The sequence below is a fragment of the Cervus canadensis genome, chromosome 19, assembly GCF_019320065.1.
Source record: "Cervus canadensis isolate Bull #8, Minnesota chromosome 19, ASM1932006v1, whole genome shotgun sequence".
Classification (NCBI taxonomy): domain Eukaryota; kingdom Metazoa; phylum Chordata; class Mammalia; order Artiodactyla; family Cervidae; genus Cervus; species Cervus canadensis.
The window spans coordinates 38687602-38755942 of NC_057404.1; the positions used below are offsets into that span (position 1 = coordinate 38687602).

A 68341-nucleotide genomic window follows, 5' to 3' on the forward strand; every position below is an offset into this window, starting at 1 on the left:
TGGTCAACCACTTGTAAAAGAATGAAACTAGAACACTCTAACACCATACACAAAAATAAACTCAAAATGGATTAAAGATCTAAATGTAGGACCAGAAACTATAAAACTCGTAGAGGAGAACATAGGCAAACACTCTCCAACATGAATCACAGCAGGATCCTCTCTGACTCACCTCCCAGAATATTGGAAATAAAAGCAAAAATAAACAAATGGGACCTAATGAAACTTAAAAGCTTTTCACAACAAAGGATACTATAAGCAAGGTGAAAAGACAGCCCTCAGATTGGGAGAATATAATAGCAAACGAAGCAACAGACAAAGGATTAATCTCAAAAATATACAAGCAACTCCTGCAGCTCAATTCCAGAAAAAATAAATGACCCAATCAAAAAATGGGCCAAAGAACTAAACAGACATTTCTCCAAAGAAGACATACAGATGGCTAACAAACACATGAAAAGATGCTCAACATCACTCATTATCAGAGAAATACAAATCAAAACCTCAATGAGTTACCATTATAAGCCAGTCAGGATGGCTGCTATCCAAAAGTCTACAAGCAATAAATGCTGGAGAGGATATGGAGAAGAGGGAACCCTCTTACACTTTTGGTGAGAGTGCAAACGAGTACAGCCACTATGGAGAACAGTGTGGAGATTTCTTAAAAAACTGGAAATAGAACTGCCATATGACCCAGCAATCCCGCTCCTGGGCATACACACTGAGGAAACCAGATCTGAAAGAGACACGTGCACCCCACTGTTCATTGCAGCACTGTTTATAATAGCCAGGACATCAAGCAACCTAGATGCCCATCAGCAGACGAATGGAGAAGGAAGCTGTGGTACCTATACACCATGGAATATTACTCAGCCATTAAAAAGAATTCATTTGAATAAGATCTAATGAGATGGATGAAACTGGAGCCCATTATACAGAGTGAAGTAAGCCAGAAAGATAAAGACCAATACAGTATACTAACTCATATGTATGGAATTTAGAAAGATGGTAACGATAACCCTATATGCAAAACAGAAAAAGAGACACAGATGTACAAAACAGACTTTTGGACTCTGTGGGAGAAGGCGAGGGTGGGATGTTTTGAGAGAACAGCATTGAAACATGTATATTATCATGGGTGAAACAGATCACCAGCCCAGGTTGGATGCATTAGACAAGTGCTCAGGGCTGGTGCACTGGGAAGACCCAGAGGGATGGGGTGGGGAGGGAGGTGGGAGGGGGGATCAGGATGGGGAGTACATATAAATCCATGGCTGATTCATATCAATGTATGGCAAAACCACTACAATGTTAAAAAAAATAAAATAAAATAAAAAATAAAAAGAAAGGTAACGTTAAAAAAAAAATCCTAGAAATTAAAACAAGCAAGCAGTACAAAATTATGATGTAAACTCCCCGTTTATGGTGGGAATAGTTCAAGGTGTGGCAGAGGGCAATGGTTCATTCCAGCAGATTGGTTGACATTAGCAAAAACAGTCTTAGCTGTGGTGGCCAAAGGATGAAAGAGCAGATAACCAAGAAGGGTCTTGGAACGCAGGAATGGAAAAGCCAGACCTTATGTCCTTCCCTCCCCCGTGTAGTAACTATTAATGGGGCAGTATAACCTGTCTCCCCTGCTACCTCATATGGAGGAGTGGAGGAGGTATTTGCCTTACTCTTCCCCTCCCCCCCCCCAAGTATACGTACCTCATCCAATCAGCAAATGACCCACAAGACCCCTATCCCACTCCTTGTACCCTGGGTATAAAAATGGACTAAGGACTCCCATTCAATGTTGGTTCTCCCTTGAGCTGGCCCGCTGTTCTAACAGTGTCTCCCATTCTAATAAACTTTATTTCCCTCTCACTCTGTCTCATGTCTGGCAATTCTTTGCCAACCCAGACCATGACATTAGCCCCAGGGGGAATTTCTTCAAGGGGAATTTCTTTAATTTAGAACTTGGTGGCAAGATCATGCTGAGACTTTGAATGCACATAATCAGACTCATAATATCCCTATTTTGTTGGAAAAACTTATGGGGATAGGTCCATGAGGGAGAGTGCAAGATCAAATACATATGAATGATCAAGTCATAGAACAAATGTGAAGATGTTGCTTGAGGGCCTGGGAAAAAATAAAGTAAAAAAGCGAGGCTTCTGTTTCCTTTCAAAAAATTGTCCAGGATCCTAAGAAGCCCTATACTGAATTTATTGCCTGATTATGAGAGGCAAACTGCCAGCAAGTTACAAATGCTGAGGCGGCAGATGTCACATTATAATTGTTGGCTTATGATAATGCCAACACTGATTACAAGAAAGTAATGAACCCTTTCAAAGGAAAAGCTAGTTTGAATGATTATGTTAAACTATGCCCGGGAGTAAGAACTATTAGGTAGTTAGAATAGGAAAAAGGAATCCAAAATGGTGGTGGCTAAAAGAAAAAGAAGGGAAAAGCCTGCAAAAATAGAACAAAGGAAGGTCCGAGGACTGGAGTGTAGACCTCAGGTAACACAAACAGCTCTCCTGGTTAGCCCAATTTATATAGGGCAGGGTCAGGGGGAGAAGAAAAACATATAAAAAGAGGAGCCAAAATTGAGCTGGGGTGGGGGTGGGAGGGTGGTTCTCTTCTCTTTGCATCTTTTGGGTCAGCCCTCCCTCACACCTCAAGGATGTATTTTCCTTTGCTTGCCAATAAAACTGAGCTATAACACTGGTCCATCGTCACTTTAAATTTTTGCTGTGGTGAGACAGAACCAAGGAAATTACAAACTTCCCCAACAGAATCAAATCCTTCAGAGCTAATTTATTAACTCAGGCTATGGCTGGATTACAACTTCCTAAATTCCCTGATTCTTGTTTTGATTGTGGGAAACCTGGACATACTAGAGTTGAATGCAAGTTCAAAAAAGGGAACTTTCAAAAGAGTAATTCACAAAAGGAAAATGTCCCTGGCCTCTGCCCAAAATGTAAAAAAAAGAAGCCATTGGGCAAATCAATGCCATTCTGAATTTCATAAGGGTGGCCCCTTTTGGGAAATGGCCTCCGGGGCAATCTCCCAGCCCCAAGAAACAAGGGAGCCTATCTTGTTCAGACTCCACAAATGTTTTTCCCAACTACTCCCACCAGGAACAACAACAATCAGAATTACCATGCTGTGTCATGGAATTAAAATATGCTTACTCCTTGGAAGGAAAGTTATGATCAAACTAGACAGCATATTAAAAAACAGAGACATTACTTTGCCAACAAAGGTCCGTCAAGTCAAGGCTATGGTTTTTCCAGTGGTCATGGATGGATGTGAGAGTTGGACTATAAAGAAAATTGAGCACTGAAGAATTGATTGTTTTGAACTGTGGTGTTAGAGAAGACTCCTGAGAGTCCCTTGGCCTGCAAGGAGATCCAACCAGTCCATCCTAGAGGAAATCAATCCTGAATATTCATTGGAAGGACTGATGTTGAAGCTGAAACTCCAATGTTTTGGTCACTGACGTGAAGAGCTGACTCATTTGAAAAGACCCTGATGCTGGGAAAGATTGAAGGTGAGAGGAGAAGGGGACGACAAAGGGTGAGATGGTTGGATGGCATCACCATCTCAATGGACATGAGTTTGAGTAAACTCCAGGAGTTGGTGATGGACTGGGAAGTCTGGAGTGCTGCAGTCCATGGGATTTCAAAGAGTCAGACATGCCTAGGAGACTGAACTGAACTGACTGAACTGTCATGGAATTATTCCCAGCAACCCAAGGAAACACAGCCCTTGATATAAGTAGTAATCAGGATATTATTGTTACTCCTGGAGAGACACCAACTATCATTTCAACAGGAATATTTGGACCACTTTAACAGGGGACTGTTGGATTACAGTTAGGAAGATTGGGACTAACTTCCCAGGGAGTTCAAATTCATACCAGAGTTATAGACAATGATTATGAAGGCAAATTGAAGGTTATGGTCTCTACCACTCTTCCCTGGAAGGTTTCTAAAGTGGATAGAATTGCTCAGCTTTTAATTCTACCTTATGTGGGTATAGAACATTCAGACAAAAAGTGGGGCTCTGGGGGACTTGCAAGCACAGGCCACGCTATTGGGGTCCTTTAGTGGACCGGGACCTGGCGGTTCGGAGTAGATGATAAGAAAGTGAAAGGGAGAGCCGGAGGGGGAGAGAGAGAGAGAGAGAAAGAAAGAAAGAAAGATGAAAGACACGGGGACCCAAGCTCTGATGCAGCAAAGGTGCTTTAATGATTTTTCTGTGAGTATATATAGGCTGTGGTACAAGAAGTTTCTTACGACAATGATAAAGATCAGAAAACCAAACGTACAGTAACCGTTACCAAGGGAACAAAGGATAATAATGGTCACAAGATCAGGAGACAATCCATATTTCAAGAAAAGGGGGTGAGACTAAGCAGTTTTGTCATAAAGAGAATGTTTTACTAAAGGAGACCCAAGTCTGTCTCAATGACCTCAGTCCTGAGAGCTGCGTGCAGTTCTACTCGCTTCTGGCAGAAGCTGATAAGGAACAGAGGATTTATGAGAAACAGCACGTAGGAATCCTCCCATCAAACATTCCCTGATAATTCCCCCTTATTTATTTATAATATTTGTAAAAAGAGTTCTGACCGTAAGAGTTTATTTAGTTTTAACAATCTTTGCATGAAGGTAATGGTAGACGACAAATATAGTTGTCAAGACAATCACTAAAATTACAGTTCCAGACCCGATGCTGTGAGTAATGCTTTGAAACCATCCTCGTGGGTCTAGCCTAGATAATTTATCAGCTAGTTGTTCAGCTAAAGTTTCCAAATCAGTGGAAGAGGGCAGATTATTGGAAAAAGTTTCAAATATTTCTTTTTGTAATAATTGTACATTCAGAGAGGCATTATCATGTATGTTTTACAAGTGAAACTTAATTTGTTCCCAGTTGTAAGCATTATTGGATTGAATAGGAATAACACAAAATTGAGTAGAATTCCAATCACATTTTAGTATCACCTGTTTTTGTACATCTAATAATTTTTCTCCAACCCATTTGATGGCTGTTTTTAGTTCCTGTATTTCATCTTGCATATCCTCATCTATTTGAGCCTGAGTGGCCCACATAGTACGAGCATCTTTAGTCCAATTTTGGATAAAATTATGTGTTTGAACTGACGTTTGTAAAGCAACACCAGTGACAGCAGCAGAGGTGCAGATAGCTATTAATCCCAAAATGCCAAAAATCAGCCATCCAATGAATCATTTAGCTCACTGGAGAAATTTGGTAAGTAACCGGGAAGCAAGTCCAGCCATGGGACCTTCTTTCCAGGGCCGCTGGAGATTTATTGGTAACCATAGATTATGTCGAGATCCAAGAATCAAAAGGGAGTCATTTCTCAAGGAAATAGAGGAATTAAGACAAGTATATAATTTACAATTTATGTAAGTTACAAAACGTAAAGTCTTATTGAATTGTGAATTTCTTATAGCTACAACAAAAGGAAGTGGAACATAGGCTTGTATAAAATATGATTGATTATAGTGAAAGAAATAATTGCCATAGCTACGATTGGTCCCTGTGAAATGTCTGGTCCAAGTCCCAAGTTCTTCAGTGTTCGCAGCAAGTTTCCAGATATCCCATTGTTCGGGCCCAATCTGTTTATCAAGGATGATTCGAGGATGAGGGGGGCCAGTCCACTGTCAAGCCACCCAAGAAGTCCTCTGTCATGGTAATGCTCCATTGTAGTATTAGTAACCTCTCATGGTAATGCTCCATTGTAGTATTAGTAACCTCCCATGCTACTTGAGTAGCATAATCACACATAGTGCTGTTAATATCATCTGAGCAGTTAGATAACCACATACCATGGGGTCCCCAATCGACAATTGTATGATTAGCCACAAACATTAATTGCCCTGATTTGGCCTGACATTTGCCCCAATGAACAGGATTATATTTAAAGTTCTTATTAGTAAACCCGTTGCATAGGGTTCTTTGTTCTTTCTTTAATTCTTTCCCTAAAGTTTCAGTAGTATAAACATGATTCACGGACAAAGAAAGGGCAGTAAATAATCCAAGCAGCATCTTGAAAGTCCTCTTTTGGAGGCAGGGCAAAAGCCCAAGTTTGTTGGCTAACGTTTATGTATAATTCTGTTGGGCCCATACACGAAGGAAGGACTTCATGACCTAGAGAGATATTAATTAGTTTTTCTTCTTCTTCAGGATGAGAGGGTCCCTCTAAGTTCCAATGAAGGGGCATATGTGTTGAGTCATTAGTGGATATGATTGATCTGTCCATTTTATAACCTACAATAAAAAAGGGGGGTTAGGTATATAAGCCCAATAAGTGTGATCAATCAAGTCAGCCTGAGCTGACTCAGGGAAGCAAAAGCAAGCAAAGCAAGCAGAGCAGAGAAAAATATTTTCAGGATTCCGAGAATTCCCTGTTGAGAAATCAGATTTTCAGCTTGATTAGTAAGGGTTTTTATCTGTCCCCAAGTAGGGAGATCATAAGGTCAATGACTTCGAGTGTGGCATTTTTTGGAAATTTTAAAAGTTGCCATAACTTGTATTGGAATTCTTTCTTCCTGGGGTTTTTGTTGTTTCATCTCTAGTCTGAATGCTGGGGGCCCCCTTAGGTTGAATCTTCTGAAGAGGAAGTCATGTGAGTTCTTTGAATCATCTGAAGAAATAGAAGCATGCCCCTTTCCCTGAAAGATTAGTTTCTTAGATTTCCATTGATTAGTTAACCTGTCTTGATATCAAATGGGCAAAGGAAGGGAGGTGTCCTTTAATGTTTCAAAATGTTTTTCTGCTTTTGTCAAAATATCTCCTTGCGGTAAGTTTAAAAAATTTAAAACAAATAAGGCTATATTAACAATAGTTATAGAAAGAAAGGAAAGCAATAATGACGAAAATATGCCTAGGAAATATTTCAGCCCCAAAGAAAAACAAATCATCTAGAAATCTGTTTGGGACTGGTATTTGGCTGTGGTTTTGAATTAAGGGGTTGATTTTCCTTCATTCAGTACATACATTTTTCCTGATGTAAAAAGAAATGGGATCTGACTGTGTTTTAAGTGGTTTGTGTTATTTGGGGCAAAGGATTAGAAGTAAACATTCAAACAATTTTCCTAAGTGAAATTATTAAAAAGCTGATGCAGAACAACTTGACAAATGAAAGGTTGCTCACATCCAAATATATCTGACCTCGTCCTTGGGAAAGAAATGCAGCCTGGCAGTTGTTGACTCTCTCTGTTCAGTGTGTCGAGGAAGATGATTATACTTTCAAGACAGACCCGAAAAGAAGGTGAATATTTTGCACTTTTGATACTCTTAGGAACAAATAACTTATTTGGGAAATGGTGTCTTTTTTATGTTGTTTTTGTTTTGTATTGTGAAACAGGCATTGAAGTTGATGTTTTGTTTTAAGAATCTTACAGACTGGAAACAGAAATCAGTAAGTTCAGTTCAGTCACTCAGTCGTGTCCGACTCTTTGCGACCCCATAAATTGCAGCACGCCAGGCCTCCCTGTCCATCACCAACTCGGGAAGTATACTCAAACTCATGTCCATCAAGTCAGTGATGCCATCCAGCCATCTCATCCTCTGTCATCCCCTTCTCCTCATGCCCCCAATCCCTCCCAGCATCAGGTCTTTTCCAGTGAGCCAACTCTTCGCATCAGGTGGCCAAAGTATTGGAGTTTCAGCTTCAGCATCAGTCCTTCCAGTGAACACCCAGGACTGATCTCCTTTAGGATGGACTGGTTGGATCTCCTTGCAGTCCAAGGGACTCTCAAGAGTCTTCAGAGATAAAGCTATATTAATAATAGTTATAGGCTTAAAGAATATATTGCATTAAAATCTAGTAAAGTCTGTTTTGGATAAGGAAGATAAAAGTGTTCCTGTGTATTTCCTCTTATTTAATTTTTTATTTGCAGTTACAGTGTGTAATGTGTTTGTTTAATTATGTCTTGTGTTTGTGGATTATAAGGAATGTCTGTAATCTGTTTAATAGAGAATGAATGTAAAAATTGTTTGAACCGCTTAGAAATATAGGCAGGGCCATTGTCTGTTTTTATAGAATTAGGTGTTCTCATTATTGCAAAGTAAGTTGATAGGTGGGTTATAACATGTTGTGTAGTTTTACCTTGGAGAGGTGTGGCCCCTAGAAAATAAGAATTTCTATTGATCAAGACATGTAAGAAGGAAGAGGAAGAAAGTTCAGGTCAATGAGTTACACCTATTTACCATAAATTCTTTCATTTGTCATAAACCTTTTTTATATTTTTGTATTCATCATTTTATTTGCCATTTCTTATATCTTTTTATTAAAAGTGTATATCTTACTTTTCTTTAGCAACTATGAAGTGTCTTGTATGTTAGTATTTTATAGATTGGTGAATATTTTATTATATCACATTATATAATATATATTTTTATTTTTATATAAACATATATTTATATTTATTAATAGATTAAAATCTCTTTAGTTTTTCTGTAAGAAAAACATTTTTTAAGAGGAAGTTAATGTTCAGTAATTAATGTTTTAAAACTTTTATTATTTAGTTTAGTATAACTCCAGAAACTTAAGTTACCCTAATCCTAAGACATTGTTTTAGATTATAATAGGCTATTCTATTAAAAATATAATTATCTTTCATAGAGTTTATCTAAAAGTATTCATCTCATTTATATATTTATATATATATATAAAGAGTTACCTTTTTGTTGACAAATTTAGTTTACCTTAAACCTAGGCATAATAAAAGTATTATATAAAGTTGATGACTTAAGACATGTCTTGATTAGATTAACAAATAATTACATTTAAATTATATTCATATTTAAATAAACATTATATTTAATATTGAATATTTTTCAGTTCATGTGAAGTTGAATTTAAATAGAGCTTTTAACTTCATATTATCCAAAAACAAAGACATGTATTGAGACATAGATAATTTTAGATAGATAGGCATAGTTTTCTGTTTGAACTTTAAAATATCTTTTTGTTTTATTTATTTATTTTGAGTTCCACCAATTTGTTTATGGCTGGAGTCCTAGATAGAGTGGACTGTGTATCCCAAGGACATGATAAGAGTTAACTTTAAGTTTTTTCCTGGGCTTGTTTTTGCTTCCCAGGCAGAACTGGAGCTCCAAAAAAGTATTTTAACAAGTTAACCTTTTCCTAACTGCATGTGTAAGAAGAAGCAGTTTTGCAATTTCAAAAAAGATTTTATTTTAATCAGTTTTCTCTGGAGTCTAAAGAATATCATGGCTATTCAGTGTAAAAAATATCATTTCTCCTTTTTTTAGTTATAGTATATTGTTAATGATATATGCATGAGGGAATTGCTGTCACATAGTAAGTAAAGCCTTGGCTACAGAATTTTGACAAATACCAGGACTGTTAAGCATACCTTGAGGTAACATAGTCTATTGAAAACTTTTATGAGGTTCAATATGATTAAGATAAGGGAGAGAGAAAGTTACTCTCTTCTGGTCTAAAGGGTGTAAGGGTATATTAAAACAATCTTGTAAATCAGTAATAATAATGTGCCAATTTTGAGGAATAGTAATAGGTGATGGGATCTCTGGTTGTAATGCACCCATAGGTTTTATAGATGCATTAACTTTTCTAAAGAAGGAAATGGCAACCCACTCCATTGTTCTTGCTTGGAGAAACCCAAGGACAGGGACAGCAGAGCCTGGTGGGCTGCCGTCTGTGGGGTCACATAGAGTCGCACACGACTGCAGTGACTTAGCAGCAGGTAACTTTTCTAAGGTCTCAGAGACACCATTTGTTAGATTTCTTTTTTATAACAAAAATAGGAGAGTTCCAAGAAGAGCAAGATTCCTCAATATGTTTCAATTCTAATTGTGTATCTATAAGTTCTTTAGTAGCTTGTAATTTTTCTTTTGTAAGGGGCCATTGCTCTGTCCAAATAGGCTCGTCATTTTTCTCAGTTATTTTAATAATTGTTTTGTTTGTTAAATGAGCAGTGGCCCCTAGGAAAAGTGTGGAATGTATATCTGAGTTTGCCATTGCATAAGTAAGTCCCTTCCTATTAGATTAAGGGGTGCATCTATCATATAAGGTCTTAATGTTGTAGGTTGGCCTTTTAGTCTATCATATGAGTAGATTTGAACATTTTGATAAATTTCTTGTACTTTGGTTTGAGAAATTCCTGCAATTTGGCAAGAGACCTTTTGTATAGGCCAGGGTTTGGGCCATAAGTGTTTGGAAATAATAGTAATATTAGATCCAGTGCCAAGGAGACTAGAAAATCTTTTACCATTAATTTTGATTTTATATTTGGTCAGGCATATTCAGATACCAATGATGTCTATAAAGATTGTTTTTGATCTGTACTGCTAAATCTGCCTGTCCATACATTATTAGAGGAGTTAATAGAAATGTAAGGCAAAAGAAGTAATTGAGCAATTTTGTCCCCCTTTTTGAATTGCCATAGAATCTGAGATGACATCATAATTTGAATCTCTCCTTTATAATTTGAATCAATTATTCCAGGGTGAACAGTAATTCCTTTAGAAGCCAAATTAGATCGGCCAAATAAAAGACTGAAGGTTTGTGGGGGCAGGGGGTCCAAAAAGTCTGGCAGGTACTCTAGAAGAGACTGCTTTAGGGTAAAGGAAAAAATCATTTAGGGCTGGTATATTGATGGCAGCACTGCCAGATGTTGAGGGTTTGAGGGAAAAAGATAGAATTTGCCCCTGGTTTTTGTTGTAGGGGACCTGGGGGAGGGGTCCCCTGTTTGGAGTTTCCTGGAATAGGTTTTCCTTCAATATCAAATTTAGATTTACAATCTTTGGCCCAATGCATTCCTCTACGGCAGCGAGGGCGAATTCTTGGAGGTTTTTTATTAGCCTTCTTAGGGCAGTCCCTTTTTCAATGGTTTTTATCTCCACATGTAAAGCATCCTTCTTTTCCCTTTTTAAAGGTGGTAGCCATTGTTTCAGCCAGTATTTGCATCTTTTGAATTTTTGATCCTAGATTGTGACAAGCCTTCAAATAATAGTCCCAGTCTCACGAATTGCAGCAATAGCTCTTTGACGTTCCTGATTTGCATTCTGACAAGCAAGTAATTTCTCTAGCTGTTTCTTGGTTCCTTCTCCGATTACAGTATGGGAAATAGCAGTTTCTAATCTAGCTAAAAAATTAGGATAATTTTCATTAGGTTCCAACAAAGGAGAGACTTTTGGAGTTGCACCTGTTGGCAGAGGAGGAGCATTTGGAGCAGCTGAGGCAGGGCTAGTAAGAAAATTTTGAAATATTTTATGCTGTTTTAATTGGGCCTTTTGTAAAGTTTTATCATTTAATTTATATTCATGTAATAAGTGTTTTGTCTGTTGTCGAATATTGGAAGGGCTAGAATTTACCTTGAAATGGCAGAATTATAGCTTTAATGAGAGCCCATAGGGGCTAGAGATCAATTGGAATATTTTTTCCTATGTTTGGAGGCTCATTCAACATTTTCTTTGACCCGGTGTCAAATTTCTAAATCAAAACTGCATTTATCAGGGAACCAAGGATTACATTTAACCACTGTTTGAAAGTAAGCCTCCACTCATTGGCGCGAAAACAAAGTCCCTGAGCTTTAAACAAATGGTGAAGTAAAATAGAGAAATGATGGGGCTTTCCAGCCGTTGACCCGTGTCTTAGTACTTACCGACCTCAATAGGTCCAGACCTCAATAAGCCTCTGGAGTCACTCTGTCAGAAATGCCATGGATACCACTGTCTGTGTTCTGGGCACCACTTGTTGGGGTCCTTTAATGGACCGGGACCTAGCGGTCTCGAGTCGATGGTAAGAAAGTGAAAGAGAAAGCTGGAGGGAGGGAGGAAGAGAGAGAGAGAGAGAGAAAGAAAGAAAGACACGGGGACCCAAGCTCTGATGGAGCAAAGGTGTTTAATGATTTTTCTATGAGTATATGTAGGCTGTGGTACAAGATGTTTCTTACGACAATGATAAAGATCAGAAAACCAAATGTACAGTAACCATTACCAAGGGAACAAAGGTTAATAATGGTCACAAGATCAGGAGACAATCCATATCTTAAGAAAGGGGGCAAGACTAAGCAGTTTTGTCATAAAGAGAATGTTTTACTAAAGGAGACCCAAGCCTGTCTCACCCAATGACCTCAGTCTTGAGAGCTGCATGCAGTTCTACTCGCTTCTGGCAGAAGCTGATAAGGAACAGAGGATTTATGAGAAACAGCATGTAGGAATCCTCCCATCAAACATTCCCTGACACCAGGCTGGTATTTTTCTCACTGAAAAGGTTTTGGAATCCAGATCCACTTGTCAAGTCAATATAAGTGGCAAAAACTTTCAAGGTTTAGTAGATATTGGGGCTGATGTTTCTATCATCAGCTCTCAACACTGGCCTAAAACATGGCCAATTAAGCCTGCTCCAATATCTGTTGCAGGTCTAAGACAGACACAAGGATTAAAACAAAGCACTATGGTATTGTCTTGTTCAGGGCCTGATAAGCAACCAGCCACTATCCAACCTTATATCGCTGATATACCTATCAATCTATGGGGTCGTGATCTCTTAGAACAATGGCATGCTGAGATACATGTTCCTCCAAATCAATATAGTCACCAAATTATGTTCAATCAAGGTTATATACCAGAATTGGGACTGGGCAAAAGTCAACAAAAAATAATTTATCCTTTGACTACTCAAGATTTCAAACCACGTCCTTTTCACTAGTGGCCACTTCTCATATTAATCTTCCTCCATTCACACCTATACCTCTTAATTGGAAAACTGATCAACCTGTGTGGATAGAACAGTGACCTCTAAAACAAGAAAAATTCGAGGCTTTACATAAATTAGTTAATGAACAACTTAACAAGGGACATATTATTGAGGCCTTTAGCCCTTGGAATTCTACAGTGTTTGTGATACAAAAGAAATCTGGTAAATGGAGAATATTTACTGATGTGAGAGCTGCTAATGCTGTTATTGTTCCAATAGATGCTTTGCAGCCTGGCCTACCTAATCCTAGTATGATTCCAACAAATTGGCATTTGTTATTGATCTCAAAGATTGTTTTTTCACTATTCCTTTACATACTGATCAACCTAGATTAGCCTTTTCAGTTCCTTCCATTAATTTAAGGCACCACATAAAAAATTTCAATGGACTGTATTACCTCAAGGTATGCTTAACAGTCCCACCATCTGTCAAAATTTTGTAGCCAAGGCTTTACATCCAATGCTGCAATTCCCTCATGCATATATCATTCATTATATGGATGATATATTATGTGCCTTACCTGAAATTGATAGCCTACAGGAATTGTTTTTAAAGCTAAAGGAATGTTTAGAATGTGCTGACTTATATTTCACTCCTGATAAATTATAATACACTGAACCTTTTCAGTACTTAGAAAATATAGTCATCTGTACTACAATCAAACCACAAAAGGGACAAATACACAAAGACTCAATTAAAACTCTAAATGGCTTACAAAAATTACTAGAGATATTAACGAGATTCAGCCTAAGTTAGGGATTCCAATTTATCCTTTATCCCATTTATTCTCTCTATTAAGAGGAAATCCAGAGCTTAATATCTCCTGACAACTAACTCCTGAGGCTGAAAAAAAAAAAAAAACCAAACAAAAAAACCAAGTAAGAATTATAAAACAAGCTGTACAAAACTGCCAAATAGACAAAATGGACCCTTTAGAGCCTCTCAAGTTATTTGTCTTTCCTACCCCTCATTCCCCTACTGGGTTGATTATACAAACTCCTTTGATAGTTAAATGGATATTCTTAGCTAATTCACAAACAAAATCTATTACCCCTTATTTAGATATGATACCCACTATAATTCTAAAAGGAAGAGAGCATGTTCAACAACTTACTGGACATGATCCCTGCCTTATTTGCCCTACAGTAACCTCCAAAAAATTAAAACATCCTCTTCAAAATCCATTATCTTGGCAACTAGCTTTAGCTGACTATGTTGGACAAACTGACAACCACTATCCTGATTTGCCTTTCTTACAGTTTTTAAAGCAAACAAGATGGATTTTGCCTAAAATTACTAATGTCAACCCCATTCCCTCCACTCCTTTCATTTTTACAAGATGACACTAGCTGAGGAAAAACAAGATATAAGGGTGCGTTTACGCTAGTTATTGAAACACCTAGATATTCTATACAACAAACACAAATTCTAGCTATTACACACATTACAAAATATTCTCCAAACAATTAATATTTTATCTGAGTCTCAATATTCTGTACATGTCACTATACATACAGAAACAACAACTATTAAAGATACTATCCCATCCACATTATATACACTTTTTACAAATTTACAACAGGTGATTAGACACTGACAATTTCCTTTCTACATTACTCATATTTGGGCTCATACTAATTTACCAGAACCTTTAACAAAAAAATAATGCTCAAGCCTTTTATTTCCAACCTTTACAGAGACATCAGTCTTTCATGATCTGACACATTGTAATTCAAAATATTTAAAAATCAAGTTTCATATCACTTGGACTCAAGCTAAACAGATTATATAGACTTGTCCTGCATGTCAGACTATTGCGATAACCACATCTCCAACAAAAGCCGGGGGAATTAATCCCATGGCCTAAAGCCAAACCAGACTCACATTCCATCCTTTGAAAAGTTTGCTTATATACATGTCACAGTTGACACTAACTCTAAATTTATCTAGACAACTGCTTGCTCTAGAAAATCTACAAAACATGTGATTTCACATATTTGCATAGCTGCTTTGCTACTATGGGCCTCCCACAAAATATAAAAACAGACAATGGCCCGGCTTACACTAGTACTGCTTCTGGAGATTTTTTTTAAAGTCTTCTATAAAACATCACACAAAAATCCCCTATAGTCCCCAAGGACAAGCTATTATAAAATGAGCTAACAGATCTCTTAAAAAAATATTACAAAAACAAAAAGGGGAAGATGGAATATCACTTCCCCACAGCAAAAGTTACATAAAGCATTAATTTTTTTGCATCAAGATAATGATTTCACTGCAGCAGAATGACATTTTACAAAGGAACAAAAAGAAATTCACCCCAAACCATCTGTTAGATGGTATGATCCAGTAACACATTTGTGGCATAGGGGGGATTTGATAACCCGGGGAAGGGGTTTCGCTTGTGTTTCACCAGGTGATTCAGAAACACTTATTTGTATTCCCTCACCACCATCTGAAACCATATCATGAGCGAACTCCCCCAGACGAGACGCTTTACATGAGACAGAGAGCACCCAGTAATGAGTTTCAAAGGCCTGAGTCTGAAACAAAGATAACAATTTGCCTCCCTTCGACACATCGGAACAAGATCCCTAGTTGGGGACAAATTAAAAGTTTAAGACAGAAATCAGAGGAGATCTTAGAAAGTGAAGGGAAAGCCATCACTCCTAACAATCTGGTTGTTGCCATGTTTGCTCTTATCACCACCACAGTGAGCATACCCCTAGCAACAGCTGAATCTAAAAATTATACTTATTGGGCATATGTACCTAACCTCCCATTACTAAAACCCATTGATTGGGGGGATTCTATGATCCCCGTTTATGTTAATGATTCTTCCTAGATACCAGGACCTGAAGATACACATCGTCCTCTTTTTAAACAAGAGGAAGGGACTCCCTTCAGTGTTACTTATGGGTATGTATCCTGGCCAATTTGTGTAGGACCAGCTACAGAATGTCTTAAATTATCTACATAAGCCTAACTGTTCACTAATTCTTTAAATAGTAACCATACTAAGGTTTAGTTATATCTTCTCTCTGGTCTGAGTTTTGCTTATAACAACTCAGAACCCAATAATGACACCAACTCAGACAGACCTTTATACGAGCATCACAAGCTGTGGACTGAAAAACAAGATCGTATTCAGTGGGATAATTGCCATGGGACTGAGGGAGTAATTTTGATTAATGGTTCCTATGGAATTGTATAGGACTGGTCCCCTATCAGGTATGCAGTCTCTAATTGCTCTCATCAAAATCAGTACCGTAATCCTCACAAAAGGCTGCATTGGCAGGGGCACAAAGTCTTTAATCATACTAATATTACCACTCATTCAAATCATCCAATTATATGACATGGTAATGGCATGTCATCCCCTCTTCCCACAGTTGGATCGAGAAAGAGGGCAAAGAGAGATTTGGCGATTGGCTTTAAGTCTTAAAAAATTCCAAATTTGGGATGGACATTAATCTGATAAAACTAATTATTCATTGACATTTAATACTAGCACAAAATATTTTCAGGCTTGCATAAGAGATTCTATGTACTCTTGAAAGGAACAATTTCTATCAATGAAAGTGTACAAGAACTTTCTTGCTAAGACTGCAAATTATATATGGGCTTAAATTGGTCACTTTATAATTCTAATCACTCATTTGCTACATTAAGAAGGAGATTGGGAATATGGCTTCCAGTAAATGAAACCAGACCTTAGGAAGAGTCTCCTGAAACACATGGTCTTTTAAAGGTTATACATAAAGTACTGCAATGTTCCAAAAGGTTTATTGGGCTCCTTATAGCAGGTATTGTGGAAATTATTGCTATTGCCATGACTGCAACAGTAGCCGGGGTGGCATTGCGTCAAACTATACAGAGGACTGCGTTTATACAGCAGTGGCACCAAAATGCAAGTTCTGCCTGGGGAAGTCAAACCCACACAGACCAAGAAATTAATAAACAATTGATTGATTTAGAAGATGCAGTTCTCCTACCAGGGGATGAAGTACAAAATTTAAAATTACAAATTCGTCTTAAATATGATTGGAATATGTCTTAATTTTGTGTCACACCTCATAAGTATAATCAAAGTGCATAGACTTGGGATCAGTTATCTAAACATCTGAGAAGGCATGTTCATAATAAACTATCCTTAGATATTTCCCAATTACAGGCTGCTATTTCTAATATGCAGATTGCTCACTTACAATTACTCCCAGAAACTGATTTATTGGAATAAACTGAGGAAAACTTACATAAACTTAACCTCATGATGTGGATTAAAACTTTAAGAAGAGGATTGCTTGGTACTATAATATCAGGATGTATATGTTTAACTGTTTTATGTCTAGTCCTCAGATACACAAGAAAAACCATCCGAGAATTGATGAAGAAAGAAGTTGTTCAGACGGCATATCTGCTCCTGCAAAAACAAAAAAGGGGATATGTAGTGGGAATTCCTAATAATGTACTTTCACAGCCTTGAGAAATTCCACAGAAATAACACCTGGAAAAACAGCATATATTAAGAAACTATGTTAATGATTATCTTTCATGTTTTTCTTAAGAATAATTGCCTTGTTACAAACCCCAAGGCCAGACCCAGAAGGGAGTATGACTGGATCATGAAGGCATGGACTTTGGAACACCGGGTCGGCGTTGGGCATGAACACTGCCTACACACTTGCTGATTGTTCCCGAGACAACCCCAGAAGAGAACAGCCAGGGGTAAAACAAGGAGATCTGAGCTATGTCAATGTAGTCCCTGACATTTAGTAGTATGTGATTAACACAACAGGTGTGTTGAGAAAGATAAGGCCAAAGAAACTCTTGTAGTCTGCAATTAGGAATAAAAGCTGGACTCAGAGTGGACTCTGCACCTCAGTCCAGTAGAGGCTGCAGGTCCCCTGACCCATTGTACCAGATTTCGTGTTCTGTCTTCATTCTCATCACTCGCTCCCAGATCTTTAGAGCAACAATACGGCACAACTATGCTATGAAAAACAGTGTGGAAATTCCTCAAAAAATTAAAAATAGAACTATCGTATGATCCAGCAATCTCATTTCTGGGTATATACCCAAAAGAATATAAAAGATCAAAAGCACGATCTCAAAGAAAATCACACGTCCATTTTTATAGGAGCACTATTTGCAGTAGCCAAGAGGGAGAAGCAATTCAAGTGCCTATTGATAGATAAGTGGATAAACAAGTTGTGGTATATACATACAAAGGAATACTATGTAGCCTTTAAAAGGAAGGAAATTCTGTCACATACTACAACATAGATGAAACATGAGGATATTTTGCTAAGTTAAACAGTAACAAAAAGAGAAATGCCATTTGATTCCACTTATGTGAGGTATCTTAGCAGTCAAATTCATATAAATAGAAAGTAAGGTGATAGTTATGGGGAGGGAGGAGTTGTTACTCAATGGGTATAGAGTTTCACATTTGCAAGGTGAAAGAGATTTGAACATCTGTTTTACAATAATGTATATATACTTAACACTACTGACCAGTACATTAAAAAATGGTTAAGATGGTAAATTTTGTGATATGTGTTTTTTACCACAACGAAAAAGATAGAGCTTTTTGTCCCATTGAACTTCTAGATGTCTGGGGTGAGAAATAAACTGGATGAGATTAACAACAGATTAGATGTTGCAAGAAAAAAGATTAGTGAATTTTTTAAAAAACAGTAAATAAGAGAAACTATCCAAAATTAAAAACATAAAAAAAATTAAGGAAGCATTAGTGATATGTGAGATATCTTCAGGAGGACTAATACATATGCAATTTTAGCCCTAGAGGGGAAAAAAGCAGGGGAAGATATTATATTTGAAGACATAGTTGCTTGGTAATTTTCTATATTTGGTGAAAATTATAAACCCACAGATCCAAGAAGTTCAGTAAACCCCAGGCACAAGATACATAAACTATGCCAAGGCAAATCAGTCACATTGCTCAAAACCAGTGATAAAGAAAAAATTTTAAAAAGAGCCAGAGAATGAAGACTGATGAAGAGCTCTTTTTTGGGGTTACAGATGTGTTTTTATCTTGACTGTAAACATATGTAAAGTGTATCATATTGTACATTTTATATTTGTGTGGTTTATTTTTTGTCAACTATAACTCAAAAGAACTTTTAAAAAAGTCAACTGGTTGATCAAAGAAATCTGTCTCCATTACTTCTCTAACAGTTATTGGGCTGGCTTTATCTTCCTTTTATTCAGCTGTGTTCATGGTCCCATAATAGGGAAATATTTTTTTTAAAAACTGAAACTTTAGATTGCAGTAGGAATGTCTTTGTGTAAAATCATAAATTCATCTTTTTAAAACATAAAATTAAACATTAAAAGACAATCTTTCCTATTTCCTTTACAAAGGAAAAAAATATTTATTTTCCCAAGTGAATATTTAAAATTTCTCTGGGAGAGGAATTTTTTTAAAATTCTCTATTTTTTTATTTGAAGTTATAGTTGATTTACAATGTTGTAGGATTTTACTGAACAGCAAAGTGACTCAGTTATATATACATGTATGTATGCATTCTTTTTAAGTATTCTTTTCCATTATGGTTTATCTCAGGAGACTGGGTATAGTTCTGTATGCTATACCATAGGGCCTTGTTCTTTATGCCAAATGTAACAGTTTGCATTTACACTCTAAACTCCCAGTCCGTCCCTCTCTTTCTTCCTCTCTCCCTCTTAGCCACCACGACTCTGTTTTCTATGTCTGTGAGTCTGTTTCTGTTTCCAAGATAGATTCAATATTGTCATATTTTAGATTCCACATAGAAGAGATATCATATGGTATTTCTTTTTGTGACTTATTTCACTTAGTATGATAATCTCTAGTTGCACCCATGTTGCTGCAAATGGCATTATTTTATTCTTTTTATGCCTGAGTAGTATTTCACTGTATATACATACCACATCTTTCTTATCTATTCATCTGTCGATGAACTTTATCCATGTTTTGGCTATTCTGATAGTGTTGCTATGAACATACAGATACATGTATCTTTTTGAATTATAGTTTTGTCTGGGTATTTGTCCAGGAGTGGCATTGCTGGATCATATGGCAACTCTATTGTTGGTAAGAAACCTTCATATTGTTTTCCATAGTGAATGTACAAATTTACATTCCCACCAACTGTGTAGGAGGGTTCCTTTTTCTCCACAGTCTCTCTAGCGTTTGTTATTTGTAGACTTTTTTAAAATGGCCATTCTGACTTCATTATAGTTTTGATTTGCATTTATCTAATCATTAGTGATGTTGATCATCTTTTCTTGTGTCTACTGGCATCCATATGTCCTCTTTGGAGAAATGTCTATTAAGGTCTTCTGCCCATTTTTTGACTGGGCTGTTTATTTCTTTGTTGTTGAGTTGTACAAGCTATTAATCTATCTTGGAGATTAAGCCCTTGTCAGTCTCATCATTTGTAAATATTTTCTCCCATTCTGTAGGTTGTCTTCTTCTTCTTCTTCTTCTTTTTTATGGTTCCCTTTGAAAAAGCAGAGACATTACTTTGTCAACAAAGGTCCGTCTAGTCAAGGCTATGGTTTTTCCAGTGGTCATGTATGGATGTGGGAGCTGGACTGTGAAGAAAGCTGAGCACCAAAGAATTGATGCTTATGAACTGTGGTGTTGGAGAAGACTCTTGAGAGTCCCTTGGACTGCAAGGAGATCCAACCAGTCCATCCTAAAGGAGATCAGTCCTGGGTGTTCATTGGAAGGACTGATGCTGAAGCTGAAACTCCAATACTTTGGCCACCTCATGTGCAGAGCTGACTCATTGGAAAAAAACCCTGATGCCGGGAAAGATTGAGGGCAGGAGGAGAAGGGGACGACAGAAGATGAGATGGCTGGATGGCACCACCGACTCAATGGACATGAATTTGAGTAAACTCCGGGAGTTGGTGATGGACAGGGAGGCCTGGCGTGCTGCGATTCATGGGGTCGCAAGGAGTCGACTGCAACTGAGCAACTGAACTGGACTGAACTTGCTGTACAAAAGCTTGTAAGTTTGATTAAGTATCAATTCATTTATTTTTGTTTTTCATTCTTTTGCTTTGGGAGACGGACCTAAAAAGAAAGCAGTTTGATTAATGTGGAGACTTAAGTGACTGATAACCCTTTCTAAGAACAACTCTTTAAGGGAGGAGAGAGAGAGTGAAAAGCTAAAGGCAGGGTGACTTTATGTTTCAGTTTTTCTGGGACTTTATTGGTTTGTGCTTTCTGTCACAGCATAATTATTAATAATGTTGCCATTTTTTCTTAAGATATATTAGCTTAAATAATAAATTATATGGTCATCTACCAAGTCTGGCTAAGATGTAGGAGATGGGAAAAAGGGGCAGAAGTACATGGAGAAGACAAGTCAAGTTTTTCTGCATCTCGTAGTTGCCTAATCCTCTGCTCTCATATCAACCTATCAAGAGGGCATGAATCAGTGGTAGGAATGGTACTAATCCAAGTATATGGAGAAAACCAGACTTTAGTAAAGGAAAAAGAAGTCAACACACAAATAGAAACAGATAAAATGACAAAAGGAAGTCTAGGCTGAGGCCAAATTCCATTCCTGAGTTCCATTATTGCTGAGGGAGGTCCAGCTGTCTTCCTACGCTGTTTATTGCTTGATTGTTTATTCTTCTGTGGATTCCATGAGTTAACACATTCTCAGTTTGTCGTAGACATCTGCTTTATTTAATCTGGAATGTTCCATTACTCCTTCTTCCGTTAAAAAAATTTTTTTGGACTGCACTGGGTCTTCATTGCTGCATGTGGGCTTTCTCTAGCTTTCAGGATTGGCAGCTATTCTCTGCTTGTGGTGCATGGGTTTCTCATTGCAGTGGCTTCTCTTGTTGCAGACCTAGAGCACAGACTCAGTAGTTGAGAAACATGGGCTTTGTTGTCCCACAGCACGTGGAATCTTCCAGGACCAGGGATCAAACCCATGTCCCCTGCATTGGCAGGCAGATAACAACCACTGGATCACCAGGGAAGTCCTCCATTATTTCTTCTTTTGAAGTTAAATCCTTTTTCCTTTGGGAATTACCCTTTCCTGACTCCATATTTTTCCAATGGAGCTGCCTCTGCAACGTCCTTATTGTGGGGATAAGCACAAGACCCAGACCAGGCCAATCATAGCATCTCACCCTTCTGACCAAAAACAGTGGCCCTAGGATGGGCTCAGGAACCCTGCCCCACTTGTTTGAGTTTTCTTTGGAATTTTTGAGTGAAGATCCTTAGAGAGGAAAGTTTTCTTTCTTCTGGGATTTCTATGCGGAGTGACTTGAGTTCTGAGCTGTTCACAGAGAGAGTTGTCATGTGTAAACCAAAGTAAGGATGGACTCAATTAAAATGAAAATAAACATTCAAATCAGCATCACTGATTTCACTTTTTTCTCCCCTCTTGTAGCACCCATGGAGGTTTTAGTTACGGTTACAGGATGTGTGTTAGAATGATTTTACCGCTTAGTGACACAGCCTGAAGCTGAGCCTGTGATCTCATTGAGGCTGCACTTTTATTGGAGAGGTTTTATTGGAGGGCTCTCTGGTAAAGAGCTAAAGAAGGAAGTACCATTCATCCTAAAGTCCTTCTCCTCACAGCCTCCTAATAATGTCTCTGCAGTTCTCCTTTATCTTTTCAAGGGATTTATTGCCTGCTTTTGACCATAAGTTGCATCCACTGATTATCCTCTGTCACTTCACTGCATCCCACCATTACCTCAGCAAGGAGATGGGGTGGTGTTGGAGCTCTGACTAGCAGGTGAATTGAGAGCTTCCAGGGGGAGGCAACTCCCTTCCAGCAGTAGAGGCAGTCACCTGCTCTGGTCTCCCTAGGTCTTTGTCAGGGAGCCTCCAAAATCTCAAGGGAGGGGGCTCTGGGTTACTCCATGGGGATAGCAGCTGAGGGCAGGGTGTGATGAGGTCTCCTAGTGTGTGTTTCTGTGCTTTGGAGGATTCTAAATCCTTCCAAACAAGATGCTCTCCTATACCTAAAGGCTTTTTTGTTTTGGTGTCTGTTCTTATGTTCATGTAGTTTAAGACATGTAGGACGGAACTAGAAATGCTTTACAGGTAGAACTGGGGTGAAGCCCTTTGAAATATTTATTCACCCAAAAGGGCCTCTTGAGGGCTGAATGCTCCATGGACTATATCCTAAGCATAGGACAAACAAGGCAGGTTCTCCTACCTTCTCTTGCCCCAGCTCCCAGGGCTGCACTGATCAGCCCTCCCCTCATTCAAAGTAATAATGAAAAAATACTGAGATGAGCCAGGATGCATTCTCACTCTCTCTCTCCATTGCTACACAGGGGCATCAACATCAGACGCATTCAAAAGCTCAAAGGCCAATGGAAAGGGCCTTCACCCTGACACAGAGTTGTGTGTGTATCTTCTGTATGTCCCTGTGTTCTCAGAAGGGCAATGCCTCCCCCAGTTCCATCCTCCCCCATCCCAGGGAACTTCTCCTTCCTTAGTGAAATCCATGCTCTCAGCCAGGAGAAGGCTAACTTGTTTGCTGTGTACAAGTCTACACAAAAAAAGAGGCCAATTTAGTTTTTTATCAAAGTCTCTTTTTGCCACATGGTAGGCAGCTGAAGCCAGAAAGGACCCAAGGCACCCATATATATAGACAGCGAGCGCATGTCACTCTCCCACTGTGACCAAGCAAAGGGACTCCTTTGGCCCTCCGGAGACCAAGGCCACATCAATGGAGACCACTGCAGTCACTTCTAGGAAACTTCTTCCACTATTCCCGAACTATAACATGACTTTAGTTCTATACAGTTGAAAGGAAAGCTTCTCTTAGGTTTTCTTGAATCCCACATACCACCTAAGGAATACTTGGTCTACAGAGAAGGCCCTTCTTCAAAAAGATCTCTGACTGGCAGGCTTCAATTTTCCCTTTGGGAACACTTGCTAAAATTGAGCAGTTTGTCCTGGTGATTCCTACCATATTTCTGAACTTTGGGTAGATGAAAGGTGAATGATTTATACATAAGATTAACCATTAAAAGTTGATTGTTAATGAAGAGACAGAAAACAAACTAGTGGTTACCAGTGGGGAGGGTGTAGGAAGGGAAATTTAGGGGTGAGGGAGAGGGAGGTACAAATTACTAGGTTTCAGATAGGATCAAAGATGTTTTGTACAACATGGGGAATATAGCCAATATTTTGTAATAACTGTAAACAGAAAGTGACCTTTAAAATTATGTTTTTTTTAAAGTTAGTTGTTAATGATGACAATAATTATGTCCTTGATTCTCCCTAAAACTGGCTTTGGTTTCAAAGTTCAAGAGAGAAGCCAGCCAATGCTAGCTCTGAAACAGATTGCAAACTCTGTTACTGCATCTTGAGCCTGTAATAGCTATAGGACACATAACTGAGTGTAGTCTTTATATCTGCCAGAATTTCAAAAGTGTCTTATGTGGAAGAATTAGCCTGAGGCCGATACTAAAAGTAGTGCCACTAAATATACATAGATTCCTAATCTTGGCTCTCAAAGAACAGGATTTTTATTCCCCTTACATAGAGAAAGAAACTGTTACATAAGACAGATCCAGGGACACAATGAATGGTGGGGATGATTGGAGAAGCTGTGGAGACAGATGTCCTGTTCAGAGACCTAGGTGTGTTTCATAGATTAGTAGGTTAACATAGCAGAGAAAAATGGGTCCTTCTGTCCCAGTACTTTGCCTTGTCAAGACACAAGTCTTCTTTTAAGCACTGCATTATTCTATACTTCTGAAAAAATAAATGTATATGTAAACACATCAAACATTCATATCATAAAAGGGGAGGATGGTGGTCACAAAGTCAATTGCAGATTTCATGCTGGCTTTAATTTCTCCCCAGAACACCAGTTTATCAAATTTCAAGACAATCTGTTGGTTCTTGATCTTAGAGACCCTGGAACTGTGAGAATGGAGTAATGGGGGCAAAGAGCTACTTAGGATATTAAACAAGTCTACATCTTTTCTTGATAAGACTGCTAAGAGGTCAAATTGCTTTTCTTTCAGTTGAGCTATGTAAACTCACTGTGGTAACCTTATATATCTATGCTGATCAGAACCTGGGTGACAGTGTATGGTTTTTATTGATAATAACTGCTTTAAAATTATGTTTGGTAGACAAATTGTTATAAAACCTAAAGTCCGTCAGGGGGTTATAATAATGTAAGGGGAACAGTTGTGAATCATCAGAGAGACACTAGTAATATGAGGAAGCACTATGGTCAAGTCAGCCAAGTCTTTGTTTGTAAGTAATTTAATCAGAAATTCTCAGTCACTTTTGGATCAGCTTAGGTTGTCTCTGAATACTTCCAGATGGAGTCATTTATTTACTAAATATTTATTGGTGAAACCCTATGGCACTTCCCTGCCATGTCCTCAGCCTACCTTTTGTCTGAAAAATATTTAGCCAAGGAATAAGTTTAGTCAGAGATGTGAGAAAATGCAGAAACAAAAGAAAACAGTCCAACAAGACCAAATAAAAATAGTTTACTCATTGAACATAGTTAAGGATCTCCTCAAGGGCTATAGATAACATTCTGAGCCATATCCTGTGATCTGATACTGAAACCTCCACCAGGTGGAAGAAGTTAGCTACATGATGACTAGATGATAGCCATGACATAAGCTGCCATACTTCCAAGAACTGGCCTCAAGAAAATGGGAAAAAGCTGGCCATGGAACTGAAGATTAACTTTAGCCTAAGAAATCAAAATGATGCTGATCAGACCACTGATGACCAATTTCAAAATGACTGTCAGAGAAGACTGTGCTCTTTCTAATGTAGCCCCTTCCCTCTGTCTATATAAGCTCTTGCCTACTGGTTGGCAGTAGAGGGGGGAATCAGTCTTTGGATAGGAGTCTGCTTCCCCGCCCCGCCCCCCTGAAATAAAGCAAACGTTCCTTTCCACCAACCTTGCCTCTTTATTGGTTTTTGAATGGCGAGTAGCCGGACCCCACTTTCAGTTACACTGAGACCTAGGTGACAAGCACTGTGCCAGGTGCTGGGGACAGAAGGAAGGGCGAGGGAGGCGCCCCGCGCTTGTGATACCCTGCCTGACCTTCAGGTCATCCTCTGCCCTGCTCTGTGCTCTCAGGAGGCTGGTCCCGACAGCTGGAACAACAGTCCTCCCTGGCCTATGGATTCTGGCTGGGTCAAGTCAAAGAGGTTACCAGCAGATGATCAAGGGCGAGGGAGAGAAAGACTGGGATGTTCCTTTCCTGTCTTCCTCATCACCCATCCTGGTGGGGCAGGGACTGTTTCTTCTGCTCTTGGCCACTGCTCCTGCCAGGCAGCCCCTCTGCTCTGTCTCCAGCTCTTGCTGGATTCTGGTAACTCTTCCCTGCCCTTGCCCTTCAGGCCTGGAAGTGATAACAGTTTCCCACTGTAATAAGGCTTTGAATACTTCATCACCCCTTGTCGGAATGGCTCATACTGCCTATGGTTCTTAAAAGAAAAAGGGAAAAAAAAAAAAACCAAACCCTTCTTAAACTTTCTTCAATTAAACTCTAATTTGATTAAGTTTACTGTTTCCTGCTAGGTTCCTGACTGACATTGGTCCTGCCCTCAAGTTGATTACCAAACAAGTCAATAAGCAGCAACTATTCAATGTGAACATGACTGTGATGAAAATTCTACTTTCTGGTTTCCTGGGTTAGACATTCACCAACCTGTGGAAGAAAGACATGAAAATTATAGCAACAACCAAGGTAAACACTTAGAGATCAGTGAATGAAACTGCCATTTCAATCTAGGCTTATTGGTTTAGAACCTATCATAGGTGAGGAAATGTAGGGGTAGGAGGTTTGAAGAACATAAAATAGGAGAATGGGATCAATCCAGTGGGATTAAAAGCTAATATTAATAAAGGTAAATAAAGTATAAAAGAAAGACTTGGAGTCACAGTGGGGATATAAGCATTTCCCCAATAGCCTCCTCAGTTTTCAAAATCATTTGTAAGCTAGAAACGTATTTGTATACTGATTAACAAATCATTTTCTGTACATTCCCTCTCATTTGTGAAGCAATCCCTAAATCAGGCATGATAAACATGGAAAGATGCGCTTTGTTCAAGTCACATGGTGATCCAGCATTTCATTTTGGTGTTTTCATCAAGCACAAAATATTCAGCTATTGCTTCATTTTCCTCAACTCTACTGCAAGAGAGAAATGAACAAGGCAGTTGAAAAAGTGTCCCAAGGTTCATGTAAAAGGGAGCAGTGGTTTCTGATTTTTCTTCCTATTTTAACTATGAACTTGCTCATAACTCTTTGGCCTACCTGCTGCTGCTGCTGCTGCTAAGTCGCTTCAGTTGTGTCCGACTCTGTGTGATCCCATAGATGGCAGCCCACTAGACTCTGCTGTCCCTGGGATTCTCCAGGCAAGAATACTGGAGTAGGTTGCCATTTCCTTCTCCAATGAATGAAAGTGAAGTCGCTCAGTCGTGTCCGACTCTTAGCGACCCCATGGACTGCAGCCTACCAGGCTCCTCCATCCATGGGATTTTCCAGGCAAGAGTACTGGAGTGGGGTGCCATTGCCTTCTCCTTGGCCTAGCTAGACAGTGCCAATTTCAACCTCTTTCCAAGCCCTGCAGAGGAAACCAGGCCTCAGGGGATCTTTTTTTATACTTTTATTTAAGAATCTGTATGCATTTATTTAAGAAGCACTATTGTATGTCTGTTCTTGTTAGCCTCTCCTTTGGCAGCTGGAGACAGACACAGAGACTTGTGAGGGGACAAACACACAGAATACGACAATCTAACACGGCACACACAGTGACCGATACACACACAGTGACCGACTCACACTTAGGCTATTGAGAGAGCAGAGAGGCCCTGAGGTCAGAGGAAGTGTTCTTGAGGAGTGAAGATTAAAATGAATCCTAAAGGAGATGCAGGAATTTGCTAAGACGAGGGAGCAAGTTGGAGGAATAGTCTAGGAATAGGAATAGCAAAAGAGAAAGCAAGCAGGAAAAAGACACCTAAACATAGTGAGTGCAGGAGAAACCCAAGCATTTAGTGTTGCCTGAGTGTGGTGGGAGGGAGGGCCCTTCAGGAAGGGCCTTAGACTCATGTTCATGTCCAAGAAGCAAACTGAAGTTCTGGAATCACTTGTAAGTAAAGGAGCGGCTTGGTCAGATTTGCTCCTTGGCTGTCTCATTCTGGAGATGGTGGGGAAGACAATTCTGAGAGGAATAAGACAAGAGGCAGGGTATAGGGAATTCCCCAAATCTCTATCTGTAATTACCTTCGAGGGAGATAATAGGATATCGAAACATTTCTCTTTAAGTAGGCGATTTCCCAAAGATTAGGGAAAATGAAGTTACACAGACTGTGTTTTGGTTGAGTGCATTCATCCCTTGATATCCATGGGGAATTAGTTCCAGTACCCACTGTGGATGATCAGATTCCATCAAGTTCCTTCCATATCCATGTGTTCTTCATCCAAGGATATAGAGGGCTGATTCAGAAAACTTACACTTAAAAACTCAGTAATCAGCGACTTCCCTGGTGGTCCAGTGGTTAACTGGGGGTACAGGTTTGATACCTGGTCAGGGAGCGAAGATTCCACATACCTCCTGGCCAAAAAAACCAAAAGCATAAAACAAACAATACTGTAACAATTTCAATAAAGACTAAAAATGGCTTACATTAAAAAAAAAAAAAAAAGACACCAACAAACCCAAACTCAGTAAATCTAAAACAATGCCATGATTCCCAAAGTATCACTAAGCTTGTTTTTGTAAAAAGATAAAGCAGTTAAATCCATGGTATTTAGACTCAGAATCCTCAATCTTGGTCTTCAGGGGAAACAAACCAGTGAAAGATAAATCTACTTTTTAAGAGAAAGGGAGCAATAAGTTCTTGCTCTGATAGGAAGCTCTCGCATCAGCAAGGTCCGTCGATAGAGTGCACCTGAGCGTGGCATGCTCCCCACCCTTTTCAGGTGACGTCCATTTCTCTCACACTCGCCTCGCAGGAGTCAGCCAGGGCGGAAGCCGAGCTGCTCCACAGTGAACAGGCCTTCAGTCTCCACCCTGCACTTCCTGTCCATGCGGAGGCTGTGAAATATCCTGCTCTGAGCCTCAGGTAAGAGGATATAGTACAAGGGGGTTGGTGCCACTTCCTCTTTGCGCTCAGAAAGCTTTTTGGTATTTGAAAGAACAGGAAAAGAGTGCTCATTGTGGGCGTTCCTGTGGTTGGACTTGGAGGATCTGGACAAGTCTGTTCAAAGCTGTACTGTAACAGGCAGGGACTCATGTTGATGTTTGTTATAGGAATTTGGGCAAGAGATGAGAGAACAAATCACAAACTGGGGAAACTTGGTAGCAGGGAAGAGGGCAAGGGAATTGATTTGTGGTTTCGGAGGTAAAATCAAGAGGTCTTGAGAAATCATTTGCTGTGGAAGCTGATGGAAAGGGAAGATTCCAGCAAGGAGCCTGGCTTTTGAGTTTGACTAGATGGTAGGGCCACAGACCAAAGTGAGGAACCAGGAGGCAGATCAACTTTGGAGAAAACGAAGGGTTTAGTTTTGGTCATGTTAGTTTGCATTGCCCGTGGAGTAGCGAGGTGGTTATTCCCTGGAGGTGGAGAGACAATCCACATGGGTAAGGTCAAAATGCCAGGCTAGTCTCAGGGTAAAGCAATGGGGATATTTCCTTTGTGTAAGTTTTAAAAAAGAGAAAAATATTCTTGGTTGAAAGTGGAGAGACCTCATGTGGGAGGCCTCCTAAGTGCGGTGTGGAGACTTCTGGGGATGGCTAGGTGTTTCCTTTCAGGGCCTGTTGCTGTTCCTACAAGCATTGCCTATTGCACCGACACCAAAGGAACATGCTTGATCTCTTCTGTGAAAGTCCTAAGTCTGGTGGCTGGGGGCTGGTTGAGCCTCTGAAATATACATCTAGTGTAGGGAAGTTGCCCAGTTTCTTCATTTTTACCCCGACTACAGTTAGAGGAAATCATTTGGATGAACTGAGATGTTCAAAGCAACGAGAAGAAAAAGATAGATATTAATATCCTTCACACAAGATGAACTGTAAAATTTGGGGAAATTGACATTCTTACAAAATGACATAGTATGATGATAATTTGTTTCAAAGGGACAACAGCCCAGATTAGGCCAGAATCCTGCCATACCAAGCTTCTAGAAGCAGGTAGAGGAGAAATAGGGTCTCTTGGTAGTGCCAGGGCTGAGCTCCTGATGAGAAAACTGTGTTCTCTCTTTCTCTACTCACCTTCCCCGCTTCCCTGCCCCCGCTGCAAGTTATTTGCTCCTTGATCAAACTCAAGAATTTCTTTCAGATTCAGCCAAGTGTTCCCCAGAACCTTCGGTGGTTTCCTGGCGAACGCCTTTTTTTTCCTGATTTTCAGTTGCCACAATTAATTCACTAGCATGTGTCCCCTATTTTGCAAAAATTAACTGAAAGTGCTTTAGCACCCTTCATTCCTGGGGAGGTGATCCTCAGTCATCTTTTCCAAAGTAAAGAGAAACCAGGAGTCCTCATTCTTATTATAGCTTTTGAAAGTTAGAACTAGGTGGGACCTCAGGAAACAGGTACTGAGTTTCAAACCCAGACCTTCTGAATCAAGTTACCACATCATCCTTTTGACTAAACCTGTGTAATCTACAGCCATAGTACAGTATTTGTACTTCATGGGGTTTTGGTAGGAAAGTTTGTTTTACACAAGGCTATGATGAATGAATCATACTATATTTGAGGCATTCCAGATCATTATATAAGATATTGTTCCTTGACAAAATTTGCATTGAAACATAAAATACTAAACAAGTTAAAATAATTTTTCTCCAAATGTGCACTTGCAAATTCAAAAAACTTTTCTAATTAAAATGTTGACTTGAATTTTAAATGAGCTATTTTTTTATAGTAGAGAAAAATAAATCCAAATTTGCAATTAAATATTTGGCTACTTGAAAGAGTAGTTGCTACTTTAATTCTTTGACTAGCATGATGATGTATTTAGTTGGACACAACACAGCCAGAAATATATAATCCTCTCAACTTAATTGTGAATCAGTCAGTAATGTCTGCATAGTGTTCATTGGGCAGAGAATGTTTTGCTAGGTACTGTTTTAAGAAAAAAGTTTTAGCACAGTCTCTATCTTCTAAAACTGCGTGTATAGTGGGTTGAATTCTCAGAGAAAAGACATAATTCACTTCTCTGTAGCCTGTTGGGTGACTGGCAGTGTCAGAAGAGTGGTGGAAAGAATTGCAGGAATCTAAGGCTGATTGGTGAAGGGAATCCAGTTCTATGAGGGAGTCAGAAACAAGAAGATGAATGAAATAGATATGAATGAAGGAGGTGAATATGGCAAGCTAGTTTATGAGGCCTCAGTCAGCTAATTATTACAGAGGAATAGAAAAACTTTTTGACACAGAGAGGAGTGAGAAACAAAGAAAATGCTGATGGGGAGAATTTTGCAGGTTGGAGTTAAGGTCATGGGGGAAAGAGTATTCCTGGGAAAGCTATATCTATTTATCTATAGCCATTTTCTTCTTCTAAGTAAAAATCATTTAATTTTAATCTTGGTAATAGCTAAAGCATGTTCTTCTCTGAACAAGTGCATATAGAAGCTGACTATTGAGATAAATATACAAAAGTCTTCATAAGGAATCAGCATTTAGAATATTATTAATGTTTTGAGGCCATTCTGACCCGTTTTCAGTTTCTAGTAGGAGATGGTCAACTTTTCCAGATTACAGGCCTTTGGATATGTGGTTCCTCCAACTGGAAGAATTCTGCCCCTCTCTTCATGGGGCCTGTTCCAGTTCATCCTTCAGATGTGAGCTTAAATTACACCTTCTCAGAATGGCCTTCCAAGACACCTTATAGAAAGTTGAAAGATTCCTTCCTTCCATTTATTTTCTCTAACACAGTGCTTTAGTCACTGTCCTACTTAACACATCACATGTCTAAGTGGTATATTTGCATGTTTATTTACTTTCTTATTAAATGGTGTCTCGCTACACCATATGCTTTGTGAGGCCAGAGGCCAGCCACATTTGTTTTACTTACCACCATGAGCTAAGTGTTTACCTAACTCATTGCTTGGTACGTGGTTGAAATGAAAAGAAAAATTGCGTAATAAATTAATATCTTTCTCTCATGATTTAAGTAGATAAAGTTTTAGATTATTTTTTAAACAAGAAGTTGGATATTTATTTAACATTCTTATAGCTATTTCTTTAATCCTCTGATTTAACAGCCAAGAAGTCAGTTTGACACTGCTTCATGGCTTTGTTGATTAGAAATGAAAAATACATAAAAACTATCAATCTCCTGATCTCTGCTTAGGACCAGCATTTTCTGGTGATTTGAAAAACTGCTCATAGACAGGTTTTCCCTGGCAAGATTGAAGAAAGTCTTTCTGTTCACTGTTTGGCCATGGCGAGCTCAGAACCGAGAAACAATTTCACAAAGTTTCATAATAAGCACTAAAAATATAAAATTGTGACATACACAACATTTTAAAAAATAAAATTTATAAGAAACTCTAGGCATAAAGTGGAGTCCATTTAAAAAGCTGGTCTGAGAGAGATAAATGTTTATTCCTTTTTAGATTCATTTCTTCTGATGTAACTGTATTTGTATATAACTTTAGATATCCTTGTGTAACAAGTTTTCTCAAAATTTGAGGTAAGGGACATAAACATTAATATACTTTACATATTTTTCTGGTTAAAAATGCTTTTGGGGATCAGTTTTCCTACATTAGGTGTTTGGGTTGTGACTGCAGACGTTGCTAATGGATAAGGGAAGTCTCTGAATGATTCTTAGGTGGAGAGTGTGTGTGTGTCTGTGTGTATTGCTTGTATATGTATATATTTTCTAATAAATTGTAACTATAAGTGCCTTGAGAATTGCCATAGCTGAACAGCTGATGATGAAGGTACTTCACGAAGGAATTTAATATACCTTTTTAGATATTTCTGCTGTTTTTTGTTTTGCTTTGTTATTTAAACCTAGATTAATTGTAGATCAAGAAACTGGCAAAGGAAAGAAATTTTACCCCTTGGGTTCAAGCCACTTTTCATTTGGAAATACTCATCATGTAAAAGTAAATACTCTTAAGTACCTAGACTTTTGCAGTCTCCCAAGGCAGGAATGTACAAGCTGTATACTGAAACCTCTAATTTCTGCTGTACCCACATTACTTAGTTTTCTTACAAAGTATTTCATATGTTTTATATAGGTGTCTTAATGCTTTACCCTTAGTGAATAAAAGTTTTATAATGAATAGAACTACCCTCTTAAAAAATCACCACAAAACATTTTATAAAATCTTGAAATTTTATTAAAAATTTTAAGTATATTGTATATATAGATACGGGGCTTCCCCGGTGGCTCAGAGGTAAAGAATCCACCTGCAATACAGGAGACATGAGTTCAATCCTTGGGTAAGGAAGATCCCCTGGAGAAGGAAATGGCAACTCATTCTTGTCTGGAGACATGGACAGAGAAGCCTGGTGGGCCGTGGGGTCACAAAGAGTTGGACATGACTTAGCAACTAGACAGCAAAAACATAAATAGATATAGCAAGCTATGCCAGTGCAGATGTATACAATTAAAAACATTATTTTGTTAAATGGCGTCATTACTAAGCAAATAGGGACTTAGGGACTGCTTTATTAAACTGAATATTAGGATATATATGTAATATATATATATATATTATACTGTGATTGTAGCTGAACTTGTATGTTTAATAGTATTATCAGTTCAGTCATTCAGTCATGTCTGACTCTTTGTAACCCCATGGACTGCAGCACGCCAGGCCTCCCTGTTTATCACCAACTCCCGGAGTTTACTCAAACTCATGTCCATTGAGTTGGTGATGCCAGCCAACTGACTCATCCTCTGTCATCCACTTCTCCTCCCACCTTCAATCTTTCCCAGCATCAGGGTCTTTTCCAAGGAGTCAGTTCTTCACATCAGGTGGCCAAAGTACTGGAGCTTCAGCTTCAGCATCAGTCCTTCCAATGAATATTCAGGAGTGATTTCCTTGAGGATGGACTGGTTGGATCTCCTTGCAGTCCAAGGGACCCTCAAGAGTTTTCTCCAACACCATAGTTCAAAAGCACCAATTCTTTGACGCTCAGCTTTCTTTATAGTCCAACTCTCACATCCATACATGACTACGGGAAAAACCATAATTTTGACTAGACGGACCTTTGTTGGCAAAGTAATGTCTCTGCTTTTTAATAAGCTGTCTAGATTGGTCATAACTTTCCTTCCAAGGAGTAAGTGTCTTTTAATTTCATGGTTGCAGTCACCATCTGCAGTGATTTTGGAGCCCCCGAAAATAAAGTCTGTCACTGTTTCCACTGTTTCCCCATCTATTTGCCATGAAGTGATGGGACCAGATGCCATGATCTTAGTTTTCTGAATGTTGAGCTTTAAACCAATTTTTTCACTCTCCTCTTTTACTTTCATCAAGAGGCTCTTTAGTTCTTCTTCACTTTCTGCCATAAGGGTGGTGTCATCTGCATATCTGAGGTTATTGATATTTCTCCCGGCAATCCTGATTCCAGCTTGTGCTTCCTCCAGCCCAGTGTTTCTCATGATGTACTCTGCATAGAAGTTAAATAAGCAGGGTGACAATATACAGCCTTGACATACTCCTTTCCCAATTTGGAAATAGTATTATAAAAAGACATATTTTCCTGAAATATTCATGTATGCTGACAAATCTCTTATACTCTGCTTTTCAATTTCATCTAGTTATAAAATGATTCCTTAAGTTAATCACTTAAAATGTGCTTCTCCCTTGTATCCTCCCTTTCACTATTTCTTTCCTAATCAAGTAACTTACAATGAGCGGTTTTCAAAAACTAATTCAACATTTTTTGTAACAAGTGCTTTTTAAAAATATTTACATTTGAATCCAAAAAGAATGGTTACAATGTGTTAAAGACATCCGTAAAATTAATATTAGTGTAGGAAATACATGTGTCATATCTTTATGGCTAAATCTGCTGGGTAAAATTCTTTTAAAAAAATGTTTATTCTAACATCAAAATCCAAGTATATGTATATGTACTTAATATATATTATGTATGTACATATATGTATGTTATATATGTACATATATACAATCTCAAAATATATAATTTTGGCTTTAGAACATGTAAGTTAAAAATTTTAATATTGTTGACCCAAGCACCCTGCTAATTCCCAGGTGCTCATAAGACACTGAATGTTTATTTCATGAAGACTATATATCTTCATATATATATCTTCAATCTTGTGCTTCTGCTTGTATTTATGAAACAGATCCATGGTCAGAGCAGAGAAAGTGTAAAAAGGGAAGGTCCAGGTCACCATCACACAACACAGACCTTCCGTCACCTAGAACCTCAAAATGTCAAGACAGTTTGAATGCTGAAATGTAAAATGACAGCTTTTAGTGATTTGTTTCCATACCTTCCAAACAAAAACATTTTATGCAATTGTCCTTCCTGCCTGATTTAGGAAACTTCAGGTCAATTCTGCTATTGGTAATCCTTCCAGGCCTGAGGTCGCCACCATTCATTTTCTCTCTATGGGTCTCTGATATGAGTATCTGAGCTGACTCTTATCAGTACAATTGCAAAAGCTGACAAGAGGAAAGGGATTTCCTGAAGGGAAATTCCAAAGGAAAAGGATGAATAAGGCTATGAAGATGTGCACAGGAAGGGTTATCCAGTGAACTTAGACTTCTGGGTGTCTAGGAGCAAAGTAGCTGAGTGTTACTCCTGGGCTTTATCCCCAAAGCCTAGCACAGAGGCTGTGATAGGGTGGGTGCTAAATTCTGTCCTGTGATAGGGTGGGTGCTGTTAAATGACTCGATATATTAATAAATAAAAGTAGGTTGTGGTCTAATAGTAAAGGCTTTCAAAACCATGCTAAGGCATTGATATTTTGGGGCAACTTGAGTTTTAGCAGTTTAGTGAAGTTCTGGCCAATATGGTAAAATATAGTAGGCAGGAGACCTATTATCATATGACTGTGTTAACATGGTCAGTGAGAGATAACTGAATTTAAGGTAACAACTGTGGGAAATGAGAGGGAGCACTCCCATGCTCACTGCAGCACTATTTACAATAGCCAAGATGTGGAAACAACCTGTGTCCATGGATGGATGAATGAATAAAGTGTATGTGTGTGTGTGTGTGTGTGTGTGTGTGTGTGTATAATAGAATATTTAGTCATAAAAGAATGAAATTTTGCCATTTACAACAAAACGGATGGACCTCAAGGGCATTATGCTAAGTGAAATGAGTCAGTCAAAGACAAAAGCTATATGATCTCACTTGTATGTGGAATGTGAAATCTGAAATAATAACAACTTCATAGATACAGAGAACAGATTGGTGGTCGCCATAAGCAGGATTATGGGGTGGTAGAAATAGTTGAAGGGAATCAAAAGTTAAAAAAACAAGTAAGCAAACAAAGCCTAATCTTCAAGGATCAGAAGAAAACACACTTTAAAAAACACTTTAAAAACTACAAAGTAAGGAAATTTTGTGGCAATACTTGAAGAAGTGAGCAGGTTTGTGATGAAATAAAAATACCTAAGATGAAATCAATCTAGTATTAAAAAACCAAAGTACAGAGGTTTTAAAAATTGGTTTTATAGGACAGTGACACAATAAGTCTATGAAGAAGACTTATTCTTTTTGTAAGTCTATATCAGTCTTGCTACATAAAATAATATAAAATATGAGGGAAACATACATTTATAAATATTAAATTTAAAAGGTAGCCTATGGGGAGGAGACAAGATAACCATAAAAAAGCAGGTACCTTTGTCCTGAGTTGAGCAGTTCAAATCCTTCACTGATTTTTTAAAGATGTAAATCATGTGTTATCAATTGGTCCAGGTCAAATTTATTTTCCAGGAAATCATTCACCAGTTTTGGAACATGATCTCTGCTTTTCCAGCCTGTAAATAAGCACACATGCTCTCTTTAGAGTTTACTAAATGAGTTTTATATTTTATTATCTTATATTTGTTCCCTCTCTCTCTTGTACTGTTACCTTTATCCTGGATGGTACTCTTCTCAGCAGCACACAATGGAACTGCATTTCTCCCTTCTTAAGAAACAAAGACAGAAACCCCATGAAAAAGCTTTCTTGTCCCCACATCTTTTAGCTACCTCATATCTCTTCTCTTACAGAAAAACTGCTTTACAGGAAGAATTGTCTCCAGTGTTCTCAGTTCCACTTCCTTTTCTCTTATTTTCTCTTGAGCCCACTCAGTACCTGGCTGCTATAACGCTTGTGAAGGTCACCAGAGACAGAGACTACGGTCAGTGTGAGGACACTCCTTTTCTCTTTCCACAGTACCTGGGACACAAAAAATGAGAGGCTGTTTGGTACAGAGGAGATTCTTCAGAGAGGGCTCCTTAGAGGAAATAAGACTAACTGATAAACAATAAGAGATATAAGTTGAGCTTCCTCACTTTGACTATTTGTGTGATGTAGGGATATTATGGATTATTGATGACTTAGAAGTAGAATTCACATATTCACTGAATGCCTTTTGAGTATATGCTAAGTACCAGGTGGCTTCCCCGATGGCTTAGATGGTAAAGAATCCACCTGCAATGTAGGAGACTTGGGTTCATCCCTTGGTCGGGAAGATAACCTGGAGAAGAAAATGGAAACCCACCCCAGCATTCTTCCCTGGAGAATCCCATGGACAGAGAAGCCTGGCAGACTACAGTCCACGGGGTTGCAAACAGTTGGACATGACTGCATGACTAACACTTTCACTTTAAGTACCAGGTACCATTTCAGGGATGGGAACATGATGGGGGCAAAAAAATGCCCAGTCCCTGATCTCAGGAAGAACAGGAAGCCCAAGAATCATCTCACTTTAGTTCAGGGAGACTGACAGTAAACAAATATTGCCGAGTACATCCTCAATGACAAGAACGAAGGAGAGAAACAGAGTGGGGGCAGTAGGTTGTGCAGAGGCTGAAGCTAGGGAGGTGAGGAGGGAATGTGATTTTTTTTTAAAGCTTAGGGAAGGCCAGTCTGATAGGGTGACATCTGAACAAAAACATAAGGGACAGGAACTATCCAGAAATCTTGGGGTAAAGTAGTTCGGGGAGAAGGCAGAGTAATTATAAAGGCGTTGAGGTGAAGTGTTGGCCGATGAGAGCAGTGAGGAGGCTGGTGTGTCGAGAATAGAGAAGAGCAGTAGTAGTGGCTGGGCTTGGAGGGCCGGATCACAAGGGGCCTTTTGGCCATCACGTGTTTTGAGATTTTACTCTGAGTGAGAAAGGAAGATGTTAGAGGTGTTTGGGAGAAGTGTGACCTGATCGGATTTCCCTTTTAAAAGTCTCAGTCTCTGGCTGCTCTGTAGGGAATACTCTAGGAGACAAAGGGCAAAAGCAGGGAGACCATTTCAGTTCAGTTCAGTTCAGTCGCTCAGTCGTCTCTGACTCTCTGCGACCCCATGAATCACAGCACGCCAGGCCTCCCTGTCCATCACTGACTCCCGGAGTTTACTCACACTCATGCCCATTGAGTCGGTGATGCCATCCAGCCATCTCATCCTCTGTCATCCCCTTCTCCTCCTGCCCCCAATCCCTCCCAGCATCAGGGTCTTTTCCAATGAGTCAACTCTTTGCATAAAGTGGCCAAAGTACTGGAGTTTCAGTTTCAGCATCACTCCTTCCAATGAACACCCAGGACTGATCTCCTCTAGGATGGACCAGTTGGATCTCCTTGCAGTCCAAGGGAGACCATTAAGTCATTGATATCATGCAGGAAGAGGTGATGCTGACTTAGACAAGTGATGGTGCTGGCGAGAAATGATCAAATCCTGGGTATACTTTGGAGGTAGAGACAATAGGCTTTGCTGGAATACTCATGGTATGAGAGAAAGAGCATAACCCAGGGTTTGAGGCCTGATCAACAGGAATGATGGAGTCATCATTTATTGAGATGGGAAGACTGGGAGGCAGGGGTGGTTTAGGGCAGGTAAAGTTCACACATCTGTCAACTATCCAAGTGGAGATGCCAGGTACGCAACCTTTATGTCTTCAGGTCTAGGCTGAAGATATAAACTTAAGTGTTGTGGGTAGAGTGTATTTACAGTCTTGAGACCACAGAAGATCACCTTGGAAGGAAATGTAAATAAAGAGGAGAAGAGGGCTGAGCACTGAACCTTAGAACACACCAAAGTTAGAATCTTAGGGATGTGGAAAACCCAGCAAAGACTCCTGGAAGGAGTGACTAGCGAGGAAGGACGAGGAGGAAGAATAAAGGAGAAAGAAGAGGAGGAGGAAGGGAGCAGGAAGAACAGCAGCAGCAACAACAAAGTAATATCTAGAAGTGAGGTGCACAGAGTGTTTGAGAAAGAGGGAGCCACCAGCTGTATCAAATCCTACTGATAGTTCATTTACGACCAGGACCGAGTTGACCGTTGTCTGTGTCAGTCTTTCTGGTGTTAATTTCAATCATCCCCATAAAATGGGACAATCCCTTTTATTTTGGCTTTAGATTCAGAACTTTCTGTTGATGCTATTTAGTGAATCAAATAAATTCTATTTTTCATACACATTCTCATGTATGTTGAAAATAATAGGTTAAATTAGAAATTTCTGTTCCATAAAATCATCCCAATAGAGAGTGCTGGAGCCTCTCATTCGGGCCTTTGGAGAACTTGAGTTGCAGATGCTAATATTAAAAATATGCCCACCAATACTAGCAGTAAGTCAGGGTAGGGGGATTATCTTTTGTACCATCATGGCCACAGTTTCATTTTAGATCACTTCATATCCATTCTTGGAAGAAAGGCTTTTCAGGGAAGATATGATGAAAAAAGAGACTTCTCTCATTGTCCACAGAGTTAAAGCCACATTCTCAGGCCAGAGGCTTTGGCGGTCTTACCTTCAAAAATGCATCCCTTCCACATGCATCCAGTGAAGAGCAGCATTGGGTTGCAAGTGAGCATCTTGGCTGATGGAGGAGCCCCTACCTCCACCTTGACCACATAGTTCATGTTGCAGATGCTAAGGCATCAATCTAAGTTTAGAATGAAAGAGAATGTTTCTCATTTCATGTTACAGACTCAGATTCTAAGTGACGCCAGGGAAGGGGAATGACAACAGTGGTAAAGACTACTTATTCCTAAGGTACCAAAAGTATTAGAGCGAATTTAATCTACTGCTCAGTTGGGAGCAGAAGTGACTGTGTCCCATACTGCAGTTCTTTCTTACCCTAACCCAGACTGGGGCTTTCTAGTCCAGAAGATCTGTCCTCAGATCTAAGCAGAAGTCTGGTGCTACTGGCTGCCACAAGGGAGGCATATTTTAGAGAATTGAAGGCTTCTATTTTGAGAGAATTCAGATAAGAGAAATCGAAGCTCAGGTATAGTGTGAGAAATTGGCTACATCATGGTTTTGAGGAAAGACTGCCAAATTTGGAATAGCCCCTCCACCCATGCCCTGTTCTCCTGCTCTCTCCCCAGAGAGTCACTTTAGGCTATTTGGCTTATTAAAGTTCAAGAGATGTAATCATTGTTGCAAAAAAAAAAAGAAAAGAAAGTGCCATATATACAAAGCAGATTAACACTTGAACACTTTGCCCTGATGGTTGACTCCCTCGCAGCCTGGTCACATGAGGGTGGTATGATGTGATACTTCTCAGGCAGACCTACACATAAGTTTGTGTGTGGCTTTAGGTGCAACTGCTTCACGATTACCAGGTATTTTGCCTAATAGGTAGTTACTATCAGTAAAGCTATGGAAAATGAGTCTACCTTCGTGCAATCAAGGTAGCTTGTGTACTATGTGTCTCCCCTTATCGTGGCTCTTACCATAGTTTCAGGATGCCCAATAACTTCAAAACTGTAGCCCATAGTGTCCCCTGTCACTTCTGATAGCACTTCACTGATGGGCTTGGTGAAGTCCTTGGGGCTGATCACTCAGTGGCTCCTACAGCGGCCCTTTGAAATTTGTGTTTGTTGAGGTCAACCCCAGTGATCCTGGATGCACCAGCTGACTTACAGCCCATGATGACCGAAAGGCCAACTCCTCCCAGGCCAAAGACCACACAAATTGAGCCAGGGGTGACCTGTGGGGAGACAAGTCCTGTAAATGCTAGACCTAGGGTCAAAAGGTAGAACCTGCAAAGTATCTCCAGTATCAGAACATGAAATTCAGAAGATCACTTTGATGAGTTGTTAGGACCGAATGACTCATTCTCAGGACAGTGCCACAAACAGAACCAGAAACAGCACAAACCCATGACAAATTTGTTTTAGATTTGGTTTAACCAGCATGTTCTTAGTGATCATAACTGAGTATTTTTCATCAAAGTTGAATCTCCATGTTGAAATAGATTATTGATCCATGTATAGCTTCAGGAAGAAAATGTAGTTAAATCAGTTGGGGGGTTTTTACCCTGTACTATGTGTTATTAGGGCTTCCCTGGTGACTCATATGGTAAAGAATCTGCCCGTCATGCAGGAAACCCAGGTTCAATCCATGGGCTGGGAAGATCCCTTGGAGAAGGGAATGGTTACTGATTCCAGTATTGTTGCCTGAAGAATTCCAGTGGACTATGCAACCAGCACATAGTCCCTGGGTTGCAAAGAGTCAGATGTGACTGAGCAACTAACACTTTTACTTCATGCTATATTAAAGAAGATTCTAGACAAAAGTCATCTTCCTGCTAGAACACTCTTAATCCTATTACACAGCAGGGAGCAAGGAAACCTGAAAACAGAAAGACCTGTATATATCTATGCATGTGTTTTGAAATGTCTAAACTTATAAGCAGGGATTTATGTGGGTACAGAGGTGCCATACCCACTCTCCATGAGCTATAATTTCAGCTGTGGCCTCCCAAGCTCTCAGTTCAGTTCCTGAATTTGGAGCTTTGAAATCCGTGTGGCTATTCTCTCAAATATCATTCATCATTCACTCATCCACACAACAAATTTTATTGATGAATTCTTTGTGGTCAGAAACTAAACTGGGCATGTTCTGCCTTTTCTCGTAGTTTCTCTGGTAGTTTTACTAGCACAGTAAAAAAGTAGAATACTAATTTAAACTATATCCAATGTCCCTTCTCTCATCTCTTTCTTGGAATAAATCTGTTTGAACAGCCATATGTATATTTTCCACAAACTCCTCACCTTTTTAGTCTTCCTTTGGACATATATTTCCTTTATTTGGACATCCCTTTTCTTTATTCATTCATACATCTCTTTTTTTCCGATTATTATTTATTGAGTCATTACTATGTCCAGGCTCTTTGCTAAGCAGTGTAGTGAACAGAAACTTGGTCCATACCTTCCTGGAGCTTGTGGTTAGTGAAAAGTAAAGGTATGAGAATTTGAAATTTGGGACCATACTATTAATGAAGCAATCATGTTACCTTGAATAACAGAAAGAGATTCCTGCTTAGATGGAGTGGATAGAAAGAAATAAAGAACTTCTTTGAGCAAGCAGGTGATTTTTTTTTGAGAAAACATGTATTTCTCCTTAATTTTTAGATTATATTTTACTAGGATGGAATTCCAAATTGGTAGTCTTTCTGTTTCTTCCCTAGTGGCTCAGTTTAAAGAATTTGCCTTCAGTGCAGGAGACCTGGGTTCAATTTCTGGCTCAGGAAGAGTCCCTGGAGACGGGAATGGCTACCCAGGAATGGCTATCCAGTATTGTTGCCAGGAGAATCCCATGGACAGAGGAGCCTGGCAGTCTACAGTCCATGGGGTCACAAAGAGTCAGGCATGACTGAGCGACTAACACTTTCACTTTTCTGTTTCTTCCAGTATTGTATCTTTTCCCAGCAGGTGATCTTTAAACTGAGAATAATGTTAAGGAAGCAGCCACATAAAGGCTCAGTAGATGAGTGTTCCAGACAATTAGAATACCTCATGTAAATATTTTCATGCAAGACAGGGACAGCTCAGCAGGCTTACAGATCTCATGACAGGTGAGTGTGAGTGGATCATAGTGGATGAGATGAGATTGTTCCAAGAATGGAAGTTATTGAAGGATTTTTAGCAAAGATGTAATGCAGACCAATTTATGTTTTATAAAATTACTCTGACTTATAAATGGAGAATTACTGGGGATGGTCAAGAGGAGTAATGAAAACAATAAAAGGGAGGACACTGGGTCCAGTGAAGACACGATGATGGTATTGAGATGAAGAAAATGGAAAGATTTAAAATATACCTTGAGGGTAAAGTTAGCAGGACTTGCTGCTGGATTATATATAAGGTAATGGAGAGGGAAGATATAGGATGAAGAAAATTAGAGTGGGCATAAATATGGCTGGGTGACAGGGAGGAAGAAAATTAAGAATTCCTTTTGATACATACTCAGTTTGAGAAACCTATGAGATCCTCAAAGGGAGGTGTCAGGTATGGCATTGAATGAAGGAATTTGGGGTTCAGAGAGAGTACTGGAGATAGAAATTTCAACTCAACTAACACATGGACAATTTTTAAGACTTCGGAGTTGGATGAGACCACCACATACAGGATTGTCTGTGGGAATGGTTTTAGTATTTATGAATTGTGTGTTATTTTACCCATTTCTTCTACTCATTAAGAGTGACATAGTCAATCAGTTCAGTCACTCAGTTGTGTCTGACTCTTTGTGACCCCATGCACTGCAGCATGCCAGGCTTCCCTGTCCATCACCAACTCCTGGAGCCTGCTCAAACTCCTGTTCATTGAGTTGGTCATGCCATCCAGCCATCTCATCCTCTGTCATCCCCTTCTCCTCCTATCTTCAACCTTTCCCAGCTTCAGGGTCTTTTCCAGTGAGTTAGTTCTTCGCATCAGGAGGCCAAAGTACTGGAGCTTCAGCTTCAGTGTCAGTCCTTCTAATGAAGATTCAGGACTGATTTCCTTTAGAATTAACTGGTTTGATCTCCTTGCAGTCCAAGGGACTCTCAAGAGTCTTCTCCAACACCACAGTTCAAAAGCATCAATTCTTCAGCACTAGGCCTTCTTTATGGTCCACATCCATACATAACTATTGGAAAAACCATAGCTTTGACTCTATAGATGGACCTTTGTAGGCAAAGTAACATCTCTGCTTTTTAATATGCTGTCTACATTGGTCATAGCTTTTCTTTCTTTCTTTTTTTTTGGTCATAGCTTTTCTTCCAAGAAGCAAGTGTCTTAGATTCATGGCTGCAGTCACCAACTGCAGTGATTTTGGAGCCCAAGAAAATAAAGTCTGTCACTGTTTCCATTGTCTCCCCATCTATTTGCCATGAAGTGATGGGACTCGATGCCATTATCTTAGTTTTTTGAATGCTGAGTTTTAAGCCAGCTTTTTCACTCTCCTCTTTCACTTTCATCAAGAGGCTCCTCAGTTCCTCTGACATAAGTTGAGTCCAAATAATCACTCTTAAGCTTTCATGTTTTCATACTATATGCTAGCCATTAGAGGTTGCATTTTTCCCCCCACATAACTACTTATATGTTGAAGTCTCAACTCTCAGTACCTCAGAATGTGATCTCATTTGGATATAGGGTTTTTTTCAGAAGTAATAAACTTAAAAATAAGGTAATTAGATGGGTTCTAATCCAGTATGATTGATGTCCTTATAAAAGGGGGAAATTTGGATAAAAAGACTGGCATAGAAGCAAGGTGATATGAAGAGACATTGGGAGAAGACAGCCAAGGAGAGAGACCTGGAATAGATCTTTCATTCACAGCTCTTAGAAGAAACCAGTCCTGCCAACACTTTGATTTGGGGTTCCTAGTTTCCAGAATGTGAGACAATAAGTTTCTGTTGTTTAAGCCACTCAGTCTGTGGAAGTTTGCTACAACAGCCCTAGCAAATTAACACGCCAGCCTTAATACTTATTTTGTGAAAAAAAATTAATATTAGATGTGAGTCTAAATTTTAGAAAAGAAACTGAAGGAAATACAAAGGAAACAAAATTAAATCTAGAGATTTTATTTTCTCTTATTCAGAAATAAAATTTTGAATCTGAATTTTTCATTTTCTTCCAGTTGATTTGGCATTGTGTAGAAACAGCCTGAATATGAGATGCTTTCAAAAGTTTTGCTTTTTAAAAAAATCTTCAGTTTTCCTAAAAAAAAAAAAAAAAAAAAGCATTTAAAAAATAAAATAAGAACTAGCCTACCCTGCTTCTTACCTTGCCAATCTTAATAGTGGCCCCATATCCAGTGGAAAATCCACATCCAGTTAAACAGACTTTCTCAGGAGGAGCTGCATCATCAATCTTAGCAATGGAAATTTCACCCACCACCGTGTACTCAGTGAGTGTACTGGTGCTCAAGAAGTGATAGACTGGCTTGCCCTTGCACGCAAATCTAGTGGTGCCATCAGCCAGGACTCCATGACCAGTAATGGTTTGATATGTCAAATACTTACTTTAATTCAATTCAAAAATTAGCACAGGAACAATTAAATGGCATTAGAGAAAAATGACTGAAACCTACTCTGCCCTTATACAAAGGTTGCCAGATGGGTAGCGACAAGCATTGCATTCTCTACACTGAGGCAGAAATTGGGGAATGACTTTGTCATCTAGAGGGAAAACATGATATAATGTGTTGGTTGTTAACATTAAAGGATGAAATAGATGAATGTGAATTGAGCCCATGCCACATGCAAGAATTGCCTAAGAGTAGAGGCATGCCTTGGATATATCACAGGTTCAGTTCTAGACCATTGTTGTAAAGTGAGTCACACAAATTTTTTGGTTTTTCCAGTGCATAAAAAAAATCATGCTTATCTACCCTGTAGTCTTTTAAGTATGCCATAGCATTGTGTAAAATAGCAGTGTATATATCTTAGTTAAAAATTTTGCTATTGGAAAAATGGCACTGATAGACTTGCTTGAGGCAGGGTTGCCTCAAACTTTCAATTTGTAGAAAAAAAAAAAAAATGCATCTTCTTAGAAGCATAATAAAGCACAGTTTAATAAAACAATGTATGCCTGTATTCTAAAGTTTATAAGCACATCAAATTTGTTTGCTAAAGGTTGAGACTTTGCCAAATTAAATTTCACTCTATACAATCCATTTTCCTTGTGTTCTTTTATCCTCCTAAATTCATTAAGGCTCCTCTGATAATTCCTAGTTGCACTATTTCCTTTGATAGGATAGATAACCCTACTTATCTCAGACTTGTGGCTCGACATTTGCACACCTGTTTTCATGGTAGTGACTCCTTCTCCAATGCTGTCTACAACCCCAGTGGCTTCATGTCCCACAATCACTGAAAACTTAGACAGTATTGCTCCTTTTTACCACGTGGTCATCTGCTTGACAGATTCCCATTGCCAACATCTGGGTTCAAAGATAAGAACACTGCACCAACCAGCAAAGGGGTTGTTTTACAGTTGGGAAGACATTTATCTCTTTCTTGAAAAGACTATAATTGTTTATGCTGGATGACTGCCCACTATAATAGTGTTGATTCTCAAATTCTGAGCTAAGGATCAACCATCAAACCAGAATCTCTCTCTTTAAGGAATTTATAGTACTGTTGCCTCTGGCTGTATTTTGAATCTCAGTCTTTTTGAAGTAAACTGATGCGCCTGTGAGGGAACTAGAATGCAGTTTGTTACCAGGCACAAAAGTAGATTTTTACAGTTAGTTCTTCCTCTTGATGAAAGATAGAGGGAATGAGAATGGTCTGCAGAAGAGAAGTGAGCAAAATTGTATGCTACCACAGTGCTCAGATAATAAGAGATGGTCAAAGAAAGATGGCAGCAATGACTATTCAATAACCTGGTGACCAAAACAATGGTTAGGCTCTGTCCAAAGGAGTGGGGGGAATGTTCCAGGAAGCTGTTATTTCTCCAGGCACAAATGAGTTCCTTATTCTTTGTGAAAAGTAATCTCAATGTTATTTGATACCCAGAAGATTTTTAAAATAGTCATTAGTCATAATGATTAACCATTTTTATCACTGTGTCAATAAAAATTCAACAAATAAAAGTTATATAGAGCAGATTAGTAGAATTGTTTTTTAATCAATAACTCATTAATTTTATACCTACTATGGCCTTATAAATTAAAAAAAAAAACAGAATGAGAGTTAATAACTGAAAACTGGGAAACATTTTCTTATTTAAGGATCCAACCTCACAGTAATGATATACTCAAAGTAGGGGTGATAAAATTTTAGGCTTATATGCACTTGCAGACTTTATTTTTGGGGGCTCCAAAATCACTGCAGATGGTGATTGCAGCCACGAAATTAAAAGATGCTTACTCCTTGGAAGGAAAGTTATGACCAACCTAGATAGCATATTATAAAGCAGAGACATTACTTTGCCAACAAAGGTCTGTCTAGTCAAGGCTATGGTTTTTCCAGTAGTCATGTATGGATGTGAGAGTTGGACTGTGAAGAAAGCTGAGCACCGAAAAATTGATGCTTTTGAACTGCGGTGTTGGAGAAGACTCTTGAGAGGCCCTTGGACTGCAAGGAGATCCAACCAGTCCATCCTAAAGGAGATCAGTCCTGGGTGTTCATTGGAAGGACTGATGCTGAAGCTGAAACTCCAATACTTTGGCCACCTCATGCAAAGAGTTGGCTCATTGGAAAATACCTGATGCTGGGAGGGATTGGGGGCAGGAGGAGAAGGGGACGACAAGAGGATGAAATGGTTGGATGGCATCACCGACTCGATGGACATGGGTTTGAGTAAACTCCGGGAGTTGGTGATAGACAGGGAGGCTTGGCGTGCTGCGGTTCATGGGGTCACAAAGAGTCGGACACGACTGAGCGACTGAGCTGAACGGATGCACTCTCAGGTGATTACCTTGATATGACTTCTTTCGCCTTTGGTGTATCTCCTCAATGGAAAAGGGTTTCCTCTGTTCCCATAGCACAGCCACTTTACGTTTAATAACCTAAGAAACTGGTGAGAGTTATAAACAGGTTCCAACTTTGTCTTTACAGTTACAGACTCTCCGAACAATACAAATCTGGACAGATCACTTTGTAATCCTTAGAGATCATCTTATGTACACCTGTGTTTGATATATGAGGAGTGGAGGCCAGAGACACTAACACCTGGATCCTTGGTGACAGAACATGTGGGAAGCAGGGCTGGACCAAATTCTGAGGTACACCCTTTCTGGCCCTTTGCTTTTTCTCTGCCTGTGCTCACATAATATTTTACTAAACTAGGTTCTTTTACTACCATTTCAAAGTAACAAAATGTCACCTGTGTATCACTTATTCACAAGAGCAGATTTATAAAACAGAAAATGTTGTTGATATATATCTTCAAGAATCTAAGCCAGTATTTAATAGCTGTATAATCATGTGGCAATGGTGAGGATATTAGAAAATTAGCTTCTTTAGAGAGGAAGGGAACCATGAACATCATGATGTGTATAGATTGCGAATTCCTGAATGACTGTCTCTTTGCATCTCCTAATCCTTTTTTGTACCCAGTCCAGTTCTTGCATCTCATGGGTCTAGATAGGTGAGGTAAGGCTTCTCATCTCTGCTGCTGCTGAGTTGCTTCAGTCGTGTCCGACTCTGTGCGACACCATGGACAGCAGCCCACCAGACTCCTCCCCTCACAGAAGTGGAAATTAAAGAGTGGAGCATCTCAGTGAAGAGCCTTCAGCTGTCCAGCTGGTTTGGGTAGTTATTTAATTAAAGAATTTTGCTGACATTATTGACATCAGAGAAGGGGAGAGAGAGAAATTGTTTTCTTGATTTTCCATCCTCAAATCTGTTTAGGAATCCTATAAAATATTTTAATTCATTTCTTCAGATGCCAAATGAGTTATCAGTTATCTTTCATCTTACTTGTCAACTAATACACCATTTCTAAGATCTGCTTCAGATGGATAGTTACATGGCTTTTTTACAACAGACTTTGAGAAATGATATGCTGGAAACAGATGGGACGCTGAAAGCCATCAGTGATTTTAACATTCACCCTCAGCCTCTCTGAGGCAAATGTCATGGGTCACAGTGTTGCTGACTCTATTGTTTTATTCCTGTCCTCTTTGTTGTTGTTATTCAGTCACTCAGCCATGTCTGACCCTTTCTGACCCCATGGACTGCAGCGCACCAGGCTTTCCTGTACTTCACCATCTCCTGGAGCTTGCTCAAACTCATGTCCATTGAGTCAGTGATGCCATCCAACCACCTCATCCTCTGTTGTCCTCTTCTCCATCTGCCTTCTATCTTTTCTACCTCTGTCAACAAAGTAATGTCTCCACTTTTTAATACACTGTCTAGGTTTGTCATAGCTTTTCTTCTAAGGAGCAAGCATCTTTTAATTTCATGGCTGCAGTCACTGTCTGCAGTAATGACCCATGAACAATATGAAAAGAGTCACAGTGCAATGTGGTCCAGTCTTGATGCTAGAAATTTCACATCACAATCCCACACTAATTCCTGCTGGATTAATAGTTGGGATTTAAAGTAAAACTATAAATATGAAATATGTGGAGCATGGAGGAGTTTTTGTGCTTGAGAATGACAGATAAAAGTCACACTGGAAGCATCTAAGAATGAACATTTTGTGTGTTGAGAAGTAGTAAATAGCAGTATGTGCCACTGAAAGTCAATTTATGGAAACATTTTGCTTACCAGAACAATTGCCCGGCTATCCTGAAATTCAGTTATTAATAATGTCAATAGAAATCACATTTTCCCATTTTTCTTACTGAAAAAGCTCCCATATGCTGTTTTACCCTGTTTTTTTTTTTTTTTTCAGTACAAACACATCTATTTTTTCTATGAAGTAATAGAAACAAGTGAGTATTTCTACCACATCCTTCATTACTAATGAAATGATTTACAAATAAGTGGCTTTGGAGGTGAAGTACTAGACTGTTTCCATCTCTTTCTTCACCATGGGTTTCCAAGTTACTTAACTCCGTGTCCTGAAGAAGAGGCAGGGCTGGGTGTGGGCTTCTTATATGTATATATACATGTAGAAGACCAGAGAATGCCAACCCAGATATTCATCTTTGGCATAAGGATTTTTGGAGTGGACTATTTTGGGAAATAGCAGATATAGGAGAAGCACTGGAAATAGAGCATACATTACATTTTCATAAAGGAAATCACCATTTGTAAAAACATCTAGCTCCCTCTACCAGGAAGAGAAGGGTGACTGTAAGTCACAAGAGAATCTTATCAATGGAGAAGGCTGTGAATTAAATCTGCATAACAAACAGTTGTTTGGCCCACTTTTCCTGGTCACCTTCCAATAACTTGCTTCCCCCACACCCATCTTCCTTTGCTGTAGCTGAAGATAGTATTTAAGCTCAAGTTCTAGCCACCTCTCTTGAATTTACTCATGCCTGAGTTTCTTCCATGCCTAAAGGAAATATACAAGTTAATACATCCTGTTTATTTTTTTCCTGTTAGTCTGTCTTTTTTTTTTTTTTCCATTTATTTTTATTAGTTGGAGGCTAATTACTTTACAATATTGTAGTGGTTTTTGCCATACATCGACATGAATCAGCCATGGATTTACATGTGTTACCCATCCCGATCCCCCCTCCTGCCTCCCTCTCCATCCCATCCCTCTGGGTCTTCCCAGTGCACCAGCCCTGAGCACTTGTCTCAAACACTTGTTTCAATGCTATTCTCTCAGAACATCCCACCCTCACCTTCTCCCACAGAGTCTAAAAGTCTGTTCTGTACATCTGTGTCTCTTTTCCTGTTTTGCATATAGGGTTTCTACTGGCATTTTCTGAAATCCCAACCCCTTGCTCTCCCTCATCCCCCAGGGTATGCTTGCTCAACAGGCTTTTAATTCCCTAAGAAATATCCCCAAGTATTTAATTATGTTAAGATATTCAAGTTCTAACAACCAGACCCATATTATTAGATCATGAGGATACAGAAATGTTCTGCTTACTTTCCCAGGGGTGCCCATTCTGTCTTTCTTTTTGTGTTGTATTTCAGTAAACAGACTTTTTCTGCCTGTTGTTTAGCTTAGTCTGTGGTAAATAACAGCCTCTTGTGCCCTCAGATAAATAGTCTGGCTCAAAAGTTATGCCTTGAGTTGATATGGCTCATGCCTTCAAGACTTTCAATGAGCCAAAAGCCTCACCCTTTGCAGTCAAGTTTTGAAAAGAAACATGGTAACCTGTAATGATCAAACCATGAGTAGAGCTCTAACAAAGACAAGATAGCCAATCCTATGGAAAATGACTGAAAGCTTTCTTATCCATCTTATATTTGGGGATATAAAAATATATCAGGTTAGTTCAGCTCAGCATGACTCAGTAAAAATGTATTCTGTGCTTCTTTAGCTGCTCTGCAAGGCACAGCTGATTTTAGGGATGTGTGTGTATGTATTTATTGATTTTCTATTAACACTTCACAACACAGAGACTTGATGTAATTTGTAGAAAACATGTAATTAAACATAAATGAAAACAAGGCCAGGAAAGTGTGAAAGATTGGAATAGAAGGTCAAAATTAGAAAAGAGGAGTCAAGGATATATAGAACATGAGTATGGATAACTATGGTTTCTAGATATTTGAGGGATAGAAAGATATGTAAAATTTGCTAGCTCTGCATGTGAACAGATTATGGACTGTCTCATACAGTTGTAAAGGCTGTGCATGACACAAAGGCATACAGTGCAGAGAGAAAGGGAACTGAAGTCCAGCCTCTTTCTGGCTCTCAAAATGTTAAGGGTTTTCGCCTACTTGGCAAGTGTTTCACTCTCCTGAAGTAGTTGTTTAACTACGTCAAGGGACTTTTTCTGAAAATAATACAATGGTGCTGGAATCTTTGGGATTTACTGACTATTGACAGGAGAGTACCCAGGATGGATTTTATTTTTTTACACTATTTGGAAGTGCACTGGCACGTTCACCTCCAAGCAAATTTATTTTACACAAAGGAGATTTTACTCTTGTGGACTCAGTCAGTAGGGCAGGTTTTTCAAGTCTGAAAAGCTGTTCAGATCATGAAATATACTTACAGACAACAGATATGAGCAAAATTTTCTTTTCAAAACCTGGCATAAGCTTTGCCCACAGATACCTCTCTCAGTGTAATATATTAAATGTTGTAGGTCCACCTTAAAATCTATATACCTAATTCAGAATTATCAATTAGAAGGACCTTGTTTATCCATCCTATATGTAGTACTTCCGTCTGCTAACTCCCATCTCCCACTTCAAGCCCCAACCTCTGTCCCAGTCATGTCTGTGAATCTGTGTCTGTTTTGTAGTTAGATTCATTTGTGCCAGTTTAAGGTTTCACATATAAGCGATATGGTATTCTCTTTCTTTTTATTTCACTTAGTATGATAATCTCTAGATGAATCCATGTTGCTGCAAATGTCATTATTTCACTCTTTTTTATGTCTGAGTAACATTCCATTGTATATATGTGCCACATCTCTGTCCATTCATCTGCCAATATACCTTTAGGTTGTTTTCATGTCTTGGCTATTGTGAATTGTGCTGCTGTGAATACAGGGATGCATGTATCTTTTTGACTTATAGTTTTGTCCAGAATATGCCCAGGAATGAGATTGCTAATACATTTAAAAATAAGAAGAAGAAGAAGAAAGTATATGAGAGAAAAAAAAATTATCAATTAGAATTAGTCATGCTAACTCACTGGCCAAATTAAATCCAAAAGGTAAAAGCACTACCAGTCAATCAGCCTTGACTGGGAGCACCATTTTCTTAGCAGCGAACACTGAAGAAATGCAGCATATCTCACAGGTTATTACCAGACAGAGTTAAGAGTTAAGTGAACCAAACAACTATTCTGAGTCTTAATCTTCAAATCAAAGATGGCAAAGTTTTACGTCAACAACAAAAAGTTGTTTACTTATGAGCCAAGGCAAAAGAGTACCAATATACAAGGTGCCAGTACAAATACGGACGTCCTCATTTGGTAAACTCCCTCAAGTGAAATTTGCTCAGTCATGTCCAACTCTTTGCGAACCATCCTGGTTTGCCAGGACTGAAGGTGTTCCCAGGACACAGGAGTCTCAGGGCTAATGCCAGGACAGTCCCAGGCAGCTGAGTTGGTCACCCCTGTGCACCGGCATCATCACGCAGTCTGTGTGCGTGGTGGGCAGAGTCACGTGAGCTTCAGGGTGTCAGTTGTCCTCTCTCAGAGTCCTGGTTCTTCCCCTCCATCCTGCATCATGGACCTCAGTCGGGAGTTGGATCACCTAGTCTCACACTGACAGCAGGCGAGTCATAATAGTGGAGTCAGGAGAACCAGGTCTGACTGTCAACTCTAGCAGTGACTTGTAATTGCTTGTGACAAGACAGTAAATGCTCTGAACTTCCCAGTGACAGGAAATTATCCGACTTCAGGGCTTGTCATGAAGGTGAAGTGAGGTACTGTGTGTGGAAGTGCCCATTAAACTGTGGAACACACAGTGTATGAAAATTACTCTAAGTGATATCCCTTAAGTTAAAGTAAGAAAGAGGCCTTTGTATGCACAGGGAAATGGACCTCTGTTTATTGCTGAATCATTCTTAATAAGCAGAAATCATTATACAATCAGAATATTCCAAGGCGTTAAAAAATCTGCTAGGAACTTGAACCACAGTGAATTTTGTTCTGCCTTCGCAAGCCAAACCTGAAGGTGGAATTTCACTGTGGCCTCTGTGGATAAAATTTTCAAACACTCCAAACTCAGGTGGTAAGTCAAACAACCAGCTGCAAGCTGAAACTTATCCTTTAATCTTTGAGCTATGCCAAGCCAGTTGAGGATAAGGCGAAGCTGAAAATCGGGGTTGAGATGCGGTTTCTGCAGCTTTGCCCTGACAGGTGAAGATTTTGCTAATCCTTTTTCAGGTACGCAGGGCCAGCTCTCAGAACTGCAGTGTGAGATTATGCTTGGCTGTTCCAGAAAATTTTCTTCTGCTTGCAGAACCTGAGCAGGGAAAGAATCCTGAGAAGATATTTCGTAATGATGCCAGGGCTTCAGATCATTCCAGCACATCTCCATTGTGCTCAGTTCGCCAGCCCAGTGTGCTGGTTGATGAGAATTTCCATTTAAAGAGGTCAGGAATCCCTGGTGTGATTCTGTCTTGCACGGCTGCTCATTCGAATAGTAGTCATTTAATTCCGTCCGGCTTCACATAAGTGCATGCCGCCAACCCATGGAGGATTCAATGGACATGGACATGAGCTCCTTGAGGCCCCAGAACTATCTTTTCAGTTGCGAACTAAAGGCTGACAGAGATTATCACTTCAAGGTGGATAATGATGAAAATGAGCACCAGTTATCTTTAAGAACGGTCAGTTTAGGGGCCGGAGCAAAGGATGAGTTACAAATTGTTGAAGCAGAGGCGATGAATTATGAAGGCAGTCCAATTAAAGTAACACTGGCAACTTTGAAAATGTCTGTACAGCCAGGGGTTTCTCTTGGGGGCTTTGAAATTACACCACCTGTGGTCTTACGGTTGAAGTGTGGTTCAGGGCCTGTGCATATCAGTGGACAGCACTTAGTGGCTATGGAGGAAGATGCAGAGTCAGAAGATGAAGTATATCTGGAAAATGTTCTGCCCCTGGAAGTGGTAGCAGGTTTCCCCAGAAAAAAGCAAAGCTTGCTGCTGATGAAGATGACGATGATGATGAAGATGACAATGACGATGATGCAGACAATGATGATGATGACGATTTTGATGAGGAAGTTGAAGAAAAAGCTCCAGTAAAGAAATCTGTACGAGATACGCCAGCCAAAAATGCACAAAAATCAAACCAAAATGGAAAAGACTCAAAACCATCAACACCAAGATCAAAAGGTCAAGAATCCTTCAAAAAACAGGAAAAAACACCTAAAGCACTGAAAGGGCCTAGCTCTTTAGAAGACATTAAAGCAAAAATGCAAGCAAGTATAGAAAAAAGGGGTTCCCTTCCCAAAGTGGAAGCCAAGTTTATCAATTATGTGAAGAATTGTTTCCGGATGACTGACCAGGAGGCTATTCAAGATCTCTGGCAGTGGAGGAAGTTTCTTTAAGAAAACAGTTTAAACAGTTTGTTAAAAATTTTCCGTCTTATTTCATTTCTGTAACAGTTGATATCTGGCTGTCCTTTTTATAATGCAAGGTGAGAACTTTCCCTACCGTCTCTGATAAATGTTGTCCACGTTCCATTGCCAAGAATGTGTTGTCCAAAATGCCTGTTTAGTTTTTAAAGATGGAACTCCACCCTTTGCTTGGTTATAAGTATGTATGGAATGTTATGATAGGAATAGTAGTAGTGGTGGTCAGACAGATGGAAATGGTGGGGAGACAAAAATATACATGTGAAATAAACTCAGTATTTTAATAAAGTAAAAAAAAAAAAAGAGGTCAGGAATTGTGGGAAAAGTATAAATCCAAGTTGTTTGGTCCTCCTGTTGAGCTTCCCTTAAGAATAAAACAAAGCAGATAGGGAAATTGGTTTTGCCATGTATCAGGCTGAGGACTAGTTGAAAATAATTCTAGAGCACCAAGGCCTGGCAGTGCTTCATTACAGACATGGCCTAGGGATTGCTTCTTGTGGAGGATGAGCCACCAACTATCACAGCAACAGGAAGGGAGCTGCCTTCGGACCAGAAGGCAGGAGATCATGGCCTTGGAGAAAAGGCAAAGATGGCTCTGGGAAGCGCTGCTGCTGCGTCGCTTCAGTCGTGTCCGACTCTTAACGACCCCATGGACTGCAGCCTACCAGGCTCCTCCGTCCATGGGATTTTCCAGGCAAGAGTACTGGAGTGGGGTGCCATGGCCTTCTCCATGGGAAGCGCTACACAGCATTGAGTCAAATTCATTGGTTTCTTCTCGCTTTGCATCTATTTCTAGAGTTCCCTTCAGGGCTTGTCTGGATAAAACATGGAGTAAGAGTCCAGAATATTAGCACCAGAAGTACCCACAGACCACTCCTCTATTATAAAAGCCCGCTCCATATTCAGAAGGAACTCTTCCTGGCACAAGGAAAATTTGGCTCTCATAGTCAATCAGCTTCCTCTGTGGTTCCACCCAGGCTCTCCTTGTGTTTTAAATTATCACTAAGATGGTTAGAGGGTAGACCCAGGGGAATGTTGAATTCCATCTCCATGGGTTTTGTGGCCTAGAAACTTCTCAGTTTTGCAAGTTCAACAACTTGATTATATTAGTATGTGTAAGTTTGATTAGATTCTGAAGGCTGATTCACATGATCCACACTCATGATGAATTGATAAGCTATGTACCAATTCATTATTTTATAATTTATTAGTTTATAATACTCACCACTATAACTTTGAACATATTCTGCACAAGGAACATAATAGACAGATGTAATATTCAAAATATTTATCAGACCTCAAAGGCATGAGCACTAATTAATCAGAATGGGTCCACAATCCATTATAATAGATGCCAGCTGGCTTGCTATTTTAGAACATATTAGGAAGACAGCCCTGGAAATAGAGGCAAGAGTTAATATTTAAGTAACCCACTACCTGCCAGATACTAATATGTAATCAATTCACTTGGATTTTTAAAATCAAAACCTTACAATGATCCTTGAGGAAGGCATTAAAAAACTGACTATAGAAGATTTCAGACAACCTGTCGTTGGTCCCACAGGTGCATGTGTATCACACTGCAAAGGTAAATCCACTCCACCCCCTGGTACATTCATACTGGAAGCAAATTTAGATCATATAGTCAGCTAGTGTTGCTATTATATTGTACAAGAGGATCAGTCCACGATGGAGTGGGAGAGGGAAAGTAAGGGTTTTTCACCATAGATGGTTTGGAAAGCACAGCTTGAAACCATCTCTTTGGATAACCTTGTGTATATGTTAGTTGCTCAGTCATATCCAACTCTGTGACCCATGGACTGTAGCCTGCCAGGCTCCTCTGTCCATGGAATTCTCCAGGCAAGAATACTGTAGTGAGTAGCTATTCCTTTCTCCAGGGGGTCTTCCCAACCTGGGGATCAAACCCAGGTCTCCTGCATTGCAGGCAGACTCTTTACTCTCTGAGCCACCAGGGAAGCCCTTGGACTACCTTGCATCATTCTAAAGGCCACACTTTGAGGGAGATTCTACCTGTACCTGCTGCCCTTCTGAGGCTTCATTGGATCCTTTACCATCTTTGGGTTCATTGTCAGGGTCAAATGTAACATCCTCAAGGATTGGCTTATCTTTGCCAGTTTTTCTCAGAGGACACAGCTGCAGCACTCTTTCATTTCTTCTATAAAATACCTGGGAAAAAATGGCAATAAATAAATATAAAACATGAATCTCCACTAAGTGGTAAAACAAAAAGGAAGGGCTCAGTTGTGCTTGGAGATTAGCAGTGGGTGCCTGGGTGTCTAAGGCTGACTTAGAGGTTCCTCAGCCAGCTGCACTTCTGGAGGGAAGAGCCCAGGGCATTGTTGAAGATCTATGATCAGGCAGAATCATGGTCATGTTTTTCTTTTCTCGTCTGAGGCATGATGGTATGTGACAGGATGGAGCCATATGGCAGTTCTCATTGAGGACAAGACCCAGGGTTGCATAACATGAAAGAGCTAGTGGCTAAATGAGGTCTGAGCTATCCTGTAGGGGAGGACTAAACTTTGAATAACTCTGCAACTTGTTCTGGATCATTTCAAATCAAGAAACTTCTGACTTAAAAGGTTTAATTATGCCCCCAATATAGTGAATTTTCCTAATTAAAAAATCAACAGAGTCTAGGACTTCCCTGGTGGTGCAGTGGATATGAATCCACCTGCCAGTACAAGGGACACGGGTTCGATCCGCAGTCTGTGAAGATTCCACATGCTGCAGAGCAGCTAAGCCCATGGGCCACAATTGCTGAGCCTGAGTGCTGCAGCTACTGAAGCCCACATGCCTAGAGCCTGTGCTCCGTGACAAGAGAAGCTGCTGCAATGAGAAGCCCAACCACCACTACAAAGAGTAACCTCTGCTCATCACAACTAGAGAAAGCCCACACACGGCAACAAAGACCCTGCTGCTGCTAAGTCATGTCAGTCGTGTCCGACTCTGTGCGACCGCATAGACGGCAGCCCACCAGGCTCCCATCCCTGGGATTCTCCAGGCAAGAATACTGGATTGGGTTGCCATTGCCTTCTCCAACAAAGACCCAGTGCAACCAAAAATAAAAATAATAATAATAATAAATAATTGTTCTTAATATAAAAAAATCAAAACAGTCTAATTAAGGGTTTTGTTTTGATGTTGGGGCTTCCCAGGTGGCCCTACTGATAAAAAACCCTCCTGCCAGTGCAGGAGCCATAAGAGACATGGGTTCGATCCCTGGCTCAGAAAGAGCCCCTGGAGGAGGAAATGGCAACCCACTCCAGTATTCTTGCCTGGAAAATCCCATGAATAGAGGATTCTGGCAGGCTATAGTCCATAGGATCACAAAGAGTTGGATATAACTGAAGCAATGCAAGCAAGCAAGATATTACTTCCTTTAATACTTGAGCTCTCGTCTTGGAAGTATAATTTGGACACACATAATAATTTTTTGAAACATCTTAGTGCATAAAGTTCTAAGGAAGGACAAAAATAGAGTATTTTGTATCAGAATATGCTTGAAAATAAGAGATATGGCCACATTTCTGCCAACATGATCTCTGATTCCTCTGCCTTTTATTAATCCTGCTTGAACATCTGGAAGTTCTTGGTTCACGTGCTGTTGAAGCCTCACTTGGAGAATTTTGAGCATTACTTTGCTAGTGTGTGAAATGAATGCAATTGTGCAGTAGTTTGAACATTCAAAGCTATGATTTTTCCAGTAGTCATGTATGGATGTGACAGTTGGACCATAAATAAGGCTGAGAGCCAAAGAATTGATGCTATTGAACTGTGGTGTTGGAGAAGACTCCTGAGAGTCCCTTGGACTGCAAGGAGATCGAACCAGTCAGTCCTCAAGGAAATCAGTCCTGAATATTCATTGGAAGGACTGATGCTAAGGATGAAGCTCCAATACTTTGGCCACCTAATGGGAAGAGCTGACTCACTGGAAAAGACCCTGATGCTAGGAAAGATTGAAGGCAGGAGGAGAAGGGGATGACAGAGGACCAGGTGGTTGGATGACATCACTGACTCAATGGACATGAGTTTGAGCAAGCTCCAGGAGATGGTGATGGATAGGAAAGCCTGGTGTGCTGCAGTCCATGGGGTCACAAAGAGTCAGACATGACTGAACAACAACAGCAGCTGCCAACATGAAAGAAGGAGAAAAGGAGGCCACCTTCTGTATGAAGTTATGGTCTTCAGTTTGCTACAAAAAGAGCCAACTCATTGGGAAAGACCCTGATGCTGTGAAAGATTGAGGGAAGGAGAGGGGGCAACAAAGGATGAGATGGTTTGATGGCATCACTGACTCAATGGACATGAGTCTGAGCAAACTCTGGGAAATTGTGAAAGACAGGAAAGCTTGGTGTGCTGCAGTCCGTGGGACTGCAAAGAGTCGGACACAACTTAGTGACTGAACAAGAGCAACAACTTCGGTCACATCTGTTTCTTTCTCTTTATAACTGAATGTTCTTTCAATTAATGGTAGCTAATATTTATTATCTTGTTCATTCATTATCTCATTTAATGTTCATAAACGCCCTCCAAGGCAAATGGTGTTACTATGTTGTTTATCAATTTTATACATAGTAGTGTATATCTATTAATCCTAAATTCCAAGTTGACCTCCACACCCCGCCCCCCAAACTCTTTCTCCTTTGGTAACCATAAGTTTGCTTTCTATGTCTGTGAGTCTATTTCTGTTTTGTAAATAAGTTCATTTCTACCGTTTGTTTAGATTCTACTTATAAGTGATAGCATATGATATTTGTCTCTGTCTGACTTACTTTACTTAGTACGATAATCTCTAGGTCCATCCATGTTGCTGCAAATGGCATTATTTCATTATTTTTCGTCACTGGGGAACATTCCATTGTATACATATACCACGTCTTCTCCATCTATTCATCTGTTGATGGAAATTTGGATTGCTTCTCTGTCTTGGCTGCTAAAATAGTGTTGTTGTGAACATTGGGGTGCATATATCTTTTCAAATTAGTTTTTGTCTTTTCTAGAATTATGCCCAGGACTGGGATTGGTAGATCATATGATAACTTTTTAGTTTTTTAAGATATCTCCATACTGTTTTCCCATAGTGGCTGCACCCATTTATATTCCCACTAACAGTTTAGGAAGGTTCCCTTTTCTCCACACCCTCTCCAGCATTTATTATTTGTAGACTTTCTGATGATGGCCATTCTAACAGGTGTGAAGTGATACCTCATTGTAGTTTTGATTCATACTTCTCTAATAATTAGCAACATGGAGTATCTTTTAATGTGTCTATTGGCCAACTCTATGTTTTCTTTAGAAAAAAGTCTACTTAGTTCTTCTGCCTATTTCTTGATCAGGTTTTTTTTTGTTGTTGTTGTTGTTGTTATTAAGTTGTATGAGCTGTTTGTATATTTAGAAATTAAGCCCTGTTGGTTGAATTATTTGCAAATATTTTCTCCCATTCAGTAGATTGTCTTTTCATTTTGTATATGGTTTCATTTGCTTACAGAAGCTTGTAAGTTTGATAAGGTCCAATTTATTTTTGCTTTTATTTATAGTGCCTAGGGAGACTGACTTAAGAAAAATTGCTGTGATTTATGTTAGCAATGTTTTGCCTGTGTTCTTTTCTAGGAGTTTTGTGATGCCATGTCTGTCATGTCTTATGTTTAAGTCTTTAAGCCATTTCGAGTTGAGTTTTGTGTATGGTGTGAGAGAGTGTTCTGACTTCACTGATTTGCATGTAGCTCTGTCCAGCTTTCTCAATACCACATGCTGCGGAGGCTGGCTTTTCTCCATTGTGTATTTGTGCCTCCTTAGTTAAAGGTTAGTTGACCATAGATGTGTGGGATTACTAAACCACTTTCAGAGATGAGGGGTATAGGTTAAATAAACCCCAAAGGTAATCTCAAAGGGGAAATGTATGTACTACTTGAGTGACATGAAAACGAAGTGTGGGTTGTGGAAGTGTTTATGGGACAGCTGAACAAAGGTAAGAAGATGAGGAGGAGAAAAGGGAAAGGAAAAGAGTTGGAAGACAAGTAGTCTGAATTCTAAAATCAAGTTCTACATTGAGCCATCATTCACAGCATGAAGAACCCTGTACAATAGTCTGAGTGGCCCTAAATCTGAGGAGCAGAGAGCAGCATGAAGCCCTTATTGACTTGCTCACCCACACACAGAGTCAGCCTCAAGGAGGAAGGAAGTGCTCTTGAATACAAACTACCAGGCACATCCAGGTTGGGGTGGAATTACCAGACTCTTGGGTAAACGCACCAGGTCATCATCTGTGGTTCTACCTCATTTTAAAAAAATCCTCTCTATTCTTAAAGAGTTAGCCACCCTCTTTCCCCCTTGCTGGCATCACTGGGCTCTATAAAGCCTAACAGCTAGTGAAGTGCTGTATAAAGAATTTAGATGAAAGCAAAGTAGATTTCAATGGGTTTGCATTTCAGACTTACTGGCTAGGAAACTTCAGGCAGTTGATGTAATTTCTTGTACCCACATTTCTTTACCCACATGCTAAATGGAGGAGCTAATGTCTTTCTTGTAGGGAGACTGCATTGAACAGTGCTTAAGAGCTCAATATCTGGACCTTGACATCCATTTGAGAATGCCTCTACCTTTGATAAATTATCTGATTTCTTCAAGCCTTAATTTCTTCATCTATAAAATAAGAATAACACTAATAGCACTTATTTCACAGAATAGTTATGAGAATTGAATGGGATACCATATACTTTACACATTCCCTGAGAAATGGTTAATGATCAACAAGTATTAGCTTTTATCATTATTATTGAAGGTCACACACAGTGTAGATCTGTCCAGTGTCTGATAACTACCCTTAATAGGATACACATGGTGAGATTTGAGTCATTTTTTTTTTTTTTTTTTGACTGCACCCAGTCTTAATCGCAGCATTCAGGATCTTCGTTGCAGAGTGCTGGATCTTTAGTTGCAGCATGTGGGCTCTAGTTCCCTGACCAGGGATGGAACCTGGGCCCCCTGCATTGGGATGTCAGAGTCTTAACTGTTGGACCAGCAGGATAGTCTCAGCTTTGAGTGACTTTTATGCACGTTATTTTCTCTAAACTGCCACTCTTGTTAATACATGTGTATTCGAAGATGAAAGGCTGGTTTTCTAGATCTCTTCTCTTTAGATATGTAAGCCTTCACACAGATATAGGCTCAAGGTGTGGGGAAAGTCTTAAGCAAGCTTGAATACCGCTCTATACACCTGTGAGGTCTAGCTCGGAAGAAAGCAGTGGGTTGAATATTCTCTTAACATTCATGTCCACCAGAACCTCAGAATATGACCTTGTCTGAAAGTAGGGTCTTTGTGATATAAATAGTTAATTTGAGGTCATGCTGTGTGTGCTAAGTCTCTCAGTCATGTCCAACTCTTTGCAACATTTTGGACTGTAGCCGCCAGGCTCCTCTGTCCATGGGGTTCTCCAGGCAAGAATACTGGAGTGGGTTGTGATGCCCTCTTCCAAGGTGTCTTCCAGACCCTGGCCAGTGGGTTCTTTACCACTAGCACCACCTGGGAAGCCCAAATCTAATGCTGCTGCTGCTGCTGCTAAGTCTAATGCTAGTGTCCATATAAAAAGGCCATGTGAAGATACAAAGGGGGAGACACAGACGAGATTGCTCTGTGACCACAGCAACAGAGATCAGAACCATGCAAGTACAAGCCAAGGAGGCCAAGGAGTGCTGATGACCACCAAAATCTAGAAGGGAGTTGGGGCAAAGGTCCGTCCAGTCAAGGCTATGGTTTTTCCAGTAGTCACAAATGGATGTGAGAGTTGGACTATAAAGAAAGCTGAGTGCCAAAGAATTGATGCTTTTGAACTGTGGTGTTGGAGAAGACTCTTGAGAGTCCCTTGGGCTACAAGGAGATCCAACCAGTCCATCCTAAAGGAGATCAGCCCTGGGTGTTCATTGGAAGGACTGATGTTGAAGCTGAAATTCCAATACTTTGGCTACCTGATGCAAAGAGCTGACTCATTGGAAAAGACCCTGATGCTGGGAAAGATTGAAGGCAGAAGGAGAATGGGACGACAGAGGATGAGATGGTTGGATGGCATCACTGACTCAATGGACATGAATTTGAGCAAACTCTGGGAGATGGTGGAGGACAGAGGAGCGGCATTCTACAGTCCATGGGCTCACAAAGAGCTGGACACGACTGAGCGACTGAATAATAACAACGACCAGAGGGCAGGTGTGTGTTCTCTCCGTGGCCTGTTGGGTGATGGGGGTCGTGCTGTGGCATGAGGAGCTGAGGGCCAGGCAGGAAGGGGCAGTGAATTATAATCACACTGAAAGGGACAGATAAGCCAAAATTGGGCCACTAAAGTTCTTCTGGGGTGACCCACCACACAGATTTGGGGGCTGCGACACACTAGGCAACACTCACAAAATCATGAATGCTTTTAAGTATAAAGCCGAAAGCTGACTACCTTCTTATGCTGCAAAGACAGCACTGACATTCAACTGCTGTGTTAAAACAAGTTCTCTCAGCCAGTTTTAAATCTAATGCTAACAAATTTTAACCCAGGGATAGCCTGTTAACGAGACAACTAAAAAAAAATTTTTTTAATGAAAGCTTTTTCTGCTTTAGATATCCCAGGGCTCAGGATGGGGACTGTCCTGAGTTGTCTTACCAAGACTTCATTTTAACAGTTCCTAAGAAACCTTTCTTGCCAAATTCAAGCAGGGGAATCTGTTCAAAAAGTAGCAAATCAAACAAGCATTCAGAAAGAGCTAAGTCATAGTGAGAGTGGAACCTCCCTCCAGCAGCTAGAAGAATCCAAAGGATGTAAGTGCTTGACTAGTTTTACAATCGGGATGGCTTGACTGGGCAGCTGAGAAAGAGAAGAACTGAATCAAATCAGAGTCTTGGAAACTCAGTTCAGCCGAATCTCCTATTTAAGTCACAAATGTCACCAGTATAAATGGCCATTCAGTTATCCCAATGCTCAGTGAATCTTCCACACATCCAGTGAGGAATGGCAACCCACTCCAGTACTCTTGCCTGGGAAATCCCATGGATGGAGAAGCCTGGTAGGCTATGATCCATGGGGCCACAAAGAGTCGGACACAACTGAGGGACTTCACTTTACTCAGTTCACTATGGTATAGGTCTGGGATATTGGTGGAGGGTACTGAAGCGATTAAGAGGTACTCTCTGTTCCAAGAAACTTAGAATAGAATAGGTTATCAATAATTTTTTTTTGTCTCATCTAAATAACCCTAAATTTTTTTAAAGAATAAATAGGGTGACAAAGCAAGGCCACTCCAGCAGATGTACACATGCATATATATATACACACACACTAAGAACATTGCCCAAATCACAAAAATGACCAAACATTCTACTTTCCTACTTTGGTGATTTAAAAAGCATGTCCACACATTTTTGGATACTCTTCCCTTGAGGAGGTGGAGCTTCCCCTCTCCCTGAGCAAGCTGGACATAGTGACTTGATTGGGCTTCCCTCATAGCTCAGTCAGTAAAGAGCCTGCCTGCAATGCAGGAGACCTGGGTTTGATCCTGGGTCGGGAAAATCCCCTGGAGAAGGAAATGACAACCCACTCCAAACTCTCTATCCAAATCCTATGGATAGAGGAGTCTGGCAGGCTACAGTCTATGGAGTTGCAAGAGCTGGACACGACTGAGTGACTAAGCACATAAGTCAGTGACTTGATTCTAATGTATCGACTAAGGTGGAGGTGAGGGAGTGTAGTTCTGAGACTAAACCATAAAAGTCATTAGAATATATTCCTTCCATGCCCTCTGTCTCGGGTCACAGGGGAAGCCATGTACTGAACAGCCCCATGGAGAGGACCTGAAGCTTCCTGCCAGGAGCCACGTGAGTGAGATTGGAAGTTTGACTTCGACCCTGGTCAAGTCTTCAGGCACTGCAGCCCCAGCTCACAGTTTGAAGGAGACCCCAAGAGAGACTCTGAGCCAGAACCATCCAGCTAAGCCTTCCTGGATTCCGGATGCTCAGGAACTGTTGTCGTTGCTGTTTAGTCACTACGTCGTGTCCAGCTCTTTTACGACCCCATGTACTGTAGCCCGCCAGGCTCCTCTGTCCTTGGGATTTTGCAGGCAAGAAGACTGGAGTGGGTTGCCATTTCCCTCTCCATTTTCTTTCTCTTCCCTTTACTAACTCCAAGGGATCTTACCGACCTAGGGATTGAATTCACGTCTCCTGCATTGGCAGGCGGATTCTTTTGTGTGAAGTCATAAATGGTTGTTATTTTAAGCTGCTAAAATCGGGGATGATTTGTTGCACAGGAAAGATAACCAAAACAGCTGGTTAAAATGAATACTGCTTCCTTACCAATTACAACAGGTTCATTCCTGTTGCCTTCTTGATAAGTGTTGTCTTGATAGATGTTATTCCTGATAAGTGTTTTTGAAATGCTCAGTCAGAATTGTTTCTGTTTCCTGACAGCGTCCAATCCAGGACAAAGCTCCACTTCCTGAAACCCTCCCGAGACTCACCTAACAGAAGCCCAAATCTTAGAAATCTTTTCTAACATCCTCTTGTTGAGATGGCTCATGTTCCTGATGACATGCTATCTCTTACCACAACAGGCAGATGAATCCAAACCTTTTTCACAGTGCATTCCTGGTGGACTTAGACTAAAGGTGTCACTAAAGGCGCTGTACCGGGCAGTGAACTTCCTGTACTGTGCGTGGATAAAAATCAATTCAGGCTGTTAATAGATATAATTATAAAAATATTAGCTAATATTTACTGAATGCTCACCATATGCCAGATACAGTGCTAAGTGCTTTACATGCATTATATTATTTTAGTAAAATAACTTTATGCAGTAGCTGACATTATTATCACCATATCAGAAATGAGTAAATTGAGGTGTTGAGAGGTTAGGAACTGACATAATCTCACACAGCTAGGAAGCAATGGAATTTAAATCCAAACTTTCTCCAGACCAACATTCCTAACCATCAGTGGATTATCCCCCATCAATGTAAACATTCACTTAAAATCTGATAGCCAGTGATCCAATAGTATCTCCTTCAGCCTGGTTGCAACCTACCCCACTAACTGGCAGTATGTCTGGAGTGCTACCTTTTGTAATCATCTAGAAACAGATTTCCAAATATTTTTTATTAAGTTTTCAGCAGAAGAGAAGAGTGGGGAGGGTTCAATGGCTAAAGAAATTTTGAAAGCCATGAATCTAACCTGCTCTTCTATAATCATCACGAATCTGGACTCCAAATACTCCACAGACTCTTGTTCTTAGGAGATTTAAGCATAAAAATCTTTTCTTGGAAATAAAATATGATTTCTGTGTTTTTCCAATCCAGTAAGTAATTGAAGTAATAATAAACACACTAAGAGTCTTCCTAAGCAGTTAATCTAATTTCCCATTTGCTTCTAAATTATCACTTCTCATAAAGAATAATGTTCCTGCAGAGTTAAAAAAATAAAGTATGAGAGACTTGGGGCAGTGTTGACATGACAACCAGGGAAGAGGAGAGCCTTGGGATAAAGGACAATGATTGAGGAAGAGGAATTACTTCTGGTGAGCAGGCTCTGAGAGAAGAGTTACATCCTTTTAAGTTAGAAGAAGAAAACCAGAAAGCTGGAATTGTCTGATGAACAATCATGCCTAAGGAGCTGTGAAGTGAAACATGATCACTGCCTCAGACTCCCCTTCACACCTCTTCCCCATTCTGCCCTTGTCTGCATGGACGCTTCATCATCCCTTCATTCCACTCAATCATTTAGATATTCATTCTCATCACTCTACATACAAAATAAAAGACACACGTACAGTATGGTTTGAAAAAAAAAAGCATAGTCACATAAAAAATGTAGTAAGAATACAAGCAGCGAATGTTAAACAAGGAGTGTTGCATTAATTCAGAGGACAGGGGCACAGCTTAACACAGCCTCAGAGACAAGCAATCCCACAGAATAGCTTTGCCTATGGCTATTCCCAGATAAAAATTTTTGGATTTATTCACACTTCTCCTCCATTTCATCAGTCTTTGCCTTGTCTCCCCATTAATTGCATCATACAACTTGGGTCCCCCAAGTAGAGTTCCCTTCTTTACATGTTTTTGGGTCTGAGGCTTTCCCACATCTAACTCCCCAGATAAAGTCTCTTCCTTCCTGCCTGTCTTTGTTCTGTGCAAGGACAGGACTCACCAACCCATCTAAGAAATTAATTTAGGTGCAGGAATTAAAATGGAATCATGTCTAGGAAATGTGCTGGCTCCAGATTTCTTCTACTACTTGATACCTTTTAAAAAGGTAATCAAGTTTGGGGACAGCCTGAGTCATGTCATGGTCATATCATATTCTGCCTATTTTATTTTATTTTTTTTTAAATCCTGGCTTCCAGAAGCCCAACCTGAGTTCACACTCTATAGCACAGCCACCATGGTAATGCTGATTCTGCTCCTCCCCTCTCCTTGCACCCCAGTAGAAATGTGAAAGTCAGCAAAACCAATTAGGTGATATAAAATTATTCATAAGGATAAACAAATTGTCAACTTTTTCAAATGCACCATGATGTTGGAATAGTTCTTTTTAAAAAGAAAAATGGAATTAGACTAAGCAACATAAATTAATTTTATATTTGAATGCTTATGTGCTAAGTTGCTTCAGTCTTGTCTGACTCTGTGCAACCCTATGGACTATAGCCTGCCAGGCTCCTCTGTCCATGGGATTCTCCAGGTAAGAATACTGGAGTGGGTTGCCATACTCTCTTCCAGGGAATCTTCCCAACCCAGGGATTGAACCCGTGTTTCTTAGGTCTCCCCATTGGCAGGCGGGTTCTTTACCCCTAATGCCACATGGGAAGCCATATATTTCAATGATCCATTCTAAAAACTTAAGAATTCATCTGAAAATGTTAACTATATAGTCTTCTTCCTATCCTTTTTGTTGTTGTTCAGTCGCTCAGTTATGTCTGACTCTGTGTCCCCATGGATAGCAGCACAATAGGCTTCCCTGTCCTTCGCCATCTCTATGAGTTTGCTAAAACTCATGTCCATTGAGTAGGTGATGCCATCCAACCATCTCGTCTTCTGTTGTCCCCTTCTCCTCCTGCCTTCAATCTTTCCCAGCATTAAGGTCTTTTCCAATGAGTCAGCTCTTTGCATCAGGTGGCCAAAGTATTGGAACTTCTGCTTTAGCATCAGTCCTTCCAATGAACACCCAGGACTGATCTCCTTTAGGATGGACTGGTTGGATCTCCTTGCAGTCCAAGGGACTCTCAAGAGTCTTCTCCAACACCACAGTTTAAAAGCATCAATTCTTCTGCACTCAGCCTTCTTTATAATCCAACTCTCACATCCATACCTGACTACTGGAAAAAGCATAGCCTTGACTAGACAGATCTTTTTTGGCAAAGCGCTGTCTATGCTTTTTATTTTTTTTTTTTTCATTTATTTTTATTAGTTGGAGGCTAATTACTTCACAAGATTGCAGTGGGTTTTGTCATACATTGACACGAATCAGCCATGGAGTTATATGTATTCCCCATCCCGATCCCCCCTCCCACCTCCCT

General features: G+C 39.7%; 1 protein-coding gene, 1 long non-coding RNA gene and 1 pseudogene across 3 annotated transcripts; 2 read left to right on the plus strand and 1 right to left on the minus strand.

Moving 5' to 3' along the window:
* Window positions 1–7194: 7194 nt before the first annotated feature.
* On the plus strand, window positions 7195–17601 carry LOC122422391. The gene is made up of 3 exons (XR_006263807.1): window positions 7195–7285; window positions 15612–15685; window positions 17119–17601. It is a non-coding gene; the product is annotated as an uncharacterized LOC122422391 (long non-coding RNA).
* Window positions 17602–35165: 17564 nt separating this feature from the next.
* ADH7 (alcohol dehydrogenase 7 (class IV), mu or sigma polypeptide) lies at window positions 35166–50704 on the minus strand. The gene is given in 12 exon segments (XM_043438865.1): window positions 35166–35190; window positions 36595–36733; window positions 39694–39813; window positions 39816–39828; window positions 40622–40728; window positions 40731–40878; window positions 44939–45176; window positions 45246–45333; window positions 45958–46054; window positions 46056–46097; window positions 47565–47669; window positions 50657–50704. Coding segments are annotated over 12 exon segments (1140 nt in total). The 5' UTR covers window positions 50675–50704.
* Window positions 50705–53889: 3185 nt separating this feature from the next.
* Window positions 53890–55081, plus strand: LOC122422372 (annotated as a pseudogene). Its single transcript, XR_006263798.1, has one exon. The product of XR_006263798.1 is annotated as a nucleophosmin-like (transcript).
* The last annotated feature ends 13260 nt before the right edge of the window (window positions 55082–68341 follow it).